Source organism: Canis lupus, chromosome 7, assembly GCF_003254725.2.
Source record: "Canis lupus dingo isolate Sandy chromosome 7, ASM325472v2, whole genome shotgun sequence".
NCBI classification, from domain to species: domain Eukaryota; kingdom Metazoa; phylum Chordata; class Mammalia; order Carnivora; family Canidae; genus Canis; species Canis lupus.
Window position 1 is genome coordinate 57,996,843 of NC_064249.1, and position 60,948 is coordinate 58,057,790.

General features: G+C 35.7%; 1 protein-coding gene and 1 non-coding gene across 4 annotated transcripts; one reads left to right on the forward strand and one right to left on the reverse strand.

Annotated features, from left to right (window-relative positions):
- The first annotated feature begins 22,018 nt into the window (after positions 1–22,018).
- Positions 22,019–49,526, forward strand: DSC1 (desmocollin 1). Of its 3 annotated transcripts, none has more exons than XM_049112811.1 (17): positions 22,019–22,409; positions 25,611–25,695; positions 26,928–27,130; positions 28,330–28,449; positions 29,281–29,436; positions 34,895–35,039; positions 36,252–36,418; positions 36,860–36,994; positions 38,402–38,587; positions 40,185–40,444; positions 40,528–40,670; positions 41,894–42,106; positions 43,515–43,757; positions 45,281–45,399; positions 45,860–46,114; positions 46,842–46,931; positions 47,013–47,150. In XM_049112811.1, exons 1-16 carry the CDS (start codon positions 22,347–22,349, stop codon positions 46,908–46,910), a joined length of 2,562 nt encoding a protein of 853 aa, XP_048968768.1. In that variant the 5' UTR covers positions 22,019–22,346; the 3' UTR covers positions 46,911–46,931; positions 47,013–47,150. The 3 variants fall into 3 exon arrangements, with proteins under 3 accessions (XP_048968768.1, XP_025285025.1, XP_048968769.1); XM_049112812.1 differs by having other exon boundaries at positions 22,021–22,409; positions 46,886–46,931; XM_025429240.3 differs by lacking the exon at positions 46,842–46,931 and having other exon boundaries at positions 22,020–22,409; positions 47,013–49,526.
- Positions 49,527–56,882: 7,356 nt separating this feature from the next.
- LOC112649033 (U6 spliceosomal RNA) lies at positions 56,883–56,988 on the reverse strand. The gene has a single exon (XR_003129452.2). It is a non-coding gene; the product is annotated as a U6 spliceosomal RNA (small nuclear RNA).
- Between the last annotated feature and the right edge of the window lie 3,960 nt (positions 56,989–60,948).

The following is a 60,948-nucleotide window of genomic DNA, read 5'->3' on the forward strand; positions in this document are numbered from 1 at the left end:
GCGGCCTTTACTCAGGACACAACTCAAATAAGCATATGTGGTAAATTTTTGGAAAAAAACTTATTAGCAGCAACAACAATATCATATCGTATCATATTGTATCATATCATATCGTACTGTTATGAATGACCTGAGTAAGATATATGCATAGAAAATTGCCAATATTTACTGATAAATACAAGATAATAAATTAAGAGTCATAGCTTGTAAATATCGAATATTGTAAAGACATCAACTATCTGTGCAAATATTTACAGACTTTGGAAACTTTTGTGTTTGGAAAATACTGTGTTCTGTGGCAAAGTCAAGGTGGGGGATCCAGGGGTGTTTCTTAGAAAACTCATTCCTGAACATGCCACAACCCCACAAGGAATGTATGTCCTCTTCAGCTTTCCAAGTTTGTATAAACAACACTGGCTCCTTGATGGAGAAATCTTATTTATGTTTAAAATTTTTTTAATCTATTTATTTGAGAGAGAGAAAGCATAAAAAGAGGGAGGATCAGACAGAGAGGGAGAAGCAGACTTTCTGCTGAGCAGGGTGCTGGTCGCAGGCTGATCTCAGAACCTCGAGATCATGACCTGAGTGAAGTCAGACACTTAACTAACTGAGCCACCCATGTCCTCCCCCAGTGGAGAGCTCTTACATGCAATAAAGAAAGAGGGAAGAAAACTGAAAGGCTAAGCATTTATTACAAATAGATAGTTACTATTCAGAAGATAAGATGGAACTAACATTAGCAAGTGTATCTAAGTAACACTGTTTATTTTTACCACAACTATCACCATCCTCACTACCTTCCATCTTGAATTTCCCCAATCTTTTACTCTTATTTTTTTTTTTTTTTGAGGACTTTGACCAGTCAACCCCATTCATCACTGCCATGAGTTATAAATCACCCTAATTCAGGCCACTTCTTCCTTCGTACAACATTTAAAAAACCAATATATTGTTCTTGGATTTTCCCATTGGGAGAAATTTCCCTTCTCTATCAGCACCACCACTGAGTGGGGCTATAATATGGCAGCAATCCACTTACAATTAACCTCAACATATTGTGTTGACTCATTTGGGAGCCAGGGACAGGTTTAGTTTCTATTTTGTTCTTCCCTACCTCATCAATCTATCATAATTGCCCCTGTGAGGTAACATGGGTTAGTTGGGGAAGAGACATGAATACAAAAGAAATAAGTGCCACAGGAATCTGCATCGTCTGGTGATATAGTTTACTTATATCTTCCGGGCCTTCTTGGACCCAATTCCAAATATACAACATTTATCATCTAATTAAATTTTTCATGCTCTCACAAGTGAGACAAAGATCTTATGTCTTGGCATATTTTATAATATCCAGACCATGAGGGAAAAACTGCTGCATTACGGGGCCCTTCCTCAGGGAGAGCCAATTTACCCTTCAATCAATGGATTCTGCATCTGTAAGCTTACTTGCATCTAGAAACTGGACAAGGAACCATAAATCTTCTGTTATGATGGCTATTAGCCTTTTTCTTGTCACCTTTTGATAAAATAGTACCCTGATGGGAGATCATATATCTCTACTCTTAGAACACCATAAACTATTATCTATCACCACAGATATTACTGGGTCCAGGCACCTTAATTGCTACTCCAGCCTTGCTACTCATTATAATAACTATGTCAAACTTACATCTGGCCTCTGCCATCCCCAAATCTCATTATCCCCATCACCAGTAGGAAGTTGTGGCATCATTGTTTACTATTAACTCCAACCTATAGAGGATGATTGCTATCAATTTCCTTGAAGTGCAAGTGTACCTGCACCAGGACATAGCTCATTTCCTTAGTTTAAGTACTACACTCTTGGGCCTCTCAAGAAACATAATCAGATGATCGGTTCTAACATCTCACATAATAAGTTCATTAAAATATTCCCACTTCCCCAACCTTGCAGCCTCCAACTTTCAGCATCTCCACTTCATTTACTATAGACTATTTCCACGTCCAAATTTCAAGGAATATTCTCAGCAGCATATTAGGATCAGCTCCAAGGACACTTCCTGGACATTAAATCTTTGGTCAAAGAAGAATGCTCTCAAATCAGAAACTTCTTCCTTATCCAGTTTTATGTTCTGTCTTCTGTAGTCCCACACAAACTTCCATGTGTGATCTCAGAATTCATTCCAGTCCAAATGGACCAACTTTTTCAGTTCCTTTGGTGTATAGGCTATTTTTCTCCAGAGCAGAGATTTTATGTCCCCAGAAGGCTATGTTGAGATTTGTTATGCCTAATCTTCTATGTCAACTTGGTAGGCTATGGTGTCATTTGTTTGGTTAAAAAGCCAGTCTAGATGTTGCTATGAAACCATTTTTAAGATGCTTTTTAGATTTATTTTTAGTCAGTAGACTTCAAGTAAAACATTATCCTTCATAATATGGGTGGGCTTCATCCAATCAACTGAAGGCCTTATGAGCAGTGTTTTCCTAAAGTAGAAGAATTCTTGTCAACACTGCAACATAAAAACCCTGATTGAGTTTCTGCAGATCTGAGTTGATCTGCATAATTTGAATTCAAGATATCAACTCTTACTTGAGTTTCCAGACTGCTGGTCTGTTGTATGGATTTCAAACTTGTCATGCTCCACCCCCAATTACAAGAGCCAATTCCTTAAAAGAAATCTCTCTATCTTGTCCTCTCTTCACACACACACACACACACACACACACACACACACACACACTCTATTGGATACATATTAGTTCAATTCATTCTGATTCTCTGGAGAACTCTGGCTAACATAAGACCTAAACTTGACTATAGTCCTGAAAGCAATGAGAAGATAGGGGTAGATCTTGAAAGAGGCTGATTGCTTCCATCAAGGAGCATTCATTCTGAAGGTTTGTCTTCCAAGACTACTTCATATTGCTTTGGCCTGGGTTTTTCCAGAGCAGAGCCTAAGGCAAGGTAGATAGATCCTTGAATGCTAATTGTTTATTTAGGAAGCAATGTCAAGGAGCAGGAGTGAAGGGCAAGGGAGATAAATAGGAGAGAAGGAAAAGCCAATACACAGATACATTACTGCATCTGTCACTAGCACAGGTGACTGATGCACAGGGAGCCTTATGAGATATCTCCCAGAACTTTCTGGCTAAAGGATGAAAAGGGAGAATTATTTATCTATCAGTTGCATCTTCAATGTTCAAGATTGTGCTCCCTATTATGCATATGTGGGCACCATGTGGATTCATTACTTCCATAATGAACCTGAAACTTGTCACCCAGAACTACTTGAGGGGTAAAATAGTAAATGGATTCTATTCTCTGATCATAACTGATCTCCTATAATTCAATCCTCTCTCTTTATTACCATTATTTTATGTGCTTTCCAACTCCTAATCTTTGATTCTTATATTTTGTCCCATTCACAGTGCTCTACTCATTTCAAGTAGGTTCAAATTCTGTGTCTGCCAAATGCTAGTTTTCTGACTTTGGGGAAGTTACTTAAATTCTCTAGGCCTCAGTTTTCTTGTCTATAAAATGTCATAATAACAACACCAGCTCTATGGAGTTGCAATGAGCATGATTTGAGATAATGCATATAAAACTTTTAACAGTGTCTGATACATAGAAACCAGTCAATAAACAGAGCTGTTCTGACTCTAATGGTGATTATAATAATGATGTTATTTGTCCAGCTCAGATACTTCAGTTCATCACTTCATCTACTCTCTTAACCTTTGACCCTTGGGTTTCTGCTGACCTTGGCCAATAAGATTCAAACCTGATTATAGTCTCTTCATCTCAGTTGGACTATTGAAATATTTTGTAGTTGTTCAAACTAAAGATAAATAAAGCAGTAGCAACAAGGGAACAGAATAGGAGGAAAAGAAAGAGTCAAGGACAATTTTGGCTTATGCATTATACTAAGACAGTATAGAGATGTGAACTGATTTAGGTGTGGAAAATGATATAGTCCATGTATCCAGGCCATATAATGACAATTTCTATTGTAGTATTCTAAAAGTAATTTCTATCTCCTTCTTTCCCTCTACATCTCCTAGAGTTCATAGGTAAAGAAGGATTGTCTATTTACCCCCATTTATTTATTTAGCTAGTTAATTTACATCAATATGAGCTTATGATGCATATTTTATCCTTTGGGTTATAGTCTAATAGTATGTAATCATTTTGTTGCTCAAGTTGTTCTAACTTTAGCTATTGGGAGTTCTTTTAGGTTGGCTTCTGTGTCCTTTGGCATTCCACCATCCCTTCCTTTTTTGAGCATTTCCTTACTTTTTGGTATCATGAGATGTGCTAGCCTCATCTTGTATTTTTCCTGGCTCAAATATGCAATTAACTTATTTTCAAGGACTTCTGGATTTTTTTATTGGAGATTTATTTATTTATTTAGTAAGATTTATTTATTTATTTGTTTATTTATTTATTATTTATCGTAGAATGAGAGAGAGAGAGAGAGAGAGAGAGGAGGAGATGGGCAGAAGGAGAAAGAGAATCCTCAAGAAGACTCCTTGAGGAGCATGCAGAGCCCAACATGGGGCTCAATCCCAGGAGCTCAAGATCAGGACCATAAATCAAGAGTCAGACTAACAGACTGAGCCACCCCAGGTGCCCTTTAAATCTAAATGGACATTTAGAAACTGAGATCTTCTAAGCACTGGATGAACTCATTGCTACTGGGGTATCAAAAATTACAGGAAAAAAAAAACATACAAAAGAGACAAAACTGACAAAGAAATTTCCCTTATGATATTGATGAGCACTCCTGGGAAGTCAGCTGTGCTGAGGGCCTAGAGCTCCACAAGGTCAGTTTGGGGCAAGAAGATAGAAATTTTCAGGAAGAATTTCTGCAAAATATGAACAGAACTGTGTAACTGCTATATATGTCTCACCTTATCAGTAGTCAAAATAAGGCAGAAACTGGACATTGATTTAATCTAAATTTACTAATCTAAACTGGACATTTGATTTAATCTAAACACATATTTTCTATTGTAGAAAGTCAATAGTTTAAATTTTGAAAATAACAATTTCTGTACAAACACAGTATTTAGCCAAGTGATGGTAAATAATAGAACAAATAGCCTAACAATTGAATATAGTTACTTTTAACAGTAAGAATTGGGATATGGCAGGAATAAGGCAACAGTGATATTTTTTGAGCAATGTATTTGAGATTTACGTACTTCGTTGTTATAAATAATATATTAACTTTAAGAAAGAAAAAAGAGTATAACCACAAAAGTTAAAATGGATAAAGATAGATGGAGCTGCATCTATTCCAGGTAAAATAAATTCAGAGACGCACATCTAAAAATATATTTGCAAATATTTCCATTTCAGGACCAGGAAAAAAAAGTCCTGAAAGAGTATGCAAAAATATAAAAATTAACAGAAAACAAAATAAGTTTAAGGAAAAACAAACAAAAGCTGTGACCCAAGAGTATTATACCCTAACAAATTGCCTACCTTGTGTGAAATCAATGGAAATTCAATTTCAAATATTTTCAATTATGTGCCTACTCTGAAAAAAAAGCATTTTTATATTTGATTAAATAGGAAATTTCACAGATTAAGTAATTGATTTGCAGAGAAGTTGTGGTTTTGTGTTGTTTGGGATTTTTGTTGTTGTTGTTGTTCTTTAACTTACTCAAAATATGTAAGTGTAAGAAGTAGAGCCAGCATTTAAATCCCTGTTTAGGTGGGAGCATTATTCCAAGAGATTGGCAATGTTTCTTCTTCCTCTTTTTCTTCTCTTTATCTTTATCCCTCTCTTTTTCTGCTTGGAAAACAAAACTAAAGAAAACAAAAAACTTCTGTAACAGATTCTTGGAAAGGAGTTTTAAGCTCAAGATACAAAAATCTGTCAATTTTTCCTAAAAGAAAAAAATAACATATCCATCATGGGTTTTTTTTCCCTGGTGAAACTACAGCAGCAGCAAAAGGAGACACAATCTGTGTGCTGAGCACTGTGCCGGATTCTGGGGATACAGTGATGAACAGGACTGATCAGGTCTTGTCCTAAGGGAAGGCGCATTCTCAGGGGGAATATAGGTAAAGAGACAAAAACCAAAAGACAAAAAATAAGTAAAATACAGTGTTAGGTCATAGTAACTGCTAAGAAGAGAACAAAGAAGGAGTTAGCAGACAAAATAACCGGGACCAGGGCATCTACTTTACACTGGGTACCCAGGAGAAACTCTCTCGTATGATTTAAGCTGATGCAGGGTAGATGAGAATGAGGAGCCACGTACTAGGTGGTGAAGAGGCACTCCCGACAGAGGGACAGGGAGTGGCCAAGTCAAGAAAGACTTCTGAAGTATGTGGTCCTGTGTAGACAGTTATTTCTCAATACTTAATCTTGCTTTTTTTCGCTCAAGAAAGACTGGCTTTCCTCTCTCTGGGAGGCATAATTCCAGCCACTGGGAATACACAATCCTTGAACATAAAGAACTTATCATCCAGGAAGGGAAGCTTACAAGTCTACAGGAGGTTACTTACCAGAGTCAAGAGTACTGAACATCAATTTAGATGGGGAGAACAGAACCAGGAAAAAGTCGCCTACAAAGTGATGTTTAAGCAGATACCTGGACTTAAATAGAAGCTATATGTAACAGTGTATAAAAATACACAGGCCATAACTAGTTTTGTTTTGCTTTGTTTTGTTTTTATCAGATTGAGAAAGTGGAATAAATGACTTCAACATTGTTATGGAATTGTGTGCTCCCAAAATTCATACATTAAAGTCCCAACTCCCAGTGCCTCAGGATGTGATCTTATTTGGAAACAAATGTGATTAGTTAAGATGAGGTCATTAGAGCACACACTAATCCAACATGACTGGTATTTATAAAAAGGCAAAATTTGGACACAGAGACATATAGAGGGAAGACAATGTAAGGAGACATGTAAGGAAATGTAAGGAAAAGACAGCAGTCTATAAGTAAAGGAGAAAGACTAGAAAGATCCTTCTCTCAGAAGGAACCAACCCTGCTAATACTTTGTGAACTCTGAGACAATAAATATCTGCTGTTTAAGTCACCCAGTTTGTGGTATTTTTTAGGGTAGTTCTAGCAAACTAATACAAACATAAACTTGAAATTTACCTATAATATTATATTAAATGAAATAAATATACAGAAATGCATTGCCTCATCTGTAACTTGACAATGTATCACAAGAGCACACATAAACAACACATGCACATACACACAAACATCATGCCCTGGGGAGAAAATATTTGCAAAAGATATATCTGACAGAGGATTGTTATCCAAAATATGCAAAGAACTCTTAACATTTAATAGTAAGAACACAAAGCAGCCAACTCAAAAAATGAGCCAAACAACTTAAGAGGCCTCACCAAAGAAGAGCCACAGATAAGCATATGAAAAGATGCTCCATATCAAATGCCACTGGGGAGACACAAACTAAAATATCAATGAAATACCATTACACACCTATTAGGATGACCAAAATCCAGAACGCTGACACTAACAAATGTTGGTGAGAATGTGGAGAAATAGGAACTCCCATTTATTGCTTGTGGGAACACAGAATGGTACAGCCATGTTGAAGACAGATTAGCAGTTTCTTACAAAACTAAACATACACCCACCATATGATCCAGCAAGGGAACTGAAAACTTATGTCCACACAAAAACCTGTACACAGCTGTTTATATCAGCTTTATTAATTATAATTAATTCTATATGTGGGCGGCCCGGGTGGCTCAGCGGTTTAGCGCTGCCTTCAGCTCAGGGCCTGATCCTGGAGACCTGGGATCGAGTCCCACGTCAGGCTCCCTGCATGGAGCCTTTTTCTCCCTCTGCCTGTGTCTCTCATTAATAAATAAATAAAATCTTTTGAAAAAAATGCATAAAAAATAATTAATTCTATATGTAGTTATAATTAATAATTGCCAAAACTTGGAAGTGACCAATCTGTCCTTCAGTAGGTAAAGAGATGAACTATGGTCCATCCAAATAATGGAATATTATTTAGCGCTGAAAATAAATGAGCTATCAAGCCATGTAAAGACGTGGAAGGAACTTGAATTTATATTACTAAGTGAAAGAAGCCAGTTTGAAGAGGCTGCATGTAGTATAATTCCAATGATAATGACACTCCGCAAAAGGCAAAACTATGGAGACGATAAAGAGATCAGTGGTTGTCAGGAGTTAGAAGGGAAAGGGGATGAAGAGATGGGCAGGGAGGACTTTTAGGGCCTTGAACCTATTCTGTGTGATACCATAGTGGTAGACGTATGTCCTTGTAGTTTGCCCACATCCATGCAATGCACACCCTTGGGAGTAAACTTTAACATAAACTATGGACCTTGGGTGATAATACTGTGTCAATGTCTCCTCACTTGTCATGAATGTAACACTCTTATGGGAGATACGGATAATGTGGAAGGCTAAAATGTGAGAGGGCAGGGGGTATATGAAAAATTTCTGTACTCTCCTCTCAGGATTGCTGTGAACCTAAAACTACTCTAAAAATAAAGCCTCTTAAAAAAACTCTACTGCTTGTTTTATAAGGCCTGTATATGTAGAATATACCACAAAGTATGTGAAAGCAATATAAATCCTTCTAATTTGGTAAACATTAAGTGTGACATTTTTGAACAGACATTTTTGTCTGTTCAAAAAAACATATTTATAGGTAAATATGCCAGATTTGTAAGTTGCACTTGGTAATTACATTAATTCTATATTTTATTGCATAAGTGACAATGGCATTCACAGTCACTCTGAACCAGAAGTAAAACATAATCTGTTTTTAAAAGATAAGGTTTTCTCCAACTGCCCAATTTGCTGTCCTTTGCCAGGTTCTCAAATCATGAAGATGGGAGCAACTTCCTTGGAGACTTGATTATATCCTTTTATTTATTTAGATGTTTGTTGGAATTTATTAAAATTAAAGGAGTGTATTTTCTTTGTAAGACTGGATAATGTAAATAGAGAGAAGTTCTTAAACAGCAGGTAGATATCCATATAAATAGGATAGGCTCAAGTTTAAATTGCTAAGGGGAATGAATGAGATGTCCTTAGAGATTTTATTTTATTTTTAAAGATCGCATTATTTATTTATTCATTCATTCCTTCATTTGAGAGAAAGAGTGCAGAAGAGTGAATGGGCTGGGGAAAGGGCAGAGGGAGAAGCAGACTCCCCCCCTGAGCAGGGAGCCCAATGTGGGGCTCCATCCCAGGACCCTGGGATCAGGGATCATGACCTGAGCCAAAGGCAGATGCTTAACTGATGAGCCCCCCAGGCGTCCCCTATCCTTAGAGAATTTAAATACTCAGATTTATTTCCTCCCTTCCTGCCAATTCTCTACCTGTCCAAAAATGACATGAAATGACACAGGGAAGGAAGAGATTCATCTCTGTAGCCATCAATGCCCCAAATTTGCTACTTTTTTTCCCTCTGAATTTCTGTAGTATCCACAGATTGGACAATAGGTGTTTTCTCATCATGATTTCATTGGTTCCTGTTTCAGAGTAGTATTCTTTCAGCTTATTATTAAGGTAAGGCTGGTGATTCTCACTCTTGATAAAATCACCAGGAAGTTCTGTTGGTTTTTTATTTGTTTGTTTTGTCTCATTTTAATGAATATGCCTGAGCTCCAACCCCAGAGGTTTGATTTAATTGGTCTTAGGTAGTACCAAGACATCAGCATTTTTTTTTTTTTTTTAAACTCGACAACTGGTTGAAGTGTGTAGCCAAAGCTGGAAATGCCTGATCTAGGCAGTCTTTCTCATCCTGGCTAATCACCCAGATCACCTGGGGGCACTTATCAAAAATACAGATTCCTAGGCCACTCCCTCAAGAACCTGATTCCATAAGTGTGAGGTGGACCAAGGGAATCTGTTCTTTAATGAGCACCCTGGCTGCTTCTGATAACTAGCCAAGTTTGAGAAACACTGGAGACATCCAATAAAAATGCAAAACAAGCTAGACTGGTCTGTTTTTTGCTTTATGACAAAATTTCCTCAAACTCATCTTACCACAGGCTCTCACTGAAAAAAAATTTTCCTTTTAAAGTTTTCTACTTTTTTCTGTGTATGTGTTTGTGTATGTATGCTTGGTTTAGCTATCCATCAATCCCTTTCAGAGCATTCAAGAACCAATTTGCAATATTTACTTTATACACACACATTCACATAACATATAACAACAAACTAAATAGTGGTAAAATATTCGTGTATATATAATTACTCTAAACACCAGGAACACTTTTCTAAGTGATATTTTTCTTTGGTGAGCATTTCTTCTCTACAATCAGAGCCTTCTTTCCTTACCAGTTCTGAATCATCATTTTCTATCCAAACAAGTTGGAGATTCTTAATTGACATTCTTAGAGTCTGACAACACTGGGTCACATTTTCCTTCAATTTTCAATTCTTCCCCACCAGAACATCTTATGCTCCATTCTCATTTTAGAGATAATACCACTAATTGGGGGTGGGAAGGGAGTTCCATTCTGCTGACGAGGCTTTCCAAGTGGCTCTGCCCAGTAGGACTCTACAAAGCTGCTTCTTGTTAGACAGGTGTCTTTCAACCAGGGATCAGATTGCAACTACCGAGTCCAAGTAGGTGGCGTAGGAGTGGAAGAACTCTGATATTTTCATAGCTTAAATATTATACACAGCATTTTAATTCACAGTATCTGCTATGTACATTTGTACTTCTCACATCAGCCTGAGGTTCTAGAAATACATTTCACATAGAAAGATCACTTTGCAACTTGTGTTCAGTAAATATCAAGTTGCTGCTCCAGACGCAGAAGGATTTCCACATTTGGGGAACAAACAAAACAAATACAAATGAATAAAACAGCATCATCAACAATAACAGGAAGATAATACATTTTGAGACAGTAACAAATGAGGTTTTTCTTCCTTCCTTTCTTTCTTTTTCTTTCTTTCTTTCTTTCTTTCTTTCTTTCTTTCTTTCTTTCTTTCTTTCTTTCTTTGTTTCTTCCTTCCTTCCTTCCTTTCTTTCTTTCTTTCTTTCTTTCTTTCTTTCTTTCTTTCTTTCAATTTCTTTCTTTTTTATCTTTCCTTTCCTTATTCCCTGTAATCTTCCCCTTTTGCCTATGGATATTTTTCACTTAAATCTTCAAACTCTCTGCAGTTAGAATCTTTTACTCAGGCTCAATATTTTTATTTTGTTTTAATTCTTCTTTGAAAAAATTAAATGTATTAATGTATTTTCTTTCTCTCTTCTTTATTTTTTAAATTTGCAATTGGAAATAGAATGAGATTGTCCAGGTCTAAAAACAAAACAAGATATCCAGGATACATGATCAATGCTTTACTTGTTGTTTGTTTACCAATGAACTCTCCAAAAAAGAAAATTAAAATTAAAAAGAAAACCCCTCTGAGTTAGAACATGTGATGATTGCCATGGTGTAAATATTGCCACCATAGCTCATTTTGAGCTACCAACACGATATCTCTTAGTGCAGGTTTTAGAAAAGATATGCACTGTTGACTCTAGAGAGCCAGGAAAGGAAATGCAACTTTAGCACACTCCTGGCAGGAACTTTACTGGCATTTGCTCACTTGATATCTATTATAATCTGATAAAATAGAAGAAGAAACACATAATTTAAAATCAGAGCAATTGGGTCTGAGTCTTGATCTGGCTACTTATTGGCCATGTGAACTTGGGTAAGTAACTTCATTCTCTCTGATCCTGAGTCCTTGGAAATAATGTATTTAAATTTTGCTTTTTAATTACCTACTTTTGAATGTTTTCTACTTCTTAGAATGTTTCAAGTTAATTGTAATATAAGTTATGTTGATAGTATGTACCCTTGGTAGGTTATAACAAAAATTGCACTTTACCCAAATCTAATCATAAAAACATCAGACCAAAGGGACACTCAATACCAGCTCTCCTTAAAACAGTCAAGGTCATCAAAAACAAAGATAGCCTGAGAGACTGTTATGGTCAGGGGAGGTTAAGAAGACATAATGACCAGATATAATGTGTTGTCCTTGATGGGGTGCTGGAACAGAAAATAACACATCAGGTAAAAAACTAAGGAAATCTGAATGAAGTATATACTTTAGTTTGCAATAATATATCTATCATGAGATGCCTGGGTGGTTCAGTCCGTTGAGCATCTAACTCTTGGTTTTGGCTCCATATTGAATCCTGTTTTGGGGAGTCTGCTTGAAGGTTTTTGCCCTCTGCTTCTCCTCCCACTTGAACTCTACCCCTCAAAATAAAAATAATCTTAAAAATAATAAGAATGTGTCAATCTTGGTTCATTAACAATAACAAATGTACCATATTAATGATAGTAGTAACTCATGATATTAATAATTATATACTATCAATCACCATCGTCCTCTTCTATAGGATGAAAATTCCCTTTTTCTTTAACCATTCTTTGCATAATACAACTTGAAATTTTGTCTCTGTCTAGGAGTTTCTGATCATTTGCTGAATAAGCATTGCTCTTTCATGCTTTTTTGGTTTTGATTATACAATTCTCTGGAGATTGTCCTTCCTTTAGACCTTTCTTTCTGGTTAACTCCTACTCTACTAGGAGCCACTAAAATAGCACCTCCCTTGGAACACACCAGATCTAATAACCTTGCCTTCCTTATCTGCCATGCTGAATGACTTTCTTCTCTGTGCTCACAGCATTTGTTCATAGCTGTATTTCATCATGCTCTGCTGTAATATTTTTCTCTCCGTTTCTCTTATTACACTGTGAGTAGAGGCCATGTCTGTATGCTGAAAACTTAGAGAAGGACCAGATCCATGGACAGGACATGCTGAATTATCGGTTGAAAAAGCTGGTCCTACTTGGACTAGCTTTTCCTTCTAAGCCATTTTGGTCAGTTCTCCTGCATCTCTCGTTTCAGATGTTATCGAATTCCCATCTACCTTTCATGTCTCCATTTATGGGATATACTTATCTCTCTCTGAAACTCAGTTTCATTTATAGTTAACAAGACGCCATTGAGTTGCCTCTCCTTATTTTAATGTACTTTGGTTGGTCTGAGTTCAGGACTCTTGTTTTATGCTATGCTAGGCTAACTAAAATGCTGATTGTTTGATTTTCTGATTAACCTATTCTTCACTGAATGTCCTTCCTCTAAATGCTGGGAACACTTCCATTCTGTACCAATTTTTAATATGCAATCATGTATTTGTTGTTCTGTTTTCTTTTTGATATAAATACATTTTGTCTGCTTAGCAACATTGTAAGCATTTTTAGGCTATAATTGTTCTTCCCTGTTAGCTATGTAACAGATACTTAGTAAATAGTGGACTTACTGTAGACTTATACTCTCTAAGGACCTGCTAAAATATTGGGTCTGAATCCAAACTCTGTTAATGGAATCTGGAAATTCCTAAACTGCATTTTCTAGACTAACTTTCCCTGAATTATTCTATGGCAGGGAATAGTCTGTTACCAATGCATTGCAGAAGCACTTATAATGCAATACTAATTTGAGCCCAATGGCTAATTGAAGCTAATTCTTAGAGGGAGTGTGCTTTGAAGGGTGTAGTTTCTTTTGTTTAATGTTAGTCACTCTTAATCCATTTACACTAAGGAAACCACAATTATCATAAATCTAAAGTATGGAAGTGTATTTTTAATGTAGTTCAATCTAAAAATATTCATGGGCTTTTACTGACTCTTTATCTGTAACTGTTTTATATATTCTATACCTAATCTGTAAGGTAAAAGTTCTTATATACTTTATTAATGAAAATAGAAATGTGGATGTCCAAGCAAAGACTTCTTTCCATTCTATGTTTTATCTATTTGTTTTATGATACACCTAATGATATTAAAGATTTCCCCAATATTTGCCATATCTTTTAACTTAAATTCACTAAGAAGTTTACACAACTTAAAAATCTGAATGATATATACTGGGATCATAAAGCACCTAACATCCAATTCTAGAAATTATAACTGTGAAAAAAAAAACAACCTTATCTTATAGCCTGGATTTTACTATTTTTTCACTAATTTACTGCTCAAATCAGTAAGCCAGATATGGACTTAGAGGCCACAGACCTAGATCTGGCTGCATCCAAGGTCAATGGTATAACCTTGGGCACATTCTTTTTCTCTCAGTTTTTTCATCTAGAAATGGAGGATTAAGTGAGGTAATTTGTAAGAAAGGTCTCTATAAACTCTAATATGATATTTTAATACTTTAGAGAAGATACTCTAAATTATAAAATTTCAAGAAAAAAAGGAAAACCTGAATAACTAATAACCTTGGAAGCTCTATTTTTCATGGTCTTTAGAATCAAGGACCAGAAAATCCATTTAACAAAATCTCCTGTCCTTTTTGGTGAAGGCAATTTTATATCCAATCAGATTTTCACAGGTAGGTCAGGACACATACAAGGCACACAACCCACAGGAATTATTCCCAGGTGATTTATAGTATTTTTCTTAATCAGGTCTAAAAAATAAAAATCTGTTTTATTACCCTTTCTTTGGTTTTAGCAGTGCTTTGATCAAGTTGCAAATCTTGAGCTCTCTCTTGCCTTTGTGCCACTGTCTATTGCCCTGTTGACACACAATAACTTTCTCTCTTTCTCTCTTTCCTTTTTTATTGATAAATTCCTCTACCTCCTTCGAGATTCATTTCAAACATCCTTCTGGAAAGATCTCTCTGCCTCTTCTGCTGTAGATTAGTTAATTATGACTCCTTTGTGCCTCATCAGACAGTGAGCTGATTGTAGCCATGTCACTTTGCACTTCTCTTTGAGCAAATACTAATCTAGTGCATGGTACCTAATAGGCATTCAGTACAGCAGGTTGAATCAATCATTCTATCCTCTTCTGTCTCATATCCTGTCTCCTTTTCTTTAGCCCTAGTCTTTTCAACTCTAATTCATTTTTAATATTTTTGTCAAGCATATTATTTTAAAATTATAAACTTGGGTATTTTCTATCTTTTTTTTTTAGTATTACTACCATTTTTAAATTTGTGCCACAGAATTTAAAAATCCTAGGTGTTGTGGTTTTGTTTTGATACATTGATATGTACGCAATTATTTCATTTAAAAAAGAATAAAATTGTAGAAGGCTTTGCATTCTATTTTTCAAGTAGTACAACTCAACTATTCCACAAACCTGTATTCATTTTCTAGTATTGATTTTCTAGTATGACAGGTAAACAGGGCATTTGTCAGGCCCTCCATGAGTCAATGTAAGCTGCAGCCTGCTTCTCCTCTGTGATCTGGTTCCTTCTATGATTTTCTTCCTAGACTTAGGTTCTCACTCTCTCTCCTTCTCTCTCTCTCTCTCTAGTATGCAATGTATGATATAATATATATTTTTAAGTATTTAAATTATAAATATATAAAAATCTTACAATATCGGAAAAAAAATAAAACAATTCAAAGTGTGAATATTCGTGCAGCCCAGGTGGCTGAGCGGTTTAAAGCCACCTTCCTCCCAGGGTGTGATCTTGGAGACCTGGGATCAAGTCCCACATTGGGATGGAGCCTGCTTCTCCCTCTGCCTGTGTCTCTGTCTCTGTTTCTCTCTCTCCTCTCTGTATATTCTCATGAATAAATAAATAAAATATTAAAAAAAAAAAAGCGTGAGTATTCCTCTCAAGCCCAAGACAGAAGAAAAAGGAAAGAAAAGAACAAAGTCACCAGAAGTTATTCATTGATTCCACATCCTGGCCTGGCCCGGCCCAATATCCTGTCTTCAGTTGTTCATGGTGTGACTCTATATACCCTCCTCTCCATTAAGATCAATATCCACCCTCCTCACCTGACCAGAATAGTCCACAGGACATAGTGGTGCAGCAACACGTTCTCTCGAAGTCACCACCAGGGCTTCAGCAAAACATACCATAATTGTGCTTTCCTTTCAAAATAGTGGTAAAATAGCAAGACACTCAGCCTAACAGTCTCAGCTACGTGAGGTAATATCGAGCTCTTTCACTATACCTGAGACCTGTAACTTGTTTTAAAGAAATACAGTGTGCACATACACATCACCAAAGTAAAGGTCGACATTCTCAGACACACTCTAGTTCAAATTCATTTAGGGAAACTTTTACTGAAAGACAGCATGATTTACAAAATATTTCTCTCTCCACACAAGAGAATGTGTGTTGTTTGACAATGCAGAATGGTTTCTGTTTCCCATTCTCATCTTTCTAATTATCTTCCAGAATATAAGACACAGCAGCGTTTCATGGCAAGCCATTTAAAGGCTTGCAGTCTAATTCTTCACCTGCACCTTAGACTCATTGAAGCAGCAGAGAATCATTGAGATGACAGTATGTCCCATTGACCTTAGGTAAGAACAAATTCTTAGGGATATTTCATGAAACATGGTATAGAATCTCATCAACAGACAATTTATTTTTGTTACATCCAAAAAAAAAAAAAAAAACTGCAGGAATCTTGGGGAATGGCTTTTGTTTTCAGATCAGTAACAAATTAGAAATAATTCCTTTGAGTAGGTATCACATTGCCTGTAGAAATGACATCACTGGGACACTTGACTAGTTCAGTGGTTGAGCATCTGCCTTCTGCTCAGGTCATGATCCCAGGATCCTGGGATTCAACACTGCATCTGCTTCTCCCTCTGCTTATGTCTCTGCCTCACTCTCTGTGTCTCTCATGAATGGATGGATGGAATCCTAAAAAGAAAGAAGAAAGAAAGAAGAGAAATGAAATCACTTACATTGCAATCTAGACAACCAAACAACTTATAAAGCTGTAGGTAAATTTGTGACTGTTACTTCAGAAAATTCCAATAGTTTCTCAGGAATATTAGCATTTCAAAGAACTTATAAGGCAAAATATTTTTGATTGTCATCAGATTAAATCACAAATATATAAAAGGCTAGAAACTAAAAGTGCAACAATCTTCTTTCAGAAGAAGCAGCTTCATTGAAGGAATTTAATGTAGTTATTGACATATCTATATAGGGCTTACCATGATATGAGACAAATGTTTGTTTTATAAAAATTATTAAAGGGGGGCACCTGGGTGCCTCAGTGGTTGAGCATCTGCCTTTGGCTCAGGTCGTAACCGCGGGGTCCTGGAATCAAGTCCCTTTGGCTCAGGTTGTAACCCCGGGGTCCTGGAATCAAGTCCCACATCAGGCTCCCCAGAGAGAGCCTGCCTCTCTGTCTGCCTGTCTCTACTTCTTTCTGTGTGCCTCTCATAAATAAAATATTTTTAAAAAACTAATAAAGGGAAAATGTACGCTACAAAATTAAATTTCTAGCATGGTATGACAATGTTTAAAATTCTATACACAAAGACTAGACTGGAAGATATACAATGAAAGGTCACGTTTGCCCCCTAGTTTTCTATCTTAACAAAACTTAGGTAGTAATCATATATTCTTATCCATAAATACCAACATTTAATAACATTATTTTTTAATGCATAAATATATATTAAAAAATATATATTTACTTAATATGTATTTAATGTATTCTGGCAGTAAGGTTGCATGTATCATAGAAAAAAAAAACCACAATACACTTTTCAAACATTTAACTTTGAAGGTCAGCAAAGAAAATAAAAACTGGGAGAAGGGGATCCCTGGGTGGCTCAGCAGTTTGGCGCCTGCCTTTGGCCTGGGGCATGATCCTGGAGTCCCAGGATCGAGTCCGGCGTAGGGCTCCTGGCATGGAGCCTGCTTCTCCCTCTGCCTGTGTCTCTACCTCTCTCTCTCTCTCTCTCTCTCATAAATAAATAAATCTTTAAAAAGAAAACTGGGAGAAATTTCAGGAAGTGAGTAAAAGTCTAAAATAATCATTATGTTCATTTCATGAGGATTTTAACCCTAACTCTGTTGTATGAAGTACTTTGATTTTCAAAATGTATATGATATTTTAAGGCCCATGAGGGAAGAGATCATATTTTCTTCAGTTCTCTGTCATCACCACCATGGGTAGTGCTTGGAGTACAGAAGCTGTTAATACATGATTTGGTGCATTATCGGTATTGTTGAAATGATGATTAAAAAACGGTCAGTTTGGAGGATAATTTCTGATTTGCCTACTGAGCTACTAGTCCTCCTTTTTCTGTCAATAGCCAACAGTTGTTTTGGGCAACGACCTCTCCACCACTTTTTGCCTCTGTGGCCTGGCCTACCCCTTGACTTTAGACTCACAGACAAGACTGGGCCAGTGGGATTGTGTTTTGCTCAAACTATCAGAAGCAAGACATGCTTTTTCAACTATGGATTACCAAACTGGTAGAATATAATCTTAGAGCTTCTGGCAACCACTTTTGCCTCCACACTGAGGAAACTGAATGACAATGAAACCAACACAAAGAAAGACCTAAGACAAGGAGAGAACCAACAGCTTGGTGAGATCATGTGATCACTTGGCTCGAGCTATGCCTAAATTCAAGATATCCCTGGACTTTCCGATTACATGACCTAACAAATCCCTTTATTCCCAAATGTTTTGTTTTGTTTCTCTTAGACCAGTTTGAATTAGGTGTGAAGGCTGAATAGAGTTCTAAATCATACAGAGATTTCTTGTGCTGACATTTCTTTTCATAGGTTTGCCAACAATTTTGGTAATGGGAAATGGTCATTTTTAAGGTAAAATTATTCCATGTTCTCTGCAAGCAACCTCAAGAAATCATTGCTAACTATTATTGGTACTTATGAATTAGTTCTAATTTTCAATGACCTTTTACCCAGATAGAAGACTATGAGTCCAATGGAATTAAAGGGGCTTTCCACTGCAGTATATGGACCCAAAGTGGCCTTTTATAGCTAAGACTTACTTTTTCTTTGTTCATACACTTCTACTACCCCATATTCAGATCACACACCCTCATTTACTCCTGTGGTTTCTGTTATCTTTGGTTATATATTTAACAAGTGCCTTGGTATGGGTCCATCAGTGTATACAGATTCCTACCAGTCCAGAGTCTTTTAAAATAAATTGGGTCACCTGACTGAGAGAATAATTCTATCAGTACGTGTATATTTTGAGGCTTTGAATTTGTCCATAAATAACACATTCTACAAGTTGGCTGTGCAGAAACATTTCTTAAGAAATTTGTCACTATATTTCCATAAGACACATTCTTAGAAATTGATAAGGCATATTTTCTCATCATGTCTTAAGCTAAGAACTAAAGAACTATAAAGGCCATGTGGGTCTTTTTTTTTTTTTTTTGTGGGTCTTTATTTTTTTTTAATTAATTTATTTATTTATTCATGAGAGACACAGAGAAAGAGAGAGAAAGAGAGAGGCAGAGACACAGGCAGAGGGAGAAGCAGGCTCCATACAGGGAGCCCGATGCGGGACTTGATCCCAGGTCTCCAGGATCACACCCTGGACTGAAGGCGGCGCTAAACCGCTGAACCACTGGGACTGCCCTTTGTGGGTCTTTAGACTGAAATCGTTCCATAAATCTGTGGTGGAAGACAGATTACATAATACTGACATATTGAAATAACTTTTTTCTTCTACAGAGCTCTGCATTTAGAATGGAATCATTGTCTATTCTTAATTTCTCTCTAACTTGCTAATATATTCAATATTTACTGTAGTGTTTTCTTTTACCCTACATTTTGAACTAGAAAGAAAACTACATTTGTACTCCTCTCCAGAAAGTGATACCTTTTAAAAATTTAAATAAGATGCCTGTCTTCCTTTTTTCTGTATATGGTGCTTATCTTCTAGCAGAGGTGAGAATCCCATTAAAGGGTCATAAATATTTGTTCAATGAATACATCTGTTTGTGTATCTTTAGGTAACTTTTACATAGGAGACCTTGGATTTATAATAATTTTGTGTTTGCTTTGCTTGAAGTGCAGTCCCTCTAACTTTTTATTGCACACTTAGACAATTATATGGTATAAAACATTAGCACTTGCTAGGAGCCAGACACTGTTCAAAGTGCTTTCTATGTATTATCACATTTATCCTCATAATAATCTATAAATTAGCAGCTATTATTATCCTCATTTTATAGATGAAGAGTCGGAGGTGAAGAAGGGTTAAGTAACTTGCCTAATGGCATATTGCTAATAAGTAGTAAAGGCAGGAGTTGAACCAGGTAATCTAGCTACAGAGTCTAAACTCTTAATCCGAAGAATCTAAGCTTTTAACCACTGTCAATCGTTCAGTTATGCTGGTAATTTAGACATAGATTAAAACAAAATGCAACAAACACACACATAAAAATGAAAACAAAATAGAGCTGTTTCTGAATAACATATAATATTATAAGCATATTTAGATATATCCATATTTAAATATATACCTAGGTAATCATGCCTAAACACACACAGTCAGAATTACACTTGGATCTGCACATACACACTCGGGTAATTATTCCTGTTTCTATATTTCCATTCTTTCCTTTCCTCCCAAAGTATCAAATATAAAGGTAGCCAGTTAAATGACTTTATTTCCTGAGAAGTGAAATTCCAATGCAGGCACAAAGCATATTTATCAGCAGCTATACCTTTGGCAATAAGATACTACAAGATATTTTTAGTTTTTGTGCCATGGTCTTTTATTTCCCAAATCTTCCCAGCTTCTACATGCAAAGCAGCAGTTATATTATTATTTCCACATTTATACGTGGGAAAGGAGTTCCTCCCACTGTCAAATAACCAAAAGAAAAACTTTCATCCTTCATTTCTCAGCAGCATTGGTATTGGGCTGTGCCTTTTCTTTTCAGTCCAAAACAAGGTGGATTTGGCAGTAGCAAGAGCAGGAAGAGTAATTTCAGGTATGAAAATTTATAAAATAAATGGTTTAACAACCATTTTATTTGATTATAGAATGACTCTCACAAAAAGAGGGCAGGGGCTCACAGTATTCCAGAATGATGGGCTGCTACTAAGAGATGTAGGTTATGACTGCTTCTGAATACATTTTACTAGTCTCGACCTGGCTTATTTGGCAAGGCTGATTTATTACATGCCTATCACTTTCTGCTCCTTTTCAACAGATGGGTCTATGCTTATCACAGAAATAGCATGAGGGTGAAAAAGTAGCGTTTTAGTGGTAGTCGGGCCTGGGTCCCAGTGCTGACTTCTCCACTGTCTGTGGATCAGTGGGCAAAGGATGATCACATAACTTTCATCTTCCACAAGGGGCCCTGGCTGGGGCTGTTTGGGAGGATTCACTGAAATGCCTGCCATGGTTCTTGGTTTTTAGCAGTGGCTCAGGAAATATGAATTTTAGTTCCTTCTCTATAGGCCAGATGAAACAATTACCATTTGAAAGTATTTACCCTCCATTCCTAATGTCCATCACTGCTGATGGGTGCAATCGATACTGAACTCACAGTTCAGGAGAAATGAGGCTGCAGTCCCCCTTGCCAGCGTCATTCATTAGTGTTTAAAAGAAACTAAACTCCACGGAATATGGTACTTTTAGACTAGGATAGGCTGCGTGTAATGTACAGGTGATTAGGATGAATGGAGTGATTCGAAAGAGAGCAGGTCTCAGACCATAGTTGTTCTCAAACAATGATACTCCAGGAAAAGAATATGTTGCCTCCTGAGTAGCAGAAAGAATCCTATAAAAATTATATCCCGGCTATTTCTTTATTCCCTTTTATGGGGTCTATGTACACTCTGCGAACGTCTCTGTGGCATCCAGAAGACCAAAGCATCGTGGACACACGGTAACGGGGAGTCCTCGCCGCGAAGTGGCTGCTGGCGCCGCAGTGCAAGGTCTCCCGCGCAAGTGCAGAGCTGTCTGGGGCAGACAACACCTAAACGCTGAGATGGGGAGATAACTTCTGATGGCTGCGATTACACATGCCTGTGTCCCCTGATTTGCCAAAACGGCAGCTAAGGAGGCACCACTTCCTTGTATGGAGTTTGTGCACCATTCTGTTTGTACCCAGGGGCAAGGCAGGTTAATCAGGCCAAGAAGGAGGGGAGGACGTGGGAGTGGGTAATAACTGGGAAGCATCAACCTGGGGGGAAAGGGAGGAGGGCTGAGGATGGAGGGTGTTCCCTCTTGCTTCTGCCTATGTGTCAAGTGGCAGGAGAAATTTTGAAAGCTGTGAGGAGGAGCTAGTGACTGGGTTTTGGGGTGTTTTGTACCCCACCCTCCCCACTTGTAGGAAAACCTCTTCACATTCAGAGGTAATTGAATTGGAAGGAGGAAGGCTGACCTGGGAATAGGAGGAAAGCATTTCTCCTGCCTTTTGTCACCTGCCTCCTGACTCCTCCAAACCCAGCTCAGCTGCGCCAAGGTGGCAGCAGCCTATCCTGCACAGGTGCCAGCCATTGGGAATCTGCTTAAGCCACCCTGTACATCCCAAGCTGCCCTATTATCCAGCCACCATCCCTGACCATTGGGACCACTTCTGATGGCTGTGGCCTCTGCTGCCTCAGGGAGCATCTTCTGTAAGCAGCTCCTTTTCTGTCTCCTGGTGAGTAACAACCAAAGGATTAGGGAATTCTGAGCATGTCACTACGTGCTTCCTCCCTCAGTTTGGGCTTGAAAGAGAGTAGGGGTGGCAGTGGAAGGCAGAGAAGACAGACTGGGAAAACACAAACAGAGCTGAGAAAAATTCAAGAGTTGAGAGACCTGTGGCCTGGGGATGGCAGGTGTTTTGTTTATTCTTCACGCGCTCACTGCCAAGACATGGCAGTTTTTCAAGGGAATCCCCTGTTCAGTCTTCCTGTGGTGTTTCCTAAGGAGGAGTGGAATGAATTCATTCCTCGGGCATTTGGCCCAGCGGTTCTGAGGTTTGCTTTTGTTAGTGGTCATTAAATAAGCTGTAGATATTTTATATGCTTAGTTCCACTGAGCCGCAAGAAGAGGAAAAGAAGTCCAGGTGAAGATGCAAATTATCCAGGACTTTCACATTACCCACCAGGAGCTAAGAGAAGGGCAGAACTCCTAGGTTAAACAAGGGGTTTAACTTGAGAAAAACAATAAAGAAAAATGAGTCCGTCATTGAAAAAATTCCATTAACTTGGCTTCTACTTAGGTTTTTCAGAGCTCTGTAAGTGTGTCCTCAGGTGCTGTTTTTCTTTGGTCGGGATGAGAAAGAGGGAACTTGTTCCATATCTCCATCTGGCATTTTTGAGCTGGGAATTAGCAAAGTATTTTAGCTTCAAATTATGTTTTCAGAATTTAAATATTTAACTATATGGGGATAAACATTTTGTCCATATAGGGTTGATGGTTATATTCTCATTTAGTAACTGCCTGGGGGGAAAAAAACAACAACCTCAGAGACCACCTTCTATTAGTATCAGGAAAAATGCAGTGAAATATTTCTTTTCTTTTTTTCTTTAAGATTTTATTTATTTATTCATGAGAGACACACACAGAGAGAGAGAGAGAGAAGCAGAGACATAGGCAGAGGGATAAGCAGGCTCCCTGCAGGGAGCCAGATGTGGGACTCTGTTCCAGGACCCTGAGATCATGACCTGAGCCAAAGGCAGACGTGCAACCACTGAGCCACCCAGGTGCCCAGAATGTGGCGAAAGATTTCTGAGGGATTCCTCAAGATTTCTTTTGCTTCTGGTCTTTGCTGTGTCCAGTATCCTTTGGTTCATTCCTTGCCCATCCATCCTTAACCTCCATAATAGCTAAAAGGATATCTGACCCCAGCTCCCTCCAAATTATTAAGCTGTTAATTTAACTTAAAAACTGAAACAGTACTTCTGGAGATCTCCATTGTCTCTGTCTACAAAGGCAGAAGCAAAGAAGTGGAGGTCCTAGGGCAGGAAGGAAAGATCAGTGTGGGAATGGGAATGTGACTATATCCTATAAGAATAATGTGGGTGTGTATTTATAGGTTAGATATATGTATACACATAGATATATACATATATGGATGTGTGCATATGTATGTATATTTTGTTAATTATAAAATACTCTTTTTTTATAAAATACTCTTTTTACATCATATAGTTAGATCATTAGTAATAGAATTTTTATGTTCAGAGAATTCTCAGGATATAATTTACTTTATTCCTTGGCACTAGGAATGAGTATATTAAAAAGTCAAATAAGTAAGAAAGTCTTATGTTTTAAACAGTGGCTATTTAAATTAAACTGAATACAATTTCATCAAATTTGTTCTGCAACTATTTGTTAAATATCTATCATGTGCTGAGCATTGAGTTTGTTACAGAGAACAAGACAGGTATGGTTTTTTGACTTTAGTAGCTTACAGATGGAACAGATGCCTGGAAACAGAAAGAGCATTGCATGACTGTATTATTAGCCTTATGCTACATTCCAGGAAGGAAATGTGGGGGAGTTGTGAAAACATGTAACAGGGAGGCTAAAAATAAAAATAAATTAATTAATTAAATTAAAAGGCAATTAATTAAAGTGAATACACATTGACTTTTTAAATTCCAGTTTTTGGTACTATCCTCGTAACAGATTTTTTGTAAAATTACAAACTATTTAAATAGGTTGACACAGTATGGCCAATAGAATTTGGTTGAGCTGGAAATGAAGTACACACTCTGGAGCATGGACGATAATGCCCTCTTTCTTTCTTCCAAATAATAGATCCCATAACTCTAGAAATATGTCCTCAGAAAAATTAATCATAAAACTGACCTTGTTCTGGGAAATCTAGCTCTGCTCTTTCTTATATTTAAGTAATCAAAAAAGCAGTCATTTTGATAAACAGAAGAGGAAGCAAATAAATACAAAATGCCAAGGAAAAGAAGCAAACTGTGTTTTGAAATTGTCAACATTTTAAAGCTAACAACTTAGTTTTTCCCCAGGTAATTTATCTTCTTTCCTTTAACTACCTAGCTTTCTAAAACAATAGCTGTGTCTTGAATTTAATTACAGATCTTTACCCTATCGAAAGCTACTCTCTGTATTTTGAATTATATTTTTTTAGACTAGTTTTTTTTATTCGAGATCACTTAGACTTGGAATGGCAAGCCAGTCCCAGGAGTGATCTGAGATAAGTGAAGATTTATGGGTGCTGTTCTTTAAGGGGTTAAAAAAAATCCTCATGATTTCTAGCCTTAATCTACTACAACCTCAAATTTTTGGGGGCTGTGGAAATGATGATTTGTGTACAAATATATGATCATTACATTCCAAAGTTAAATACTTTCTTCATGTGAAGAAATCAGAGTGACATTTATGAATGGCCTTAGCGATGACAATTTCTATGCAAAATCAATTGTTTGTAACCCATTTATTTTGAAATGATAACGATATGATTTGGGTTCTAAGAATTACTGTTCATTTTAATTTTTCACTAATACTTAATGACTGTAGTGCCCCTAAAGCCACTTCCTTTGCTTTTCCCTTTCAAAATGAATATGGGGGCACCTAAGTGGCATTGTCTGTTGAGCATCAGACTCTTGGTTTCAGCTGGGATCCTGATCTCAGGCTCCTGGCGTCAGGCATGAAGTCTGTTTGGGGCTCTGTCTCCCTCTCTCTCTGTCCCCCCCCCCACTTTGTCTCTCACTCATAAAATAAATATTTAAAATAAAATAAATATGAGAAATATTGAAGGACTAGAAGATAAATTTGTTTCTAAAATTGACATTTTTATCAATAAGACAAAACTGTAATATGAAAGTTTGAGATCAAATATAATTCCTGATTCTTTCTTTCTTTTTTTTTTTTTTTTGAGGTTTTAATATTATCTTGTGATGCCTGTCAGAAAATTTCTCTTCAAGTTCCTTCTCATCTTCAGGCTGAAACACTTGTAGGCAAAGGTGAGAAACGGTGTTAAGAATTTCATAGTCTTAACTGCTGCATTTAGCTTCAGGCTGCTCTTGTAAACTTTGGGATATAGCCATGAAATAGCTACTTGGCATTAAAATTCAAGATAAAATGGAAGATGGACTACTTGTTTTTTAGTAGTGGTTAGAAACAATTAAAGTTCCAAGTTAGTTGTATACTTTTCTTGCCAGAAAAATTAGCAAACATCAAAGGGCTAAATTAGCTTAGTTCAAATGACTGAAAGCACAAAAACCAGAAGCATATTTTAATCCGTATCAATGAATCTGCTGCCAAAATTCCAAACCAATGCTCTTTAAGCAATTGATATAAAACAGACGTATCAAAATGTAAATGCCCCCAAATAATATTTATGTTGTCTATGATGAACAAGTACCCTCCAAGAATTTATGTGATCTGTTATGAGGAATAGCTTGTGAAAGTCAAATAAAATTTCAACAAGTCTTAATTTCACTTTCAGCATAGGTTGATTGCTCTGAGTGCAAGAGTCACATCTCTTTTTATCAGGTTTTTCTTTGGCCTTGAATTTACACCTTGAATACAGAAGTGCTATCCTTTCCAAGACAGACATCATTTTGCCCAGTGCTTTGAAGTTTTAAATTAATCCATTGCCTTATATCTTCTGAAAATACTTAAAAGATAATACCATCTATACTCTATAGACACATAGCCAATATGCTAAATATGTTAAATATGAATCTGTAAAGGAAACGTTTTGACAAAAATATATAATAAGTATTACTTAAGTATAGACTGTTTTTCTTACTTTTTGCAACAGATGTAGTTATCAAAGATTACTGCAAACATGTTTTAAATCTACTCATATCTTACAGTTACACTTTAAATAAAATGGTAAATTTGTTTGTATATATGTATATATATTTGTATGTATATATATGTACATATATATATACATATATCCATAAATAAAAGTTAAAGCAGAAACAATAAATCCAGAGACACTAAGAAAATAATTTATATTTATTCACAAATTATCTTATGATTAAAATAATGGAAACTATGACCTCATTTATTTAATTATTTAATTTTCATGGCCGCTAAATCTCAGAGTAGTAGGTACTCAACAAATTCCAAGCATAACCTCCGTCTTTATGCTTGTCATCTACTAACTCTCAGTTGTCATTCCTGTAAAACTTGTTCTCTCCCTCTTTTATTTTACAAATTACTGTGGCTGTCTTCCCTGCAGTGAATCTGAAGGAGTGCTTCCAGTCAGCCAGCCTTATCCTGTCCAGCGATCCTGACTTCAGGATTCTAGAAGATGGCTCCATTTACACAACACATGACCTCATTTTGTCTTCTGAAAGGAAGAGCTTTTCCATTTTTCCTTCAGACAGCCAGAGCCAGGAACAGAAAAAGATAGAAATTGTACTGGATGTGAGAGGAAAGAAGGTATACAGGCCAAGGATTTAAACATAACAATCTGCTTATTAGAGTCTTTCATTTCATATGTTTCCTTCCACGTTAAATTCATGGTTCCCAAATTCTTGCTCATTTGTTTATTCCACCTCTAATCAACCTATGGAAATACCAGACTGTTTTAAAGAGGAGTGGAGCTATTTACAAAATGGTGTAAGAAGGAACAGCTCTGTAGCCAGGGAGCAAGGTCAGATTATCAAATGTTTCAGATAGTGGTTTGAGGTGTGGCAATTAGAACGACCAACCTGAAGAACAGGTAGGTCTAAAAGGCAGTGAAAATTGATTTAGGTTGGAGATATGGCACTCCACCCTCAGTGGCTTTCTCTCGAGTGTCTGTGGGTCTCAGTCTCTTTAAAGAAATAGTCTAAAGCTTGCTCCCCTCTTCATAGAAAATGCCACGAGGTCCCTGTCTTCAGAGAATGAAATATAGCCAGTCCACAAGACTGATTTGAATGTTCCAGCTCTAGGCTTCTTTTCTTGCAGTGAGTGGTAGCGGTCAAGGTGTGGGAAGGGAGAGGTTACCAAAATTCACGCAAATCTCGCTTTGAGCAAACTCTGCACAATCAATTAAGTCTTGTGAAATAATTTATTAATAAGTAACTTAATTTATGAGAGACTTCTCCAGCTAAATTCCTTTTGATTAAAATAATTCTTCACCACATTTAGAATATGCCTGCATATTAATATGCATTACATATATTACAAATTTAGGAGAAGGCTTATGAAACATTATATAATATTGTAGAGTTTCCACATCACATAAAATAGAATATACCTGAACGAATGCTGATCTCTGTCTTTGTATAGTTATACAAATGCTTTGCACTGTAGCTAGTGTTAACAAATACTCATTGTACCACTCCTAGTGGAATAAAATCAATTCTTAGGTATTTATTAGTGGATTATCTATGTTTAGGGGATTTATATGTCTCAAGATGGCATCTTTCACCAATGCCCCACAAAGTTCTGGTTGTTTAACTGATTAAATCAGATGAAACTGGTTCTTACGTGTCGTGTATGTATCTTACTAACAAAGAATGAAACAGTTTGGGTATTATCTATGATATCATTATGTACAACCCTTGCTTATTTTCTTCATGTTGATATACATGCGAAAATCACATTCCTGATGTTAGGCAGTGCTATATTTCTTTATCTCTCATCATATGTAGGTTCCCAAGAAGAGGCACACCAAAGACACAGTTCTCAAGCGCAGCAAGAGACGATGGGCCCCTATTCCCTGTTCACTAATGGAGAACTCATTAGGTCCATTTCCACAACATGTTCAGCAGGTACACTTTACCTCATTTGATGTTATGTAATAGAGGTTTTGCTTATTTATTTTTAAAACTTTCCATTTGAATTGAATGAGGGCTTTAACCTGTTGGTACTCATAAGGATCATCCATTCACCAAAACTAGAAAAAAAAATCAATGTATTTTGTCACTTTCCTCCAGAAATCATATTTAGCATTTAGAAATAAGTTTCATATTTTGGTTTCTGATGCTCTTAAATCTATATCCAGAGTCTCCTGAATACCAGAATTTAGCATTCTTGGACAGAGGAAATGCCTACAGATTTTACATAATTCAATTGTCCCTTTACTGAACACTTGTCCTCATAGAAAAAGACCAGTATTTTTGTTTATCAAAAAGATGGCATCACTGCTAGATAGGTGGAGTGTAAAAAAAAAGGTCGGCTTTGAAATTATGAATTAATTGTGGATGGAAAGTTGCGTTATTTTTGCTTTTTTTAAATCAGAAATGTTTCCATTCCAAATAACTCAAAACCACTGAAATTGTCACTATACTTTATAAAGGAATAAGAATTAGGTGAATAGGAATTGTGAAGGTATAGTCAACTCCAAGATTTTCCATAAATATACAGATAATTCAATAGAATTTGAGATCAAATAGATGATCCAGCCTGTGGCTTTGCAGATTGCAGAATATGAATTAGAACTTGAAAAATATGGGAGATAATGGGTAAATAAGCAGAGGAAAGACAGACTAGGTGAATAGGAGAGAGAGCAAGTGATACAAATTAAAGCATCGCCACAGTAGGTTGGAGATGTTTATTATAGCATATTTGTTCTTTTACTAAATCGTCATTTAATGTTATAGGTCCAATCTGATGCTGCGCAGAACTACACCATCTTTTACTCCATAAGTGGACCAGGAGTGGACAAAGAGCCCTTCAATTTGTTCTACATAGATAAGGACACGGGGGATATCTTCTGTACAAGGAGCATAGACCGTGAGCAATATGAACAGTTTCCAGTAAGATTATGGAATTATTTATTCAGAATTCTCTTTTTAGTTACTGTTTATATATTTTCAGTGCTGCATATTTATATATTGGAAGGATTAATTATTTGATTTGATGTTTTACATATTGTTAATGGATAGTGTAAACTTCAAATTTCTATTAGTGCAACTGATGAGGAAAGATAATAGTTATAATAAGGGAAGAAAAGGGGAGAAAAGCTATATAAAATATAATGACAAAACTTTAAAGGACAGGCTTTTATCTGTAGAATCTTGGGACAATAGCAGTGAATTTTGTTGAGTTTGAAGTTCCATATAATAACAGATTTCAGTTACTCTCAAGCCTGACTGTACACGTGAGATCTTTTTAAAAAATACTGATGCTTGGGGTAACTTCCCAGAAGTTCTAATTTAATTGTTCTGGGATGAGGCCCCAACAACTGAAAATTTGAAATCACCCAAGGTAATTCTAAACATATCCTAAGACTGAGATCCACTGCTTTCACCTCTTGAATAATATTGTGCTTTTCTTTTATTTTCTCTGATTGTTCTCCAACCATGAGAACCTTGGATACTGTTTTATTTCTTTAGTAATCCAGAATAGGTTTACCAATTCCTCTTATTCTACCTAATTTGACCCAAACAAAAAGTCTAGCCCTTCTGAAAATTAAATCCTTTTTTTTTCTTGTTTCGAACTTCACATACCTCCTTTGTGTTCTGATGTCTAATCTGACATACAGGAGAAATTCACAATGAGTTTCAGGAAGATGGTGAGTTAAATTGTTTAAGCACTTGGATTCTTGAATTATAAGTGAGTATAATTGAAGAGCTCTTTGTTAAAGGAGTATATAAAAGGGAAAATCATCTCATACTTGGACAGTCCAGAAAGTAACAACTTAGCAGTTATTTGAAAGATAAGTAGGAACTGGTAGCCACTCAAAGGCAGTGATGAAAGAAGTTAATGATTGTGTGGGGTATGGGGAGTGAAGACCCTATCCTAAGGATGTCAAAACAGGGTATAAGGTGGTGAAATTTTTAGAACAACATAAATGTCCCACTTTAGGGATTTCATAAATAAATGGTTGGATTAGAATGACATATTTTCTTTATAATTTTATGCTCCCACCCAAATTCTCTGAATAAACATACTTTATTCATAATAATATCAAATTATTACTTCAGAAAATAACTTACATAGACTCAAATAGGAGAAATATGTTAAGCATTATCGCAAACATTTTGATCAAGAAACCAAATAAATGTTTGATAAATGTATAGTAGAGATTACTTTTTAAAAAAAGTTACTTTGCTACATTTTAACAACTTCTAAAGGACAAAAGGAATAAAATAGTTTGGAATTTATGCTTAAAGCTTGGCTCATGTTTCTCTAGTTCCAATGAACATAGTTAAGATTGAGTTGATATTAAGAAATACCACTTGCAAATTCATAAGATTCATAAGGGAAAGTATAACAACCAGATGTAAACATGAAACAAGTTAGGAAATCACTTGAGGCAATAGAGAATGGGAGTCTTCTCTGTCAACATAGAGGTATAAATGAAAATAATACATCTTTGCTTTTCTATCAAATCAATTTCTTTTTTCTTTTAAGGATTTTTATTTATTTATTCATGAGAGACACACAGAGAGAGGCAGAGACATAGGCAGAAGGAGAAGCAGGCTCCCTGCAGGGAGCCTGATACAGGACTCAATCCCAGGACCCAGGGATCGCACCTTGGGCCAAAGGCAGATGCTCAGCCACTGAGCCACCCAGGTGTCCTTTTATCAAATCAATTTCACTTATTAGCTTTATATTAGAAAGTTTCTTTCTTTTTTAATATTTTATTTATTTATTCATGAAAGACACAGAGAGAGAGAGAGGCAGAGACACAGGCAGAAGGAGAAGCAGGCTCCATGCAGGAAGCCTGATGTGGGACTCGATCCCGGGTCTCCGATCAGACCCTGAGCTAAAGGTGGCACTAAACTGCTGAGCCACGCAGGCTGCCCTAGAAAGCTTATTTCTCTGGAAATGAATAGAACCTCATATCTGCCACTTTTTCTGTTAGCCTTGGACAGGTCACAACCTTTAAGAATCTGTATCCTTCTCTGTCTCATGGGCTATTACTAATAGTTGTATTACATACCTTAGAGCTGTTGCAGTCATTAAAGACTTAAACTAAATATTGGTGAAATCAGCATGTGAACCGTACAGCTCTTTAAAAATATTCTAGGGGTAAGTCACACAATATACATACTCTAGGATTTTGCCCTCAAAACAGGATTTTGATGGGATTCCCCATTTTTTTTTGTATTTATATTACCTATATAAATGTTCTGTATTATTCAGTTATTGTTGCTTGAAATAATTTGATTTCATTGATTATTGGCACAGGTTGCCGTGGGTCTAATTCAATATATTTTGTGCTCCTGTTCTTTCTCTTCCCCAGGTTATATCGTTTACTCTTGGCTTGTAAATATTTTTCTGGATGAGTCACACCATTATTGCAGTTTGAGGAGTTTGTTTTAAACCATTGAATTCATCTAATCTTTCAGGGATGTGTATGAGGCTATTTTTTTCCAAGTTTTTCATAGAATAGTTGTATAAGAAGAGGATTTTCTTCAATAATTCCAGTTTATCCTATGAAAGAAATCAGTTAAACTTATTTCTCTTTGAGTGTTGAGGAGAATCTGTATATTTTGTAAATACTTTGGGAAAAATTGGTTTCAGTCTAGTCCCTTACCTATGCAACCAGAGCCTTATTATCTTGTAACATAGGTTTCTTTTCAGCCACACAGGTCTTCCTACTATCTTTACATGTATGTTGCTAATCACATTCTGTACCTACTCAGCTTTGGTGCCACTGCTCTCCCTACCTCTTCCCAGTCTAAACTGGATATCTTTCTTTACAAGGTCAAACTAAAGTTCTCACCCCAGTTGGCAACTGTTTGGATCTTCCAAAAAAAAAAAAAAAAAAAAAATCAGCACACTGCTGTGAAAAAGGATTAAAAGAGATAAGATTCTTCAAGCTACAGAAGAATTCAAGGGATACACATGTATCATATGTTTCAAATATATATATATATATAAATCATATATATCAAAAATACACATGAAATTTAAATAATGCTCTTCTAACTCAGCTAAAAATATGACTAATTTTAAAGTGTAATATTCTTTATACTTCTTTAACAATACTCAAATTATGATTATTGCTTTCAGTATTAAATAATGTGAACGTTACTGTAAAACCATTACTATTATTGAGTTTACTTTAATGAGTAAATAAGAAAGTATTTTTAATTATGTTTCTTTGGAACATAAATGGATTCGCCTAGGGAGTTAGGCTATACTTTGAAGTTTATAATCCTAGTTTAGTTCATCCTCTTTATACTAATGATTTCTATTTTGAAATTGAGATGGAGATACTCAGCTAATTATTAGTAAAAAATAAAACCAGGTACCTGAAGGAGTACCTGAAACAGATGAGGTGATTACCTCATCTGAATCCATGGATTTTGAGATAATGGTATTTACTTGTTGTTAAACACCAGGAAACACTATTATTTCAAACTACAAGTGATTATATGGTGGGAACCAGAGATCTTCATTTCTAATGAAGAGAAGCATTAGCAAAAGGTTGTGTAAATTATAGTAGGATGGCCTTAGTTTAGATAGGAAGAAATTTTAATGCCAATGTGAGAAGGTAGAAGAATTCATTACAAGTGATTCTATGGAGAATGTTCATAATAATTTTTACAAAGGACCTATATAAGGAGTAGTTTGTCTTTCTAAAAACGAAAGATGAATGAAATTGAATATGAAAAGCTATTTATTGAAGAATTACCTACCAGGGCACTATGTTAGGTGCTTCAGCACACAAATATCAGTATGTTTCAGGCTTCATCTCTGAGGACAATTGTAATCTTATAGAGACATAAAACAATTTCATAGTTTTCTGTAGCTAAAAATCTCAAAATAGCAGCAGTTTAAAGAACGAAAAATTCATACAAAACATGAGGGGAAAAGAAGAGGTTGAGAGGAAGGCTGAAGAGTATGATATCTGGACATGATGGTGGTGATGATAATCATGGTGCTGCTGGTGCGGGTGGTGAACTGGAATACCCCTGTATTCCATCCCTGAGTTCAGAATTTATTGAGAAATAAGATTCAGTGATCAGACTGATGGAAATTGAAGTATGAGTTTTATTACTGAAAAAGCCTCCCGAGGGGTTATTTGGGGAAAAGTAAATCGGGTAACAGAGAGAACATGGTCATTTCAATATCTCCCATCCCAAAGATTGGAGTGGAAGTTTCTTCCCCTCCAGATGAATGGTGAAGATGAAATGTTCATCTTTTAACACAACAGTGGGGATTTTGTGGTTACTTTCATAGATGATACATAAATCACTAAGAAATCTGATTAGGTAATACCATGATTAAAATTGTGTTTTGTCGAAATGAATCTGACTTGCTACAGAAATTGGAAAAGTTCAATTAGAACAATTGCAGGAAAATTGGTAGGATAATATGTAGGATACATTTGGAGTCTCATGAGAATGTTGGCATTAGGAATAAAAAAGAGATAATGAGTGGCAGAGACACAGAATTATCATAATCTCTAGAGCTTGGCAACTGACTAATAAGGCTAATGAAGGACAGGAAGGAGGTAGATACCTGGAATTTTAACCCTGGTTCATTTTGGAAGATGATTACAGAAGGAAAATATGGAAGAATTTATTTTGGTGAAGGATTGAATTAATAGAGAATCCATCTTGAGCATGTTTAGTTGGTGCTGTCAGTAAAGAAAATCTGTTTAACTCAACAACTCTTTATTGAGCACTTCTGCATAAACCACGTAAGAAGAGTGCAGAAATAAATTGATGGTCTTCAAAAAAAAAAAAAAAAAAGGACATTAAATCCTGGCCTTTGGGACCAAGATATATCATTCTGAGATGATATCTGGAGTGTGTATATGATTTTATAGGCACTTTTATTACACAAGAAATATGTTTATGATAGAAAAATGAGAAAATGCAGGTAAAGAATTTTTAATTGATATCAACCATCACTGAAGATGGTTGATATCTATTTACCTGTACGTGCAAATCCATAAATAAATGGAATCATATCTTTTATAAATTAAAAGAATACTTGTTATTAGCACAACTGACAGAAGTTTACATATATTCTAACAAGCAGAAGGGCAGGCGGGTAATTCAGAGAACAGAGCAGCCTCATTTAGCTGGGGTGCATGGTACTTGGTGGGGAAAATAATGTGAACGCTGTAAGAGATTGAAGCCATTTGACAGCATACACTATGCTGGTGTGTTGTAGGTCACATAAGTTCTTAGTCACATATTCTTTTGTGGATGACTTTTTAAACACTATGTCTTTCCCCAACTGCTAGGCTTAATTTTGTATATAATTTGTCATTTGAGAACAAGCTGACGGTGTTTGTCTACCTTTCAGCTCTACGCCTATGCCACAACAGCAGACGGTTATGCCCCAGAGTACCCACTCCCCTTGCTATTCAAAGTTGAAGATGATAATGATAATGCTCCATATTTTGAAAACAAGGTGACGATCTTTAATGTGCCTGAAAATTGTCGAACTGGTAAGTTCATATCTTAGGAAAACACTAGATTTTTGCTTCAATTCAATTCCTCACTAATGTTTTAAACACAATTATGCAAAACATTTAAAAATGCTTGAGTGTCAAGGATATTCTATCTAAAACTATTCATATACTCTTCAAAGGCAAACCTTTCGGTGTTCATTTTTGCTGTTCACATATAGAAGGCAGCTAATACATGAAGTTATTAACTTTGTTAGATTAATCCACAATGCATATGAATGTGGACAGACAAATGCTATTCATATTTTCTGTTTTAACCGTGTACATAGGTGTCACAGATTCATTTACAAAGCAATAAATTAAAAAAATAAAAATAAAAATAAATAAAGCAATAAATAATGTGAATCTTTACAAAGTTTCAATATGTTTTCAAGGACCCAGAAATACATCATCTCATGGATGTATCTGACTTATAACAATATACACATTGCTTACTTGGCATGTTTTCCAAACAAATTTAAAAAATTAAACTGGTTTGATGTTATAGGCAGCCAAGATTGTGACCTAGGTGCATTAATGGGCGTAAGCCTATCCAGTTTATCTTAAAAATAAAAAAGTTACAAGAAATGCCTCCTCTATTCTGTTGTCATTTTGTATGTATGCATGTTTAATATTGTTCTTTCACAGTCAGTGGTTTGCTAATACAACATTTCTCATACTTGGATTTCTGGGCTGTAAATATTGTCCAAGTGATACTGAGACAGCTACACAGTGTTTGTCTTTCATATATTAATAATTACTTGCATATATTAACAGTTCAGCACATGTATTAAAATATCAAGGTGTAAAATCTTGGTTATCATACTCAAAGCTGTGCTATTCCTCTAACTAATATTATCAAGTTGGCTTGTAAAAGAAATAAGACATGCAGAGAAGGTCCCATCCAAAAGTGGCCTGTGAACTAGGGTGATGGGTTGAGGGGAAGAATTTGAGAAACATTCTTACCAAGGGTGGGGTGGATGTTCTCATACATGTGGAATATAAATCATGTTATTCAGAATACCCACATAATTGAAGTTTCCCAGTGAGGGGAGCTTGGAGTTCGGGAGAGCTTTTAAGACACTCCGCTTATCTGTAAAGTCAATATACTTGTCATTTTGGGGAGAATATGCTACAAACATACCTTGTTTGTTTGTAATTCAGTTATATTGCTCTTTTAAACTGTTGACAATATGGGATTTATCTGAACAGGAACTTCAGTGGGACAAGTGACCGCCATAGACCTTGATGAACCTGACACTCTGCATACTCGTCTGAAATATAAAATCTTACAGCAAATCCCAGATCATCCAAAGCATTTCTCCATACATCCAGATACAGGTGTCATCACCACAACTACACCTTTACTGGATAGAGAAGTAATGAACTGATTAACTAATTTTACAGTCACTAAACTATATTTAAGTTGATAATGAACTCCCAGAGGAGTTTCGCCACCTCTCCAACTCGCTTCTATACAGGCCGTGCTTAGGGCTTCTCTGGATACTTCCTTCATCTCTACAGAGATGTGGGGGAAGGTACAAGATATTAGACAAGTTCTCACTTAAGATCATTGACCTGATCTGATGTGTCGATATGAAATAGCTTTAAATTTTGAAATATTATGTTAGACATATCAAGTTTCTATTGTACTGACTAGCCAGTCTCTTGTTCTGTGTTTACATTTAAATACCTCTTTTTTGGTAATAAATAAATAAAAAATGAATGTGAAATAATCAGAATTTAAGCAATGGCTATGAGAATTTAAAGTTACAGGAAATAAAAGCGTTCATCAATGTACCTTTTTCTTTTCTTTTCAGAATTGTGATACATACAAGTTAATAATGGAAGTGCGAGACATGGGGGGCCAACCTTTTGGTTTATTTAATACAGGAACAATTACTATTTCACTTGATGATGAAAATGACAATCCACCATATTTTACTGAAACTTCTGTAAGTGTATCTTTGTATTCATTTCTCTAAGTTCATTTACTTTTTCAAAAAAACACGAGGAATTTGATAGTTCTGTGAGATTACATATTTTGGTTTCTTGAGAGCTACCACTTACAGATAACATGCCAAAAATATGATTTCTGTAAAAATAATTGAAGGAGCAGTTATTTCTAAATGTTAGGATAAAAGCTACTCTCTTGGTCATGGAAGAGCTTGATACTGTTATGTATTCATTGTTTTCTTGGATGCCAAGGTCTGTTATTGGATGCCTTGGATTTAAGTTTATTTTATGGAGCACAAGAAAAGAGGCTCTCTCCCGGTATTCTTTGCACTTCCACTTCCTAAGATGAAAAAGAGACTAGCTGAATATCTTCTGCTTTGCTGGGACGTCAGTAGTACAGTGTGGCCCTCCCATTATTTATATGCAGATTCTCTCAGCATCATGTATGAGTGAACTTTTCCTTCTACACAAAACAAGAAATATATATATAGGATGATACTTCCAGGAAATGGCTCTTCTTTCCTGAACTTTTAGTAAGTAATCTTCATTTTTTCATCAATCTCTACCAGAGAACAAGTTAAGGAAGAGAACAAGTTAAGGTGGTGCCTATCACCACCTCCAGTGATAGGCACATTTATTCAATGTTTTATATGAATCCCTACTGCTTGTAAGGATATGTGTATCCCATATTTTATTTGGGAAAATGAAAAGTCAGTTAAATAACTTGCTTATGATCTCATGCATATAGACCATGTAAGAGGAAAAACTGGGATTAGAATCAAGATAATCAAGATTTGTTGTACTCCAATAGCCATCAGGTTATCATACTTCCATGAATTCATCTTATCTCTAGAAGATTATGATTTACTACTTTTAAAGTCTTTTAATATAATATGCTTCTTAACTGTATTTCTTTTTTGAAGGGAAAACGGGAAAAATGTGATTTAATTTCTCAAAAAAGGAAACACTTTTTCCTTAAAATGTTTGCTAGGGATTCAGAAGGAAATTAAAAACAAAAATTGGCATAGTAACAAGTCAGTAATAATAAGAAATCAATGTAGGTTTTAATTATCATAAATATTAAAGGCTTAATATGTTAATATAAAAGGGACCATAGACTGTAAATACTGAGGAGATTCAGATTAGAGACAATTCTGAGGGCTTGAATGATTTCAGAGAAGTTTAGGAGTTAAGACATGAATTAGTCTTTGAAGAATGGATAAGATTTGAAAAAGCAGTTTAGGAGGAGAGAAGTAAGCAATGCATTACATTTGTAAATTCTTTCCAATATATGATTGCACCTTCCCATATCACTTTATTTCCCTTTTCTTTAAGTGTAAGTTTTAGAGTAGAAAATCAGATTGTTAAAGCTACGAATTTATAATAACCAGAGGAAATTGTTTTAGTATTTTGCAGAAGTAGAAGAAAACAGAATTGATGTCGAGATTTTACGAATGGCGGTACATGACCAGGACTTGCCAAACACTCCTCACTCAAAGGCTGTCTACCAGATTCTACAGGGAAATGAAAATGGAAACTTCAAAATTAGCACAGACCCCAATACGAATGAAGCAGTCTTGTGTGTAGTCAAGGTAAACAACAACAAGAAAACAATCAGGCAAAAAAAAAAAAAAAAAGAAAACAATCAGGCAATACTTTAAAAAATACTAATGTATACTTGGGCATATCATCTACATATCTATATCCTATGTACTGTACATCTCTATAGTAATTTCTGTAAATTTATGACTAGAGAATTGCAATGAAATGCTGAAATTATTTACAATGGTTCACATAAATTTATTATTATTATTATTATTATTATTATTATTATTATTATTTTACCCTCATCTTCTTTCTTAGAAGATGGACACTGCAGGCACAAAACATATTGTTCTACACATGCGGGAAATGAAGGCAGATAAATATTGTATTTATAATCAAATATTAGTCTTAGGAGGCATCTTAGACACCCACTTGTCCCTTATTTTATGGAAAACAAGACAGAAATGGAAGAATCACTACTGGAAATCAAACCTCTTGACTTTTCAATTGCCTTCATGCTCTTATGATGTAGAAGACAGACTATTTATTAAATATTCAGCAGCTATTCCCATTAATCCTCCCATATTTGAGGTAGCCAGCACTTTGTGATTTTAAAAATTCAGCCGCAATTACTGGCACTCACAATGAAAAACTAAATCTAGCTCCTTTCTCCTTTCCAAGAACCAACCAGGCTTGACCCTGTTTACCTTCTGAGATCAGATAAGATCAGGCATATTCAGGGTGGTATGCTGGTAGACACTTGGTTCCTTTCTGAGTCCTTCTATCAGTAGCTCTTTCTAACCTTTTATGTATTTTCCTTGATTAATTTCTTAGGGACAATGTATTTTCTTAGAAGCTGCATGCACAAGTTGTACTTTCCTCCTAAGATTTTTAGAGAATTTCCTTTAATTATTTTACTTATTTTTTCAGTCACTTTCTCTTTTACTTACTGGAGTTTTTGTTTCTTATTGATTGTTTTTTAGGGGGTCTAAGTTTCTCCTGCTGTCCTTTTTTTGTTATCTTGATAGATTCAGTCTCTAATTGTTTAACTGTTGTTTCAAGATTCTTATTATTCAGTTCAGGACTGAGCACTGTGATTAGGAGCTATAAAAACCTATGTATAACAATTTTTTTTTAAAACCCCTAAATATAATGTGCTTCCAAAAGATGCTGCTAGATAGCATCATTATAATTTTTATGCATACACTCAGGGTAACTGCTCCCTTATAGCCAAATCTCGTGTTGTAATAATCTAATTATTTTATATATTTCTTCTCATACTCTTTATGTACTTCTGTTGTCTTAGTTATTACTGTTATCCCACATGATACTTTGGAGTTATTCAAACATTTATTCTTTATTTATATTAATATTTAAACTTGTAATGAAAAAAAATGAAGGCAAGAGCTTCCTGAAGAAAAGTGAGAAGAAAAATTGGTTGAATAGTCAACAATTTTGCATTTGATAGTGTTTATTATTATAGGAAGTCAACTATTAGTCTTTAACTACATTAGCACCTGCTTTTTGGTAACATTTTATAATAAAAAATGATATTCCTTTTTGTGCTCAAACTTGGAATCATAATTATAAATCTTCCATAAATAATGTTACAAATTGACTAACCAAAGTATGTTTATTGAATAGCCATTGAACTATGAAGTCAATCGCCAAGTTGTTTTGCAAATTGGTGTCCTTAATGAAGCACAATTCACTAAAGCAGCAAATTCAAAAACTCCTACTATGTGCACTACAACTGTCACTGTTAAAATTAAAGACAGTGATGAGGGCCCTGAATGCCAACCGCCAGTAAAAGTTGTTCAGAGTAAAGATGGCCTCCCAGCTGGAGAAGAATTGCGTGGATACAAAGCGTTGGATCCAGAAACACTTAGTGGTGAAGGCTTAAGGTAAAATATTCTTCAAAATGATATATTTTGAGATTTTGTCCAATCTTTGGTTTGAGTATTTACATTTGATTTCTAAAAATTAGGTATAAGAAGATAGGAGATGAAGATAACTGGTTTGAAATTAACGAACACACTGGTGACTTGAGAACTATAAAAGTACTAGATAGAGAATCAAAATTTGTTAAAAATGACCAATACAATGTTTCTGTGGTTGCGATGGATACAGGTGAGTGCAATTTTCTAGAAATATAGGATATATTTTTAAGGAAATCCTGGGGTGAACTTTGTTTATTTTCATATCAAAATTTAATGGAAAACATGTTTGCATGGATTGCTCAATTTATTGGAGACCACCCAATGTCAGCTTCAGTGCATCAGTAATACAAAGCTAAGAGGTGATGATGAATGGCCAAAGACACGGTGGCATCCTCCAGGATCTCTATTGTTTTCAGGAGTATGTATTTAGAGTATTATGGTTTGAACTTGCTGAAAGGGTTTTGCCTTCCTAAAGCAGTTGGGTTCAAGGTAGGTCTGTTCTGAGCCTCTCTTAATGGGGAACAAAATATATATCCTATTTCTTAAGAAATGGTAAAATGATGACTCTTTAGTCTTTTGCTATGGTTTGCAATCCTTCTCCAAGGTTAATTCTAGAGCTTACTTTTTGGAAAGTATAAAATAGTAATTGCATTATGTTCAAGGTATCAATAGGAAGTTGTAAGTTAGCCAAGAAATACCAGGAAGGTCATCAGGTTCTCAAGATGAATATGACTTAGCTCTTAGGACTAACATGTTCACAGTACAATGAGTCAGCAATCATCAAAGTGTTCTGAGAAATCAAAGGAGAATATTGCTGCCATTGTCCATAGAAGTTATGACAAGTTTCAGAGGAGGTGATATTTGATATTTGAGTGGGTTCTTGAAGGATAATAAAGTATTATCAGGCAAAGAGAAAGAGAAAAGTATTCCCAGCAGTGGCAACAGAATGTACCAAAGCAGAGAGGAAAGAGTGCACCTAGTGGGTTTGATGAGAAGTTTTACAAAGTCTGAGCAAAGAGTATGTGAGGAAATGAGTCAGAGGTGGAAGTCAAAGGAAGTGATTGATGACCAAATGTGAAGTCTTTGTACATTCAAGATGAACATATGCTCTTCACAAAGAATGATGTAAGAAATCAATTTTATTTTCAACTGGATATTCCGTAGTAACATCACTCATCATCTCATACCTTTTCATTTTAAAAAGAGCCTCAGGATATCACCTGATACAGCCATTAAACTTCAAGGAAGAGTGACATGTTACTATTTTGTACTTGTAGCAATGATATTTGTGATCCAAAAGTGTGTGAAATTCAAGTTCAGAAGGCTAGTAGAAAGCAGATGCCAGCTGTTTAAGGTAGATATATTGAAAATAAAATTTTAATTGAAGGATATCTTATTTTTAATCTTTCTTAGATGGCAGATCTTGCACGGGAACATTAGTAGTTTTATTGGAAGATAATAATGATCACCCACCACAAATTGAAAAAGAAGTGACAATTTGTCAGAATGCTAAGGATTATGCTGTTCTCAAACCTGTAGATCCTGATGGACCTGAGAATGGTCCACCTTTTCAATTCTTTCTGGATAATTCTGCCAACAAACTTTGGAATTTAGAAACAAAGGATGGTATGTAATTATGCTAAATCTTCTAATCAGTAGGAAGTTAAACTGGCTGATGGTTTTGACATTCACCTTAGTTCATTATGGTAAATATTCATTTTAGGAAATTATTTTATTGATCCCCCCAAAAGGATAATACCTTGCTATTTATTATTATTATTATTATTATTATTATTATTATTATTATTATTTTGAAAAGCTCTTGTTTGCATCTAATGAACCTCCCTCCACATGGCTTCGAGCTACCAGGACACAGTCTTGTCCTCCCTTCCCGGCCCCCACAAATGCCCTTTAATCTTTCCTGCTCTCCCACTGAAGAATCTGGCCTTCACAGTAACAGGCCGTTTGGGGAGCTTTCCCTTCCCTAAAACTTTGCAGTAGCTGGGTCACAGCACATCAATGATAGAAGCAGCTCCAGTCTTGTTTTTGTCAGCAGTTACCCATGTCTTATTACTGACCAAGGTCCACAGTTTGTCAACAGTTGGGCAGAAGCTGTTTCCTCTTTAAGTGCTAATGCCTTATACCAACTTTTCAAAAGTCATGTAGGTGATATTTGTTGAAGTTGATCTTATGGTAGTGCATTCCGCCAGCATTACACTGGCCTCCTGGGTGCTTCATGTTTGCTGATGCAGATGTGTCCATGGCTCCCGTGGTCCCAAAGTTTCCAAGTCTCCCTCAGTCTAGATGGTGTGTTGGCAGCCCAGATGAAAGGATAATACCTTACTTTTTTTTAAAGCAGTGGATAATATATTTATGTTCAGACTCTTATTCCAAATATCTTTTAAGAAAACATATAAATCCATTTTATTATTTTATTTTATTTTAAGATTGTATTTATTCATAAGAGACACACAGAGAGAGGCAGAGACATGGGCAGAGGGAGAAGCAGGCTCCCTGACTGGGATCCTGATGTGGGATTTGATCCCAGGACCCTGGGATCTCCTGAAGGCAGATGCTCAACCACTGAGCCACCCAGGTGTCCCTATAAATCCATTTTAATTTAATATTTGAATAACATCGTATATATTAGTCTAATGTAAGTGTAGAGCAATATTAATTAATTTTCCTGGTTTTTCAAGAAATCTAAGTCATTTTTAAGAAATAAAAGTGAGGGCCACCTGGGTGGCTCAGTAGGTTAAGTATCTGTCAGACTCTTGATTTTGCTTCGTCATGATCTCAGGGTTGAGAGATTGAGACCTGCATCAGGCTGTATGCTGCCCCTTCTCTCTCTCTCTCTGTCTCTCCCTCAAACAAACAAACAGGCAAACAAATAAACCCACTAGACTTTTTCCTTTAAGCTAAATTCTGCACCTTCCCTCCCCTTTGCCCCCACTCCACACCAATCATACTAAGTAGGAATAATATTGCTACTTGAAAGGTCATGTAAATATATATTCTGTTTTTTCCTCTCTAGGTAAAACTGCCATTCTTCATCAGCGGCAAGTTCTTGATTATAACTATTATACTGTGCCTATCATAATAAAAGATAGACATGGTTTACATGCAAGACACATGTTAACAGTGAGAGTATGTGACTGTACAACCCCGTCTGACTGTAAAATGAAAGTTAAAAACGTGAGAGATGTTAAGCCATCAAATGTAATACTTGGAAGATGGGCTATTCTTGCCATGGTTTTGGGTTCTGCATTGCTGTTATGTAAGTATGATTATCGAGAATGTGTTAGTTGAAGGCTTATCTAATATTTAAAAATATATATATATTTGGTACTTCTTTATTTAATAGCCTTGGTAAATGTGTCCTTCTAAAAATCTTGTGTGTACTATATGACTGAGGGTTCACAGAAGAAGACACATATCAGTAAGAGCAGATTAAATTTAAAGTAATTTTCAGAAGTGTACTCTTAGTTCTTCCAATAAGAAGCTGTGAGACACTGGATAGATCATTTTCTCTTCTTTGAGATCATTTTTCCACAAGTAAAATACAGAGTTTGGTTAAGATTCCCTCCCATACAAAACATAGTCTTTTAATCAGCCAAATTTATGCACAGGAAGAATTAGTGAAGAATACTTCCAAAATTTGCCTAGATCTTTATGCTCACTGTTATTAATGAAGCAATTTAACCCATATCCTAAAACTCTAACAAGTACACGTGGCTGGTTCAGTCAAAACAGCACATGACTCCCGATCTCGGGGTCAAGAGTTTGAGCCCCACTTTGGGTGTAGAGATTACTTAAAAATAAATAAATAAACTTAAAAAAGAATTGATTGTAAAAGAAGAAGGAGAAGGAGGAGAAGGAGAAGGAGAAGAGAAGAGAAGAGAAGGAGGAGGAGGAGGAGGAGGAGGAGGAGGAGGAGGAGAAGAAGAAGAAGAAGAAGAAGAAGAAGAAGAAGAAGAAGAAGAAGAAGAAGAAGAAGAAGAAGAAGAAGAAGAAGAAAGACTCCTGTTAGTGGAAAATGATCATATGGTGGGCCACTGGAAAAGTAATGCATGAAAAAAGTGTCAAGATTTTGCATTCTGCAAACTGCTTTTTTCAAGATGCAAAAGTGATGGAAATCGTTGCCCACAATTCTTTTATCTCTCCTTCCCACTCATACTTCCTCCTGTTTTCCTTTCTTTTTTACCACTTTAACTGACTACAGAACCTGTAGTTAGTTTAATTGACAGACTTGCCCCCAGAGTCTTTACTGTGTCCTAATTCATTGAGTTGAGGTTCAGGTTAAACTGGATACTCCCTGTAGCACTGTGATTAGTGAACATGCACTTTCAAAACTGAGCACAGATTTTATGTAACTATCTTTCAAGTTTGTGCTTATGTCTAATGCCCTTTGAGCATGTTCTCTATGGATTTGAACTATCAATAATACTAGCTGAAATTTCAATCAAAGGGAGCTACTATTCCAGTGTGGAAGAAACAAGAAAAGCATTTAAGTTAATCCTGGACTTGGGAAGTGACCTGTTAATTAACTATGCTCACTTCATCCTTCTTACTTTTTATTGATTCCTTTCTCATTTTGCCTAATAACATTATCTCAGTAAAACAGAGCTGCTCTATATACTAAATGTTTGTTAATATTCTGTTTTAAATTTCATGCCCCGAAGAGATCAAATTTTTAAAAATTCCGTGAAAAAACTTTTAAAAAATCATGACTTGGGTGATTTAATATATAGCAGCCTGAAGAAAAATACTATTTTACTTACATAATTTTTATTTTTTTAGGCATTCTCTTTACTTGTTTCTGTGTTACTGCTAAGAGAACAGTAAAGAAATGTTTTCCAGATGTAGCCCAGCAAAATTTAATTGTGTCAAACACTGAAGGACCCGGAGAAGAAGTGATGGTAAATTAGATTTCACTTTCGTATGAATTGTACAGTGATCCAATGATAACAGCTGATTCTTACATAATAATAGTAATAATAATAATAACAGCTAATGTTTATTGAGCACTAACTCCACATGTTCTGCATGCATTAACTCATTTGAACTTCATAATTCTATTGTATTGGTTTCATAAGACTGCAAAGAATCACAAAATGGTAGTTCCCAGACTTATGGAAGCACAAATCAAATTTTCATATTGCATTCTTCTTAATGGCATTTCACCTTGCCCACCCTAATTGAGTATGGTCTCATTCTAATTTAACAAAATGCATATGTAATGACCTATTTTCAAACAAGATCACATTCTAAGCATGGAGGATTAGGATTTCAATGTATGAATTTTGTTGAGAAAGATAAATGAAAGCAAATTAGTTACAGTGTGATTCATTTATTTTATAACTCTAACTTTATTTTTAGGAAGCAAATATTAGACTGCCCACGCAGACATCCAACATTTGTGACACAAGCATGTCTGTGGGCACTCTTGGTGGCCAAGGAGTCAAAACACAGCAAAGCTTCGAGATGGTCAAAGGTGGCTACACTTTGGATTCCAACAAAGGAGGTGGCCATCAGACCTTGGAATCTGTCAAGGGAGCAGGACAAGGAGTAACGGATGCTGGCAGATATACATATACCGACTGGCACAGCTTCACCCAACCTCGGCTTGGCGAAGTGAGTGCCAGTGTCTTCGAGTTCATATTACATAAAAGTTAAAGACGATTATGCATAAGGATTTCCCCAAAGTTTTATTCCTCAGGCACTTGGAACTCATCACCTTTTTAGTGTTTCATTATATCATAGATACAGATTTCAGGTCCAAACCGAAAGGGAAAAATTATCTTTTAAGGTTTAATGTTTAAAATAAGGTTCACAAAACTGCAAAACTATCTAGATGCGGCATATGTAGACATGTTTAGGAAGTATAAGAAGGCTTCCCCCCACCACCCCCCCCCCCCCGCCAAATTACCAGGGAAAGTCACCTGGAGTGAAAGATTTGTATAGAGTGACGCATGGATCATAAATTACAAACATTTTTTTTTAAGTATACTGAATTCTCTGTGTAGTTATGAAGACCTGGCTATCAACATCAACCACATAGGCTGTTTAGCTTTTATTTGGGGTTTTAGTTCCTTGTTTTATGTTCAGAGTAATCAATATTGGTTATTACTAGCCAGTTACATGTATTACATTATTGCCACCATATAACCATATATAAACAGAAGAATCATAGCCTCTATTGGTTCCCCCAAATATGTGAAGAAGTTACAAAGATACATTGGAACTGTACAAATATTATGTCCAAATGGGGATATTGTAAGTTAGCTTTGTGATATGTGTATATCTTTAATTATCATAAATGTGTTCACTAGGAGCATTTATATATCTGCTATATTTTCAGAATGAATATAATACAGACCAATCATGTGCATTTTTTATATGTAGGAATCCATTAGAGGACACACTCTGATTAAAAATTAAACAGTAAAAGGTAAATCAAAGACATTATTTTTATGCTAATATGTTTAGGTGTCTTTAAAAAAATAATAAAATGTGCTCTTTTTTGATACAGAAGGTGTATCTGTGTGGACAAGACGAGGAGCATAAACATTCTGAAGACTACGTTCGTTCGTATAACTATGAAGGAAAAGGATCTGTGGCTGGCTCTGTAGGCTGCTGCAGTGATCGGCAGGAAGAAGAAGGGCTTGAGTTTCTAGATCATCTGGAACCCAAATTTAGGACGCTAGCAAAGACATGTGCAAAGAAATAAATGTGTGTTTTAAAAGAGAAACATCTACAAATTCATATGTAGGAGTTCATCGAATATAAAACCATAGCAGCATCTGCTAATATATTTGTTTATTGGAGGTAAACTTTGAGTCATGTATAGATAAGAATACTATAAATACAAAGCTCTGCTAAATTCTCCTCGTCTGATATAACTTCCATATTCTCTAGAAAGAAAAGTTTCATGTGTTAATTTTCTTTTTTTTTTTATGCATGTATATATTGCCCTTTACAGGACTCTGCAAATGTCCATTCTTGCATCTTCTCTTTGAAAACTTACTTTGAATGCTATGAAAGTGTGTGGTGGGAGAGCTGGGTATTGCCAAGGCTAATGAGCAATGGATTTTAATTTGAGATGAAAATTAAATATTTTCTTCAAAATTCCCAGGAGATTGCTCTTAGAAATGCTCTTAGAAATATTGTTCTTGGTGCCAGAGCATTGAATCCTCTACCTGAGCGGCTATGTATTGAAGGACACTTAAGTATTCTTTGGTGCAAAATTCAGTTTGGTAAATAAATATTCATTTCTCACTATACTTTTCACACTGCGGAGGTGCTCCCAGCACCGTTTGCGTTTGCTTTCAGGAACCTTCAGCGCTTGGTCCTTGGATCTCTGCCCATATGGATGCATAATCAGGTTCCTACAGTTTCTAGGATTGTTGGAAAGAAACGGACCAGAACAAGCTCACAACAATTTGAGCCACAAAGATTTTGTTAGGATCAGATGGAAGGATTTACAAGAAAGAATTGCAGCCTTGATGTCCATGGTTTGACTTAGACTCACAAATAGGTTTTATTTGCCCACCCTGATATACTACTACCTTTTTAAAATATAAATACCTTGGCCAGAACATGCACTGTCTACTTTGACAGAGGCCTACCATCTTCAAGCATTTGTGAAACCAGCCTGGCAGGCATTAGACTTGCAACCCTGATCCACAGTGCTTAGCCTTTTATAAATATGCTAAAAATGGAATGAGCATTCATATTGGAATGTAATACTCTGACTACCTTGGTAATTACTTTAAGAAAATGGAAAATCAGAAAAAATGCATTTCTAGCATGTAAATGTTAAAATATGGAGATTTATGAAAGCAACACTTAACCAAACATTTGTTAAATGATGGTTAAATGAATGAACGTGAGTTAATAATTTGTTTTGAACATATAACATCTTAATGGGATATTATGTTGTATTCATTTAGAAAGAAATATATAAACAATATTTTAATAATCTTTTGTGCCAAACTTTCTAAATTTACAAACAGTAACAGTATATATCATATGGAAATTTCTCATTCAGACAAAAAAAAACTGTTTCATGTTTAAAAATCTATTAACTAGTTCATTACTGAAAAAAGAGTGGTTGATTTTTTAAAAATTTTGTAATTACTCTTTTTATTCTCAATTATAGCTTCTGATTAAAACTGTTTCTTGATGTGAAATTGGACATTAGAGCAAAATAAAAAAGTAGCTATAATAAATATTTCATTGTATAGGATGTTCACAATGTATGATTTTTATAGCAATTGTGAATAAAATAATTTTGGGGGGAATGCAATTTCTGTTGTTTCACAATGGTACCAGTTTGGAGATTTTTAAGTTTAATATTAAAAATTTGGAAATAAGTCATGCCATGTTATATTCTTGAATGTAGATATAGAACATTCTCTGAGCAACTAAAAATCATTAGCTGAATATTAATATCTGTTTTCATTTCTTATATTTACTTAAATAGGAAAGAGAAATTTTATATCTGAACATTAAGTACAATTAAAGGCCAAATTTTAGCAATCCAGAATCTTTAGGAAGTACAGAAAATGAATTTGTATTAAGTAGTTTTGGCTATTTTAAATAGTTTCAAATATTATTAAAATTTATCTCAGAGGAACTATGACTTGTCTTTTATTTAGGAAATTCACATTCTGTTTACACTCAAAATTAAACATTATTTGTACAATTGATAAAATTCATGAAACTCCACTGGCCTATTTACCAATTTAGTTTGTTAATAAAATATTGTATTTTATGGATTATTTAATATAAGTTAATCATCAAATGTCAATAAGTAAATCATTATGAATTCTTCTTATTTTATTAAATCTGTAGTTAGGGAAAACATACAATTAAGTTTTTCTTGATTCAGATCTGAAAAATATTTCATGTAAAAAAATTCCATGGGAACACCAGAGTGATGAAAATTGATATAATTATTATAAATTAGCTTTATTAAATACCTCCTTAACTTTACTGAGCTTTCAATTCTCCTAAGTTTATTAAAATATTTTATAAAACTTGATATCTATGCTTATATTTACTTTAAGAAAATGGAATGTGCTCTTATTTGGAAATTGTTCACAATAGATGTTCTAGAGTTGAGGATTTTTATTCTCATAGAAAAGAAAAGCTAACTCCATTTTGTGGTGTCTCAGCTATAAAAGTCCTGTACCAGTTGAAAATCCTCAATTAGATTAGGGTAATGAAACAAAACAAACTGTATATTTCTTATTTCTGCATGCATCTGGTCTCTTATCTGCTTTTCTAATAAATCTGGAAGAATACTGCATTTGGCCAGACCCTGCATTTGTCTTTCTACCTACACAGGGAAAAGAAAATAAAACTGTAGCAGGAGAACGTGTTGCCAAGAATGGATAGACCCTTGTATATTTTGTAAGATTCAGTAAAATTAAGTGAGCATCACTTTTAAAAACCCTTTGAAAGGATAGTGTTACATAAAACAAACAAACAAACAAAAAAACCCAAAAACAAAAACAAAACACACTCAATCTCAAAGCCTTACTACTAACAGTGAAATAACCATTATTGGGGACCCCTGGGTGGCGCAGCGGTTTGGCGCCTGCCTTTGGCCCAGGGCATGATCCTGGAGACCCGGGATTGAATCCCGCGTCAGGCTCCCTGCATGGAGCCTGCTTCTCCCTCTGCCTGTGTCTCTGCCTTTCTCTCTCTTTGTGTGACTATCATGAATAAATAAATAAAATCTTTAAAAAAAAAAAAAGAAATAACCATTATCAAATATAGGAATATACTTTACAAGAAGCATCATAAAAACAAATGTGTGATGTACATTCATAACACACACTTTGTAAAGATGGATCGAATTATTTTAAAATCCTTACTGTTAAAAAACAAAAATTTAACTGAGTAGATTTGAAGATGTAATTGGCTTTGTTCAAGGACTCATGAATCTATCAGCATCCCCTCTAGTAAAGACAGGTGCTGGAAGCAGTTTGTAAAAGGGTAGGCTCTTTCTTTCTTTCTTTCTTTCTTTCTTTCTTTCTTTCTTTCTTTTCTTTTCTTTTCTTTTCTTTTCTTTTCTTTTCTTTCTTTTCTTTTCTTTCTTTCTTTCTTTCTTTCTTTCTTTCTTTCTTTCTTTCTGTCTTTCTTTCTTTCTTTCTTTCTTTCTTCTTTTTTTCTTTCTTTCTCTTTCTTTCTTTCTTTCTTTCTTTCTTTCTTTCTTTCTTTCTTTCTTTCTCTTTCTTTCTTTCTTTCTTTTCTTCCTTTTTTTTTTTTGTATTTTGTTTATTAATTTGAGAGAAGAGAGAGAAAACACAGGCATGTGCATGTGCGGAGGGGAAGGGCAGAGGGAGAGGGAGAAGTAGGATCTCAGCTGAGTGGGGAGACCAAGGCAGGGCTCCCTCCCAGAACCCTAAGATCCTGACCTGAGTTGAAAGCAGCCCGTTAACTGCTGAGCCACCCAGGTACCCCAAGTGGAAGGTTTTTACAGGCAGAAGGGGCTGGGGACAAAGTCATTAGCAAAAGAAAATAAAGGATTGTTCTGGGCCAAGCATTATTATACAGATTATCTCACTAATGCTGATAGGAAATTTCAGATTGATTCTTTAAAGATCACACATATCTGGGAAAGTCTGAAAGTGCAATTAAGTCGTGGATTGCCATGGGCGGGGGGGGGCAAATGGCACCATTTAGGGTCTGTTGTTTCTTTCCCAACACTATTTAAAGTAAGTCTTTTGATTGATAGTAATAAAATCCCCTTTGATAAAACCAATCTACAGAGTTAGATGTTGTTTATTTCCAAACAGTAGAGAGAAAAAAAAAAAAAAAAAAGAAACGAGTGTGGAGTTCCTCTGTATTTGGCCCAAGAAGACATAGGATTTCAACATTTTTTTTAAAGATTTACTTATTTATTTGAGAGAGAGAGAGAGAGAGAGAGAGTAAGACTGAGAACCAGAGGGGCAGAGGGAGAAAGAGAATCCCAAGAGGACTCCCCCACTGAACACAGAGGCCCAGGACCCTGAGAAAACACTTAAAATTTAGTTGTCAATGTGCTATAATTAATACTTGTAATTTTGTAGTGTTTTTACTTGTCTATATTTAGGGACCTTTAAATGCAATAATATGGAATTATTAATGTTAGAAAGAAACTTCAAAGCTTCCTTTGAGACAGTTGAGGTTTTATGTAGAATTCATATCAAAAATTCACATAGCTTTATTTCCTGCCAGATATAGTTCAAGAAAAGCTAAAAGGAACTCTGTAATCCAAAGTTAAAGAATTTCCTTGCTTTGGCTTTGCCTCTCCTAATGTATATAGAAAATTTAGGAAATAAGGGTGGATGGCATTCATATAGCTTATGTATCTAAAATTTAAAATCGAAATTCACAAAGACATTTTGTCCATAGCAGGTATTCTCTAAGATGGATATGCTACTTCTATGCCTTCCATATTTCTTACCTATCTGAGATCTATACTGGAATTCTATTATCAGTGCTTCTTGAAACCTGATTCCTGGACCAGAAGCATCCACATTACAAAGGAACTTGTTAAAAATGCTAATTCTGGGGTACCTGGGTGGCTCAATGGTTGAGCAACTGCCTTTAGTTTAGGTCTTCATCCCGGACTCCTGGGATCGAGTCCCATATCGGGCTTCCCGCAGGGAGCGTGCTTCTGTCTCTGCCTCTTTCTATGTCTCTCATGAATAAATAAAAATAATAAAAAGAAATACTAATTTTGGAGTCCCTCCCCCAGTTCCTTTAGACAGGAAAGGGACAGTGAGGTCCTCTGGGCATTGCTTTTGATTTAACAAATTCACAGTACTAGTTCTTTGCTACTCTGCTTCTTCGCACCACCTGAGAGCTGGTGAGGACCGAGGGTTCAGGCCCCACCCCCAGACGTGTTGAATCAAAATCTGCATTTCAACAAGATCCCCATGAGGTCTACAGGCACTGGAAACTTTGATTAGTGTGTGCAGTTGGTCCCCTGAGAGGAACCTGCAAAAACTAATCTGTGTACAACACAATTAGCCAATTAGAGCAAGCTACACAAGTAGCCTCAGGAAGCAGGTCTGTAGCTGCCATCTGGTAGGGAAATTGTCGCAGTTCACCTGGTGGCCTAAATTCAAGCCCGCTTGCCTCTCACCACCCAGAAAGCAGAACCTCCCACTCTGTGTTCTTGTGTACCTGGGTAATCGACAATCTGTGAACTTTATACCGAATACTGCTTTGAATTGGAGAATATACAATGATGCATAAGGCAACCAAATTTAGGTAGATGGCATGTTTCATTGTCATTTTATTTACTAAATTTATTTTGCTAACTCAAAATTTAAAAAAATCACGTTTTGATATTATTTTTGATCAAGCCTTTCCAATAAATTTACCAAATTGTGCTTAAAAATCAACCTGAATAATTCTGATATTTTAAGCAATACACTCACAGTTTCCTGATTTCATTTTGGCAAATATGTGTCTTGATGCATTCTTTTCTTCCTGAGCCAATTTATCTCCATGTACATTTATAACGTTTTATTTTTCTGGGCGTAGCCGACTTTGAGTATTATAGGTGTGGCTGAGAACCTGTCAGAACCAGTGATGTTATATTAAGTAACCAAAATCTGTCATAATTATTTCTTTTTGTTTCATATTGGGTAGAATAAAATTAAGACAAATTCTCAGAGTTGTTTTAATTTTAATATTTTATTTTAATATAGTACATTATTAATATTAAATATATACCATAGAAATATAGAATATAGTTATTACATGTGTTAAATATTAACTGTTAATATTAAATACTAATTTGACATTGATGTTTTTATATTAAATATGTGTGAAGTTAAACATTAAGTAGACTATTGACACTTACAAACACATGTCCCTTGGTATTTTGTGAGAGTCGTGTCAGAGACTGCTGGCTGTTTACGAACTATCTCCTAACTTAGTTCTTCATGGGAGATGGAGCTCTGATTTCATTTGGGTTGGCTATGTGCCTCACTGGGAGACCACTATTTCCCAAACCCCTTGAACCAATTGTGACAACCCCTAAATTCTGGGCAGTAAGAAGTGAAATGCTATGTATAATATTTTATTTCTGAGTAGATGTCTTAAAGATGTCTTAATGGAGCTGATTCAGCTGGAAGAATTTTTGTTCTTCTCCCAATTGCTTTTTGTTTCATTTTGTTTTTTTAAGTAAGCTCTTACACCCATTGTTGGGCTTGGACTCAACAACCCCAAGATCAAGAGTCCCATGCTCTACCGACTGAGCCATCCAGGTACCCCGGATTCCCCCAATTGTATTTCATGATGCCTAGAACACGGATGTGATGCCCCCCACCCCCACCCCATGCCCAAACAACCTTATGATCTTCAGGTTGGAACCCATCAGCCATTTGTTGAGAATGGAAGAGCATAAAGATAGAAGGAGGTTGAATCCCTGGTAGCTTTGTGGAATCTCCAAGCCTACCCTAGATTTCCCATGTCTAGACTTTTTCACTCAAGTGAAAAATCATCGTGTGTTTAAGCAATGAAATTTTAAATTTTCTATTAAATGTAGCTGAATCTTGTCTGATATAGGGAGAAAACAGAGATTGAGTGGAAATAATTAATTCACCTAAGTCATGATTCAATAAACTGGAAAATCATTTTCTTTGGGCTAAGATTTTAGAAAAGTTTAGTCTTGAAGACATGTCAGAGTTTTCTTTTTTTCTTTCTTTCTTTTTGTTTGATTTATTTATTTATTTATTTATTTATTTATTTATTTATTTAGAGAGAAAGAGAGAAACCATGCTCAAAAGCAGGGTGGGGAGAGAGGCAGATGAAGAGGGAGAGAGAGAATCTCAAGAAGACTCGGGCCTGAAAGCAGAGCCCCTGCAGGACTCAATGGCATCACTCGAAGATTATGCCCAGAGCTGCATACAAACACTTAACAAATTGACACTTAACACTTAACAAATTGAGTTACCCAGGTGCCCCAAGACACATTTTAAAAAAAATTTCTTTAGAAGTTTTATTTATTGAGAAAGAGAGAAAAAAGCTAGAGAGAGAGCATGACGGGGGCGTGGGATGGGGTGGGGGGTAGAGGGAGAAGCAGGGAGCCCGATGATGGGCTAGATCCCAGGACCCTGGAATCATAACCTGAGCTGAAAGCAGACGCTTAACCCAGTGAGCCACCCAGGTGCCCCAAGACACATTTTTAAATGTTGCGTACTACTTCTACCATTGCATCCTCCTAGAAAGCCTGAAAGATTCAATATTTTCTTCCATTCTAATAGCCTAAGACATGTTCTCGTGTTTCAGTTAATTAATATGTAGGTAAATACAATTTATTTTTCCATTAATCCAATGAATTTCTATTATAATCTAAAACTGTTCTTGTGCCAACTCAAATAGACCTCAAAATGAGTAAAGATGTGTTTGACAAACACAGGAAATTACAGAGGTTTCCATATGTGACAAAGACAATGTTATGGTTTTGGTATATGACAAATGATGATTCCATATGCTAATAGACTCAGTTGAAATTCAGCTTTTTTTACATTAGTGGCTATATAAAAATGTATTTTAAAAATGATCTTAGTGAATTGGTTAGGACTTGCTTTAGAGCAGCACTTGGTAACAGAAATAAAGTGGCTTAGACAATATAAAATTTTATTTTCACTAATGTAAAACAAGCTCAAAATCTTGGACTGTATGGATGCTTCTTTTAAAAATTTTTTATTGTTTTTAAAACATTTGTTTTAGAATTGCCATGACAGGAAAACTTTACAGATTTGAATCCATTAAGTCTAAACATTTTTTCCAGAGGAATAGATACCTGAAACTAAGTAAAAAAACAAGAAAATTAGGGAAAAAAAAGCATTTGTGAGAGACAATATATTACTGTTAGTAATATACTAATGAATTTCATAAAATGATATGAAAATAATAAATTCCTTAGTAAAATAGGTAAAGAATATAAACAGATCATTCATAGAAGAAAGAGTTAGATTTCATTTGAACAAATGAAAATATTCTAAACTCACTGATTTAAAACAATGAAAAATTAAACATGTTTACTACTGTATCACTTTCATTCAAATTAAACAATTTTTCAGTACATATATTCACAATAAATTATGGAGGCATAGAATATCTCATAAAATACTTGAAATTGTTCAGAAGATTTTTGGTAGGTTACATAAAAATGCTTTGATTAATGGTTACATTTTACAAGTAGGACTTGTTTTCTTATGAGAAAGAAATGTTTTCATCATGTACTCTTTATTCTCTGTATTCTTTTTGTCATGTGAAGTATAAATTTTGGGGTTTGGGACTTTTTTGTTGTTTTGTGGGTTTTTTTTTCTTCTGTGTGGATGCTTCTTAATGTCCCAGGAACCTTTACTTTTCTGCCCAACCATCTTTTTGTACAAATTGCTTCCCAGTCACAAAATGCGTAATGCAGCTCCAGCCATCACATCTGGGTCTATAACAGGAAAAAAGAGGAAGGAGGAAGACTGTTTTTTAGGGAACATTTCCAGAAGCTCTCTCCAACAACTTCTCATATACTTGGGAGAACTTAGTCACATGTTCATCCCCATCTGAAAGAAAGTAAGAAAAGTGATTTTTCAGCTGAACAAAATCAGGGCACAGTAACTAAGGAAGATGTTTAATAGTGACATGAGGTAATCTGGGGACAAATGTGCAGGAGGAATATTGATTCTTATTTTTAACCAATGTTACTCTGCCCCAGATCAATATGATTCTTAGCGAAATGTTTATTCCTTACATAATCGTTAAGGGACTGTATAGTGGAGAGATGCACTCTTTCAAGTGCCAAGTTTTACAAAATACTGCAGAACAAAAACCTATTTAAAAAAAATCACATAAGTAAAGCTAAAAGTATTTTTTTTAAAGATTTATTTATTTATTCATTCAGAGAGAGAGAGAGAGAGAGACAGGCAGAGGGAGAAGCAGGCCCCATGCAGGGAGCCCAACGTGGGACTCGATCCCGGGTCTCCAGAATCATGCCCTGGGCTGAAGGCGGCGCTAAACCGCTGCGCCACCGGGACTGCCCAAGCTAAAAGTTTTTTAGAGATTAAAACTTAATTACATCTGCAGGCCAAGATATAGCTAGCAAATGTTTTGAAAATAATTATAAATACATTACTATATTCCAATCAGGACATTCTTACCCAAAATGTAAATTTGTGACTTCTTTTAAAAAACTGGCAGTTCTGGTGACACTGAATCTATATTCCAATTGGCTGGAAGGGAAAGTGGCATTCCTGGTGCCCTCTGCCAACGCCAGCGCCCTCTGAAACTTGCCATTCATGATAGGGAGGCTTCACCTAACATTTATTAGGACCCTTAGACTTTTCTTTCTTCTCCCTCTCTCCCACCCTCCCTCTCTCTTTCTTTCTTTTAAAATATGGAACGCTTCATGAATTTGCCTGTCATCCCTGTGCAGGGCCATGTTAATCTTCTCTGCATCGTTCCAATTTTAGTATGTGTGCTGCTGAAGCAAGCACTGTACTATTATTTTCTGAAGGTATATTTAAGAAAAGAAACAGATTTTTTGGACTTCTATCTTTTTCAAAATAATTTCAGAATAATTAAAAAGGGCTGCTTTGTTTCAACCAACATGACTTACTTATTTTAATTTCTTTCCTGACCCCTGCAGGCATTGAAGTTTGTAGCTACTTGCACTATATGAGTTTCAATACAAAATGAATTGTGTTGCCGTTTGACATACTAGATCATTTACTTCTTCCCTGTGTTCATTGTTTATTGTTTTCTCTCCTCTCCCTGCATTGGAGTGTAAGCTCCACCAGAACTGTGCACAACACCTTAAAGAGAACTGAATAAATGTTTTTTGAAGAAATTTATTAAGTGCCTACTAATGTGCAAGCATTCCAGAATGCTCTTTTCACAAATATTATTTCATTGTAAGTATTTACAGCATACTTCCAATTTATATATCATTATTCCTACTTACTAATAAGAAAACTGAGGCTGAGAAAAGTTAGTTGACTCAAACAAGCTCAGATTGCTAGCTAGGTTTCCAGAGAGCCAAAATTTAAATGCGAGTCAGACTAATGATTGCATCCTGAACATTTCTCTTCAAATGGCTCTCAATATCAGTAATACAATGGAAAAAAATGTTTTTTACTTCTTAGTTATAAAAGAAAATTATGCTTCCTGTGAATCTAAGTTGCTCATTGAAATGTAAATTTTAATCGTCAGCTGGTAAATTTCTGTGGGTAGGAGGATGACAAAACATAGTCTTTCTTACTTCAGAGGAATTCTCTCCACACCAGAATCTATGGGTTAAGTAGATGAATTGTTTCCATTTGGAATTGTGCTAGTTATGCGTATATTGATAATAATCAAGTTTGCATCTCCAGATTGGATGTCTCTTGAATTCCACATCCACATTCCTTACTAATTATTTCCAGCTCTATGACTCACAGAAACATCAAACTCAGTATCTTCAAAAGCAAATTATTTAGTGCCTTCACAAACGAGCACTTTGCTGCTCTCCTTATCTTTGTTACTATCGGTATCGTCCACTCTTTGTCCAAATATCTATCAAACTGCAATTATCTGGGCATATGAAGAATAGAAAATTAATGCATGCCCAGAGGAAACAGATTTATTAATCAAGTAATTACAACACTTGGGTCAGATTACAGATAACAGAGGCACATGTCAAAGCCTGTATGCACACAGAAGACCTGGAAGTCCTTTTCCCTGCAGTTAAGGAAGACTCCATGAGCAAGGTGGAAAGAGGCACTCTAGTTAAGGTGGAAATAAGGATTCCCAAAACAACCAAAAGCAAAACAAAACAAACAAAAAACAAGAATGACTGGAGTTCCCCAAATACACAATTTGAAAACCACTATTACAGAGGATGGATTGGAAGGCTTGTAGAGCTGGAAGACCAATGAAGGTGGTCCACATGAGAGATGAGGAATTAAATACAGTAATTAACCTGAAGACTGATGGATGTGAGCATGAGGCAGAGACAGTGTCTAGGATGACTCCCTGGTTTCTTTCTTGAGTAAGTGGGAGGATCATGAAACCATTAACTACAAGGAAGAGAAAAGCAAAGTGGTTTTGTTATGGAAAGATAATGGCTTTGGTTTGAGACATTTTAAACTTTAAGTATCTGTGGGAATTCCAAGGAGGTATGTCCTGTCTCAAAATTGGAAAGGACATAATTGATGCTCCCCACCTCCACCTCCCACCTTTTATTGCTTAATATCCAGGTTATCCATCCGTAAATATTGGGTGTTCATTTAGCGCAGGGGCCACTTTTTAAATTAGCTTTCTATCTAAGTAACTAGTGGTGTAAATATTTTTTTTTTATCTGTACAAATATTCAAAACTTCTTGTCTTTCTTCTGCTCATCAAGGAACCGCTTAAGCATTTCCCCCTTAACACCTCTTTCTTGCCTCCCTTCCAGTACCCTTTCACCCTCTACACTCTAGGATTTGTTGTGAAAATCAAGCCAACCAGCAACATGCTAGTGAGGATTACTATTGAGTGAAGTAAGATGAATGTGAGAAAGAAGGTTGTGAATTATGTCTCAAGAAATGTGTTATTAAAAAAGAAAGAAAAAAAGAAGAGCTCAAAGAATGAGGAGGTAGTTTATTTTAATTTATGGTGATAGTTGTTGAGAAGTAGAAAAAAGGAAAAAGTTATATTCAAATTTTCAGAGAGCAGCTACAAACTGAACATAGAACATTGAGAAGGAAGAGAAAAATTTTAAAGATGGTTGCAGCATAATAAGAATACCTATTGAGAAGGCTAGAGAAGTTCTTGAGCAGGTTTGTGTCTGACCATGTTCCCATTTGGCTGAGGCTGGACCTGATGTGGGTGGCTAGGAGTGCTGGTACAGTCATTGGCCAGACAAATGTTGGGGGGATGATGGCATTTGTTTTTGGTTTTGCTCTTCAGTTTTATTGAGGTATAACTGGCAAATAAAATTTATATATACAATGTGATTTACTATACATATACTTTAATTACCAGAATCAGGTTAATTAACAAATCCATCAATTTTTAGAGGTACCTTGTTTGGTTTTGTATGTATGGTAAGAATACTTTAAGGTCTACCTGCTTAGCAAATTGCAAATACACAATACAGTGTTATTAACTATCATCACTAGGCTGTACATTAGATCTCCAAGCCTTATTCATTTCATAACTGAAGGCTTGTACCCTTTGACTGGCATCTCCATCTCTCCCCTACCTCTTAGCCCCTGATAATCACATTTTAATCATCATCAGGATAGTTATCTATATCTATAGCTCTATCTACCTATCTATCTATTCATCTAACTATCTCTATATCTACCCAATATTTACTAGTTGGCTTCCCCAAAACTGATTAGATGAAAAACTCAACCATAGTTAAATAAATTAATTCCTGCTGTTACTGTCTCTGGAGCAAGCTCCATAGAGTTGTTTATATGGAATACAGCTTTGTTGCAAACCAATGCTTGTAGTTAAGAATCCCAGGACTTGTTATTTTTTATTTGACCCTCATGTTTCTGACCACTATGTTCATTAATGTTTTTCATATGCTTTCTGCAACTGGAAATTACATAAATCTCTCATGCCTACATTATCAGTTGTGTTGAAGGATAATAGCCTCTATATAGGATGACTTCTCAGATGCCTGAGTGTAAATTTAAGGTTTGCTTATAGCCGATATTTTACATATGTTTATCTCAAAGTAACATCATAATTTTTTAATAATTAGTCAATGGATTACAGGTTATTTGATAGCATATTATATTTGTTCGACCAATATTTACCAAGGGCCCACATTGTGACAGGCACAGCTGTAGCAACTGAAAGTGGAGAGCACTATAAAACCTCATGAAAATGCCATTCTAATAGACAGAGATAGACCAAGAAAGCAAAATAAGTAAAATATGAGAGACAAATGGTAGGATGGAGTGGTTTGTGGGAGACCAAAGCTCCACCAAGACCAGCCAGATAAATTAAAAAGGTATCTGTTTTGAGATATCAGAAAGTTGCAGAATCAACAAGAGCAACAGAAGCTGATTACCGGGGAATGAGGAGTTTATCTTCCATAAGAAAACTTAACTTTTTCCCCAGGGAGCATTTGAAACTACTGGACACTGGCTAGCTGCTAAGAACCCAGGCTTTGTCAAAGCAGAAGGCCACTGCATGGGAAGAGAGAAACAGGAAGCTTTTAGCAACTGGGTAGGGCTAGAGTGACAGAGACACTCAAGGGATTGCACATACCTCTGATTTTCCCTTGGGGACATTTGCTGAGTTCTAAACCTACATGAGGCAGGAAGCTAACAAAAGCAAAATGCTCTGATAAACCAAAAGTCGTTTCCACCATCTAACAGTGCAGGAGACAAAACCTGCCAGGGGAGGCTCTTAGTTAAAATACATAGAAAGTAATCAGAGGTTTGAATTCCAGTAATGTGAACTGGGAAGGCCTCAAG

Excerpts from the sequence above, each read along its gene's own strand:
- DSC1 (XM_025429240.3), top strand. The coding sequence starts at position 22,347 with ATGGCTGTGGCCTCTGCTGCCTCAGGGAGCATCTTCTGTAAGCAGCTC. Across the intron at positions 22,410-25,610 it reads AGCTCCTTTTCTGTCTCCTG|GTTTTAATATTATCTTGTGA; the intron begins GTGAGTAACAAC and ends TTTTTTTTTGAG. Across the intron at positions 45,400-45,859 it reads GACCCGGAGAAGAAGTGATG|GAAGCAAATATTAGACTGCC; the intron begins GTAAATTAGATT and ends CTTTATTTTTAG.